Below are 72,089 nucleotides of genomic sequence, written 5' to 3'. Positions count from 1 at the left end.
TCTTATCTATTGCTGCTCATTATGATTCTAAGATTTGGCAAATGGATGTCAAGACTACTTTTCTAAATGGCAATCCTGAAGAAGAAATCTATATGATGCAACCAGAAGGTTTCATAGCAAAGAACTAAGAGCATATAGTATGCAAGTTGAAAAGGTCCATTTATGGACTGAAGCAAGCATCTAGGTCATGGAACATTAGATTTAATCAAGCAATCAAGTCATTTGGTTTTGAACAAAATCTTGACGAACCATGTGTGTACAAACAAAAGACATCGAGATAAAGTAGTAATGTTCCTAGAGGTAATGTCATCAGTAAAGATTTGGTTGTCAAGCCAATTTGATATGAAGGACTTGGGTGAGGCTAACTTTATTCTAGGGATCGAGCTTTGGCGAGATTGCAAGAATAAGATGTTAGGCTTATCACAAGCTGGATATATAGATAAGGTTCTAGAACTGTTTAGCATGTAAAACTCCAAGAAATAATTACTTCCTTTTAGACATGGAGTTCCTCTATCTGATGACCAAAGGCCTAAGACTCAAGAGGAAGAAAATATGATGAGACAAGTTCCTTATACTTCTGCAGTAGGAAGTCTCATGTATGCCATGATTTGTACTAGACCAAATATCTGTTATTCAATCCACATGGCCAGCCGATATCAATCAAATCAAAGACCAAAATATTGGCAAGCTATAAAGCATATTCTCAAATATCTACGGAGAATGAGAGATTATATGCTTGTTTACCGGTGTGAGGATTTGATTCCCAATGGCTATATAAATTCAAAATTTTCAATCAAATCTAGATTTTAAAAAGTCCACTTCAGGTTGTGTGTTCACCTTGGGAGGTGGAGTCATAAGTTGGAGAAGTGTTAAGCAATCTTGTATTGCAGACTTCACCATGGAAGCAAAATATGTTGCTACTTGTGAAGCGGCAAAAGAAGCTTGGCTCAAGAAATTCCTTTCTGATCTTGGTGTAGTGAGAATGGAGCAACTTCATATCACATTGTTTTGCAACAATAGTGGAGTGGTTGCACAGTCCAAAGATCCAAGGAATCATAAGAAAGGAAAGCACATGGAGAGAAAGTACCACATCATTTGAGACATTGTTGCTCGTGGAGATGTAGTAGTTACAAAGATTGAAAGTGCAAATAATCTAGCAGATCCCTTTACCAAAGCCTTGCCTCAAAGGACTTTCGAGTCACATTTGGAGGGAATGGGAGTTAGATTAGTACACTATAGTCTTTAGGGCAAGTGGGAGATTGTTAGGATTAGTGCCCTAAAATCTTATTGTATGATGCTATGGATATTATTATGTATGACATTATGTATGACTTAATGTTGTGATTAATAAAGTTGCTTTATTATTATCTAAAATGATAGTAACATGAATATTTGGACATTATCATATAGTCCATAAGATACATAGTATGTGATTTATGTGAAAAGTCACAGAAGATATAAATCACAAGTTCTTTGTAAACTTAGAATTTTAGTTTGTAGTTGGTGATGAAATTGGACATTTCATCTATGAAGACTATAACATATCAACTAAGATGATTTGTCTTGATCATGGAGGTGGAGACATCTAGTTGATATGTTGATATGTTTTAACAGTTAAAACATATTGAACTAGACCACTGTGAGATTTATTATTTTCCTAATGACTGTCAAATGAATAATAAATCTCACGACTTTTATTTACATGAACTTTTAATCCTGAGAAAATGATAGACCTAATCATGAAGTGTAGGTTGCTTTGATATATCAGGAGTGAGATCTAAAGTTACGGTCAAAACCTCAGTATGTTGGACAGCCACATTTAGGGTCCGTTTGGATACCGCTGAAAACTGAAAACTGAAACTGAAAACTGAAAAATACTATAGCAAAATAATTTTTAAATGTGTGAATAGTACCGTGGGACCCATTTTTAATGAAAAAGTTGCTGAAAAGTGAAATTTTTGGGTTCGTGAACAGTACACGATGTGCACTGATTGGCTGAAAAACGTTTGAAAAGTCAAAATTTGCAGTTACTGTTTATTGAACAGTATATGAACAGTAACTGCAAATCTAAAAAACACGTTTAAAAAAAAAAAAAAAAAAAAAAGCTGAAAAACGCAAACGCGCTGGTTTTCAGTGCAATCCAAACGCAGGCTTAATGTTGATGGAACATATATTCTCAAGATAGAATTTATAGTCTCTTAACGAAGATACAAAATATTCCCTTAAGATAAGTTTAATGGGTTTGTCATTCAGAATGTTAGACCTAACTACTTTAGTAAATAGTTACTAAAGTATATATTTATAAAATTAGATTTCATAAATATATGATGAATAACTAAAGGATTAAACTGGGTACTCAAGGATTAAGATGTATTAATTTACAAAGTGGCAAGCTATATTCATGACTTTGTATTACTAAGAATATTTTATGAAGATGTTGCATGTATAATAAAGTCTTCGGATATAATTTATTAATAAGGCCTAGAGTGCAATTATATTTATATAGTGATATTAAATATAATTAATGGTAACTTTGGACTTGTCAAGAGTTAATAGAAATGCCTAAGACCCATTGTAGCTAGTGTCTTATTTGTTCCCTTTTGGTCCCACTCCAAGCCATATACTAGAGTCCAATTGGAAAGGCCCAAAAGGCTAACCTAATTAGATAATAAGTTATAAGGAGAGAAACATAAAAAATTTAAAGAAGAGATATGAAATGGTTTGTATGTGAGTGTTGGACACTCTCTAATTCTTCCTTGAATAAATTCATATAACTGATTGAGTGACCACATTTCTTGGGCATTAGTGGAATCGGAGTGAAAATTAAAAGTGTTCCCAAGTACTTCTAATCATTGTTTTGAAATTCACCACACTAAGGTACACTTTCTTGTTCTTAACTTCTGAAATTTACATAGTACATGTTATCAATTGCGAATGAAGTAGATCCATTAATTTTTCAGCTGCGTATGTTTTGTATGCAATACAAACATGTATTTTTCCAACACCAAAGCCTTGTAAGGTTAATTAACCAAAGTTGTACTTTTCTTTATTTAATCAATAACAATGAAGTATTTTGAACATGTAATTTGTATTTATATTTTTTCTTATTTCTTTGTATAAAAAATAAGTGGCAACTCCACACCACTTAACCAAAAAGGGAGGTTCCTTTAAAAGCACCCAAATCTCTTTTTTCTAGAGCACCCAAGTTCCCGGTCTCTCACAATACTATCTTTTGTTTTTTTTTTTTTTTTTTTTTTTGAAGACATAATATTCATTTATTTTTATAGTTACTTTTGTATTCCATTTTTGAAAAATTATTCTATCAACCAAATTTAAAAATCTTGTGACATTAAATTCTAAAATTTCAAATTATTAATTCCTTCATTGTTTTTTTCTTTAATTATTGAGTCATACGATTTTCCTTCTTCTAGTATAAAGGACATTTTTTTTTTGAGGGAACAATAATACTTACTATAACACATAGACGTAAAAGTAGTATATAAAGTTTTCTAAACAGACTTATAATATATTATATAACTAGAGTACCACAACAAAATGGCCTAACCTTTGTAATAGCAGCCTGGAGTTATAAGGACTGAAACTCTAATTTTTAAAGCAATTAGATCTTGGTCCGTTTGTTCTTTTGAGAAATTTAGTTCATTTTTCAATTCCCTAATGTCTTGTTTTATCTATTTTATTTCTAGTTGGAGGTCTTGTAATGTTACTGGCCTTCTGTTTAAACCTTTTAGCTATTTTCCATAAAGTATAATCATTTGTTTGTTCTCTATTTATTTTATCAGGGTTTGCTTGATTGGCTTATGTAAGGTTGAATTTTATCAACCATCTTGTTGGCTTTATTCCGGGCCAAATTTGCTTGTATTTTAGCAATTAGTAACCCTGTATTTAGGTGGGAAACATGTAAGGATAGTGAGTGAGAAAGTGTGAAGAAATACTCAAGATTGTGTAAGGATGTAGAGACTCGCAGCTGGACTCACGGGTGACTCGTGACTGGCAAGCCGCCAAAGTTGGCACACGTGTGGAGCATGTAGGGGAGCTGAAGAGTCACGCCAACTGTTGCACTACAGGACAAAAGTCCCAGGCTGGCCAGGCCGTTAGCTCACGGCTTGAACTAGCGACTCATCCCAGTCGCGAGGCCAAGTCGCTAGACCACCTTGTTTGGGAAAAACTAACTTTTCACATTCCTTCTCACCCTACTATATATAGACCCTTATACCTACGAAATTCAGTGAGCTTCCAGAGAGAATTTTGAGAGAGAAACTTTAGAGAAAAACAAGATTGATTCATCCACAATCTTCACATAGAGACTCTTCAAATTCCTCTACTCTCTTCCTCTCCATTGTCAAATCCTTGAGAGGTACATTACCAAAACCTTTTCTCACCATACCCATATCTGTGAGAAGGCCATTTGATGTTTGAGAAGTAGTTAAGAAGGGACCAAATTCATAATGGTTGATGCTATGGTCAAGTAGTGGAATCCAGAAAGCTAAAAAAGAAATAGGTTTGGCATAACCTCGTTGGAGTAGGAGCTTGGAGGGCTTAGGTACATTGGGTAGATTAGGCTTGGAGGATCTTCTGCTATTCATGTATCCCAACTACATTCTTTAGTGGATTATTTACCGCTTGAAGGGCGGTGGAGAGGTTTTACACCGAGAGCTTTGGTTTCCTCTTCGATAACACATCGTGTGTTGTCCTTGTGCTTGCATCTCTCTTCCCTTAATCTTTTCCATTTAATTTCTGCTGTGGTTGTGATTTTATTTGGTTTAGATTGTTTATCAATTATGTTTTAAGCTTATGTTCATATTCCACACATTAATTGTTTGTCATTAAGCTTGAATTGGTAATTTGTAAATTGGGGGTCTAAACGTTCAAAGTGTTTTATACACTATTTGAATTTTCAATTGGTATTAGAGCGAGTACACTTGTTGTGGTTTAAATACCTAAGTGTGATCTTTGACCCCTCGTATTTATTTGCCATGGATAGTGCTTTGTATGCCTCTTTGTATAATTTGGTTGGTGATGAATGTAACATGCCATGTGTTTGTGATAATGACTCTATGAGTATGTTTGAAGGTTATCCTAACAATGAACTCCTAGAGTTATTAAAAACAAAGAAACATGCTAGAATGTTTGTTCACATGCTGAAATATTTTGAAAATGAGAATCACATATTACACAATAGTCTGTGTGAGTCTAATTCTTTGATTAAAAAGTATAAAAGAAGAAATAGAATGTTGTGTGATAAGATTGATAATCTGAAAAAGAAAATTCAATCTAACAAGAGCATGGGAAATGAAGATAAGTTTCTGTTTGAAGGTCAAGAGTGCTTGTCACATGCTTGCTTATTTGTGTACACTTCTTTGAAGGTTTTCAATTCATGTTTATGGTATCTCGGTAGCGGCTGTTCTCGTCACATGACAGGAGATAAATCACTATTTAAGTCTCTCAAAGAGAAGGTTGGTGACTATGTGACATTTGGTGATGGAAGTCATGCTCAAGTTTTTGGCAAAGGAACTGTTGAGATACTTGGATTACCTCTATTGAAGTATGTCTTATACATCAAAGGGCTGAAGGCGAATCTCTTAAGCATCACTCAAATATGTGATGAACACTTCCTTGTTCAATTCTCAAAGAAGGGGTGCATAATCATTGATGAAGAAGGGATTCAAGTCTTGAAGGAAAATAGGACTATCGACAATTGCTACGAAGTAGTTCTTACAGCACCAATTTCTTGTAGAAGTGCTCGTGTTGACATGTTGGAACTTTGGGATCACAGATTTGGGCATGCAAGTTTCAAACAAGTAGCTAAAGTATCTAAACTTGAAACTGTTGAGGGACTTCCAAAGTTTGGAAAGATAAAGAAGACCTTTTATGGTGCATGCCAAATTGGGAAGCAAACAAAGGCAAGTCACCACAAGGTGAATGTGATCGCCTCTTCATGATGCTTAGAGCTTCTTCATGTTGATCTAATGGGGCCCACAAGAACTAAAAGTCTAGGAGGAAAAAGGTATATTATGGTCATTGTTGATGGTTTCTCAAGATACACTTGGGTTGAATTTCTTAGAGAAAAATCAGAAGCGTGTGAGAAATTGAAAATTCTTTGCAAGAGACTACAAAATGAGAAAGGGGTTCCTATTGTCAAGATAAGGAGTGATCATGGCAAGGAGTTTGAGAATGCAAGATTTGAGTTGTTTTGTGAGAAGAATGGAATCAAAAAAGAATTTTCAGTTTCCAAAACTCCTCAACAAAATGGGGTGGTTGAGAGGAAAAATCGGGTGATTCAAGAAATGGCAAGAGTTATGCTACTCAACAAGAAAATTCCTCAAAAGTTTTGGGGAGAAGCCGTGAATACCTCATGTCACATTGGTAATAGAATATTTTTCCGAGTGGGAACAAAGAAGACCGCATATGAAATTTGGAATGAAAAGAAGCCAAAAGTGAAGTACTTCCGAGTATTCGGAAGCAAGTGTTACATTCTTGGGAAGTTTGATGCGAAAAGTGATGAAGGCATCTTCCTTGGGTATTCTACTAATAGCCGGGCATATAGAGTATTCAACAAGAGAACAAAGACGGTAATTGAGTCCATCAATGTGGAAGTTGATGACGCTATAACAAAGGTAGAGATGGTTGATAATGGAGAAGGGTTAAGCTCCAAAGAACTCACAACTGAGGGCGAAGCCCAAGATATTGAAGTTGAAGGACCTACACCGGAAAAGGAATCAACTCCTGTGAACTCAAGATTGGAAGCAAGATCAATGTCTAGAACATCAAGTCCTCTCACTCCTCTGGAAGTTCATCCTCCTATCTCCCGGAATGATGAAGTGTCCACCTCAAAGAAGCCATCATCAAGAGTGATAAAAAACCATCCCGGTAGCAACATCATTGGATCTTTAGATGAAGGTCTTTGCCTTAGAAAGAGAAACTACTCTGTATACATGACCATTGCACGTGTGCACTCTTCTGATGATTTGAGTGTGTTGGTGGAAGGGCTTGGTGAGCACACTGAATTGGAATCAATAGGGATAGTAGAAGAATCCAATGATAAGGAAGATGAAGGTACAGTGGGACTGCAAGAGACCTACAATTCCCTCCTTTAGAAGATCGGTGAATCTGCATAAATGGCTAAGGCAGCCATTAAAAAGATGAAGAGGGCAGAGGAAGACTATAGAAGTCTTCTAGTGGGATACAAGGAGACCAAATGTGAAATGGAGACGCTGAATGGAGAGCTGACCGAAGCCTACTTAAAGATAAAATTCCTTGAGCTTGAGGTGGTTCAAGCCAATGCTAAAGTAGAGCAAGTCTCTTCCAAGAAGCTTGATGAAGTGCTTGCTCATCAAAAACCATTCTCCGACAAAAGTGGATTAGGATACACTAGAGAGTGCAGTTCGACGGTTAATATATCCAAGGAAATGAAGTTTGTGAAAGCCAAGGAATCAGTGGTAGAAACTTCAGTTGTTGAAAAAGTGAAGCCAGAAAAGAAGCTGAATGTGACTGACCAACGGTTTTTAACTAAGCCTCCAAACCAATCAGTGGTTAAACCTAAGGGTAAAGGGAAATATCTCCCAAAGTCACGAAGAGATTCTAGAACTCAACACTTCTGCCATCATTGTGGAATTCCAGGACACATCAGACCAAATTGTCATAAGCTTCAAGCATTGAAGAATTCAAATGCTCAAAGGTCAAGAGGACTAAGACATGGCAAAGGGAATTGGACTGCTGAGCAATCAAAAGGTCAAGAAGGCGATCCCGGAATGAGGGATGTGCTGAAGATGATTGATGCCTTCACTACCTGTTTGGCAAGCTTCACCAGAAGATTTGAAAGTCACAATGATCATACCCAATCCTCTAGGGATATCACCCCAAATAAAAGTGTCGTGTGGGTGAAGAAGGGTACACATGGATAAGCATTACAACATGTCCATGCATTAATACTTCCTATGCTTTGTGACTTTGATTGGTTGTGTACCTTTTGTTATCATTCCAGCATGTGTTGATATTTGTGTTTGTTTGCTTTTTACTTTAAATGTTTTTACATTGTTTTTTATCAATCTTTTCTAGTTTTTGTGTAAAAAAAAAAAATCCAAAAACGCATAAAAAAATAGAAAATCAAAAAGTTTGATCGACATTATTGAGTTTTGTCTCAAAATATGTTTTGCCTTGTACCTCTGTACTAATGGCCTTGTGCATTTACGAGCGTAGTTTGTTCCCTTTGCACTTATATCATTGTCGAAGAAATCTTGACATTTATGTGATTGTTGTAAATAGATCTGCAAACTTGTTATGACTGATTAGTGAATGGTTTTGTTGATCTTGAGACATGCATAGACTTGTGCCTATATATCTTCCCACTCTTTTATTTTTTTTCTGCTTTTGCTAAAAGAGCTCATCAAATGTAAATCTCTAAATGAAAAGAGATATTAAGCTGCAAAAGCTTGTTGCACATACTAGTATTTGACTAGGAAAAAGGGAAAGCGACCAAAAATAAAATTATTTGATGCCCAAAAAGCCAAAGGCTAACTCATCAAAGTGAAATATAAAAAAATTCAGGCATTGATCTCACAATGAGATGTGTTGATTCAAAAAGATCAAATGATATGTTGAACATGGAGCCAAATGAAAAGTTTCAAAGAAATTGTACTCAAGTTTATGTGGGAGGTCATATATGCATATTTCTATAATTGAGATGGGTCACATTATCTAGTGCTAATTGTGTATGTCTTGGTTGAATTGATCATTGAAGCTTCACTTTAGACTAAGGACTATCTCATTGTTGATATCCACACGCATCACACATGTCTATGTTCAACAAATGCCATATTCATTTGTGTGATTGTACTTGATTAAATGTGTTTTCACATGCTCAATTTTTGCTGATCAAACACAAATTTTTTTTGAGTGTTTTAGTTGTTTTTGGAAAGTATTTTGTTTTTTCAAAAATTGTCAAAATCTTCCAAAACAGTGTTGCCCTGTTCTGGCGACTCAATCGTGGGTTGGTCCAGTCACATGCCCCAGTTGCAAGCCCATACAGAGATTTTTCGTGACTCACTGACGGGCCAATATCCCAGTCGCGAAAAATACTTAGAATATTTTTTCAAAATTTGGGTTTTATGTTTCTCGCGGCTCAGTATGGCGACTTGTTCGCGGGTGGAAGGCCTAGTCGCAAAGGGTACACAGAGATTTTCACGGCTCACCTTGCGACTCTTTCGCGGGTAGACTTTCCAACCGCGAAAAACACTTAGAAAAATTTTTAAATTTTTGGTTTCTAGGTTTCTTGCGGCTTGTTTTGGCAACTTTCACGCAACTTGGCTCAATCGCGAAAATCACGTGTTTTGCATATTGAGGGTTATTTTCAAGGTCATTTTCAAACACTTTTCATTTTTCCCTCATGCATCATTATCACTTTTCATACCTTCATCTCTTGCCCTCTTTTCTCATTGACCCCTTTGTCTATTCATGTCAAAAAATGGGGAAAGTATACTATTTCTTGTGCACATTTGTAGGGGGAGAAATTCATTATACTTGTCCTTTTATTACTTGCTATACCTTGAGGGTCTAATGTGTTTTGTGCAAGTGTTTCAGGTTACAGGTATAAATATTCCAAGTTCATCACAGCTTCTGTGATTCATGATAGGGGGAGTGATATGATAGGGGGAGAAAAAGAGAAAGAGCTTTGTGTTATATTAACTATGTTTTTGCTTTGCTCATAGTTCATGTTTATGCTTAGCTATTTAAAATGTCTTAGTTTGTGCCCATGTTGTTTTTGTAAGCTTTTAGGGTTTGTTTCCATAATTTTGTAAGATTTTATGGTTTGTACCATGCTATGCAGCTTTTATGTTCTATTGTCAATACTTCTAGCTAAATGTTATGCATTTTCTTCAAGTATTTTCACTCTTGTGCCCTTGTAGGATTTTGTTCCTAGATGCATATAATTTATGTATTGTGCATTGGTTTAGTGTTAGGCATGCAAGTGAATTGCATTGAGCTTATTGGATTGTATGTTCGGATGTTCATTCCAAGTGTGAATGAGCATTGTGGTCACTATTTTATAGTGATTGCCTGTTTGGTCAAGCCATGGTTTATTTCTCATTCCATTTTGATTAATCGCATTGTGCTTGCCTCATATGCCTTACAAGTTTTCTACATACAATGATCAAATTGTGTTGTTGTGTTTCAGGAGTTACTTGTTCATATGATTCAAGAGCTTAACAGATTCTAGAGTTAGGTGTGAGTGAGTTTTATTCAACTGTTCCCAACTCACATATTAAGCCTAGAGTTTGTTTTAGGATTTTGTCATGGGATAGCCAAAGGGGGAGATTGTAATGTTGAATTTTATCAACCATTTTTTTGGCTTTATTCCGTGCCAAATTTGCTTGTATTTTAGCAATTAGTAACCCTGTATTTAGGTGGGAATCATGTAAGGGTAGTGAGTGAGAGAGTGTAAAGAAATGCTTAAGATTGTGCAAGGATGTAGAGACTCACGGCTAGACTCGAGGGTGACTCACGATTGGCAAGCCGCCAAAGTTGGCACACGTGTGGAGCATGCAGGAGAGCTGAAGAGTCATGCCAGCTGTTGCACTACAGGACAAAAGTCCCAAGCTGGCCAGGCCGTTAACTCACGGCTTGAACTCGCAACTCAGCCCAATCGTGAGGCCAAGTTGCCAGACCACCCTGTTTGGGAAAAACTGACTTTTCACATTCCTTCTCACCCTACTATATATAGACCCTTAGACCCACGATATTCAGTGAGCTTCTAGAGAGAATTTTGGGTTAGAAACCCTAGAGAAAAACAAGATTGATTCATCTATAATCTTCATATAGAGACTCTTCAAATTCCTCTACTCTCTTCCTTTCCATTGTCAAATCCTTGAGAAGTACATTACCAAAACCTTTTCTCACCATACCCATATCTGTGAAAAGGCCATTTGGTGTTTGGGAAGCAATTAAGAAAGGACCAATTTCATATTGGTTGATGCTACGGTCAAGTAGCGGAATCCGGAAAGCTAAAGAAGAAATAGGTTCGACGTAACCTCGTTGGAGTAAGAGCTTGAAGGGCTTAGATACACTGGGTAGATTAGGCTTGGAGGGTCTTCTGCTGTTCATGTATCCCAACTACATTCTTTAGTGGATTATTTACCGCTTGGAGGGCGGAGGAGAGGTTTTACGCCGAGAGGTTTTACGCCGAGGGCTTCGGTTTCCTCTTCGATAACACATCGTGTGTTATCCTTGTGTTTGCATCTCTCTTCCCTTAATCCTTTCCATTTAATTTCTTCTGTGAATGTGATTTTATTTGGTTTAGATTTTTTTATCAATTCTGTTTTAAGCTTATGTTCATATTCCGCACATTAATTGTTTGTCATTAAGCTTGAATTGATAATTTGTAAATTGGGGGTCTAAATATTCAAAGTGTTTTATACACTATTTGAACTTTCATCTTAATTTTCTTAAATATTCTTTCGTGATTAATGAATCTTTCAATTTTGTCAATTTGACACTTTGCCCATTTGAGGTTAGCTCAGTTAGGGTTTTGTAATCCACTTCTGTTGAAAATTGGGATAAATATGTATTTTTGCTCCAATTTTATATCTCTCTCCTCCCAAAATATAAAAAATATTCAAAAAAAGGGGAAAACAAGATCAAAAAGTGATGATTTTAAGAACAAAAATTAGCCTCACTTGTTCTTAATTTTTACAATACTTTCACGTTTCAATATTGTTTTCCTTGTTCTTTTATGTTTTAGGAGGGGAGAGATATAAAAGGAAGCAAAAGTATATATTAAATCTATTTTTAATAGAAGTGGGTTACAAAAGCCTAACTGAGCTAATCTCAAGTGGGTAAAATGCCAAATTTTAAACCATGGGTAGGCAACTCAAATTTCAATCAAACCACAGGTGGGTAAGTTGCAATTATCCTTTTAAACATTTAATTAATGACATAGCTATTGATCTTTAATTTTCTAAAATTTTTGCAAACATGAAGAGTATAAGAAGAAATATTAAGTAGGGTAGTAGTTTTAGACTACAACCAAGTTTGTTATCAATTTTTTTTATGAATAGTAAATATGAACAATATTACACACTAATAAACAGTACTGCACATGTACAGTAGCTATCAAAAATAATTCTAGATACTCTATCTGAACAGTCATCACTTGCCAATAAATTGGACAGTGTATCATCTTCAGCGCTGGCCATAATAACAATACTAATAGTTTCCTCTAAACTAGCAGCTTGATAATAATATTTATTAAGAATATAAAGAGAGAGAAAGACTGAATAATATGTATATTGATGTATATTCTATGTGTATAACACTATACAATAGAGAGCCTTATATAGGCTAAGTATGGGGCTGTGGAGCATCCATGTTAGTCAAGAGCCATCGAAGCTAGACAAGCTCGCAAGTGGTGTCAACAAGGGCACGATACGCAGCCTTGGTATTGGAATAGGAAACCACGTCCTACTTCTTGCTATGCTATGAGACAAGAGAAGTACCCAACAAGAAACAAAAACATGTGATGGAGCATCGATCAGTCGAATCACCTGCCCAATTCGCATCTAAATAAGCATGAAGCTCGAGAGAAGACTGAGAAGAGTAGTGAAGACCATGATAATGTGCCTTTGACGAATTGAAGAATCCGAAGAATGATAGCATAGTGAACAAATGAACGGCATCAATGAACTTACTAACCATACTCACGGCATGTGAAATATCCAGGTGACTGATAGTGAGAAAGATCAGACTTCCAACCAACTGACGATAACGAGTAGCATCTAATATAGGTTCACCATACAAGGGTGTGAGCTTGGCATTGTATTCCAAGGGAGTGGAAGTCATCTTATTGTCTATGATACTATCTGATAGGCCAAAAACGTATTGACCCCTTGTGATAAATTAATTAATTAGCCAAGTTTATTAATTAATCAAATTAATATGCAATGTACATTGTAGCACAAACAAATCAACAATTAAAATAATTATGCAGCGGAAATTAAATTGACACAGTGATTTGTTTACGAATGGGGAAAACCTACACGGTAAAAACCCCACCGAGTGATTTTAAGGTCACCACTCTCGAGAATCCACTATTATCAAAACAAACAGTTACAAGTAAAGGAATCCTAGTACTTATACCAACCTATGGTTGAACCCTTACCCCAATACCCAATTGGACTTGTTCTATAGTGACAATCTCTCCTTTCAATGTACGGCTCCCAGTACGTGACTAACCAATTGCGTGGATCCCAGTACGCGACTTTAATCACCAACCAGAGAAGGTTGTTGGCTGCAAAGTTCTTCAGTTCATCACACGATGAAGAACATGAAATTGCTTGGTCACAAAAACCCTATGGTGTACAAGCACAACAGCTTCTTCAAGAACTAGGGCAAACTAGGTTTTCAGTTACACTTCTTCATTCTCGTGAAATTTTCTCATGTTCAATTGTGTGTAACCTTTTACGGCCCTTAAAATAATCCTTTTAGGGATGTGAGAAAAGAAAGCCCAAACACATACTCACGGATTGGATGAAAAACAGTTCGGAAAAACTGATTTTCATAAACCTCGAAAGATACCTATCTGTCAAGAAGCTGTTAAGCTACGGGATTCAAACAACTCTTTAAACCTCGATAGATACTAGCTGTCAAGCTTTAATGAGCAGCACTTTCACACTTGATTCTTGAACAGACTTGCATGGTTTTAACACTTGAACTTGAAACCTTGTTTCTTGAAGGATTAAACACATCCTAGATCTACATAATTACAAGTAAAATGCATTTTGTCAAAGGATTATCCAATTACACAACCTAGATCTACCTAACATTGAATCACATATGTCCTAATAATCTCCCCCTTTGGCAATCCATGGCAAAACCACAACAAACAAATGAACATATGAGAGAAGTCATAAATCACTCAACTCATATTCACTTGTTAAATGCAATAAAATCTATCCTAACAAAAACCCATGAAAAACTTTACAAGAAGACAGTTTATGGCAAGTAGACTTTTGTTAGGACATATGTGTTTCACTTGTTAAGAACATATGTCATTCTTTTATGTAATTGGCTAATCCTTTGATAAAACGCACTTTACTTGTATTTGGGTAGATCTAGGATGTGTTTAATACTTTAAGAAATATGTTGTTTAAGTCTAGTATTAAAGCCAAGAAGATTGGATCAAGAATCAAGTGAAGAAAAGCTGTTCACTAAAGCTGGATAGATAGCTCGACAGCTAGGCTATCTATCGAGCTCTTCAGTTGATTGTTATCGCAATCTCGACACCTCTCGATACCTGGTGGATCAATCGAGAAAGTGCATGTCTCCTCAATAGCTCTTCGATAGCTTCTCGATAGTTGTATCTATCGAAGTTTAAAGCTCGACACCTCCCAATCAATCAAGTTTACAAGAATTCAAATTTTCAGATCTGATTTTCAACCCATGTTAACATGTATGTGTAAGGTTTCTTTTCTCATAACCCTAAACCTATATAAGGCTTGTTTTAGAGGCTGTCACATAAGAGAATACAAGGAGAACATATGCAAAAGGTGACCGATGCCTTATTCTCTCTGAAAGAAGCTACTGCGTCTTTGCGCCTTAGGGTTTTGTAACCAAGTGCTTCTTGATCTTCATTGTGTGGGTGAACTGAAGAACTTTGTAGCCAACATCTTCTTCTAGTTGGTGATTAAGTCGCATACTGGGATCCGCACAATTGGTTAGTCATGTACTGGGATTCGTGCATCAAAGGGTGGCGTTCATATATTGAAGAGTTAAGAGATTTTGAATGGTAGAAGGTTTTTGCTGTGAGTTCATCTATGTGGATTGTAGAGTCTAAGGATAAAGGTTTTGTACTAGATCTGACACTTCTCTTTACTATAGTGGATTGTTTTTCGGGAAGGTTTCCCCCTAGGTTTTTTACTATGAAACTAGTTTGTTTCATTGGTTTTCCTAGGTCATCATATCATGTCTTATTTATTTTTCTGCTGCATGATTTTGACATGATATTGATGTTTGTTTGTTTTAACAAGTTTTATTCATAATAAATCTAATTAACAAACTTGGATTTAAAACTTGTTAATTCTATCAACTGGGGTCTAAATTTCCCAACAACTTTGACAAATATTTCTGAAACACTTTTAAACAAAACTCATCAAGGCATCTTAGTGTGAAACATAACTAATAGATTGCATACATAATATAAGAAACATGTGTATAAAGATAGAAAAGAAGCAACACATGTAAGGGTAGGTGAAAAAACATACATCAATATATAAAGAATATAAGTACAATGTATGTCAAAATGGTCACAAGACCAATATACAAGATATAATGTATCTGAAATATAAAGAAAATAAAAAGATACATCAAATCCTCACTACATCCCTACTAACCCTCCCCCTATAAGTATGACTACTCTCATATCCAAAACTACTTCCCCTTTTTGTCATAGGTAACAAAGGATAAGAGTATCAAGTAGACATCTCGTCAGTGCTGGAAGAGCTAACATCTCCATCCTCATCCTCATCATCATCATCGTCATCGGAGTCATCATCGTCCTTGGATGCCTCAGAAGGAAGAGAGGGAGACTCCACAAAGCCACAAAGGCAAGCCTGATGTCTAACAATATAGTTGACATGGGTGTTCACCTGATACATCTCAGTGGTGAGTGTATCAAGGCAAGCATCCATGCACTAAAGCTACGCCATGATTGCATCCAAAGTCACACCTCCCGTAGAAGTAGAGGGAGCAAAGGTGGATGGAACTAAAGGAGTGGTAGGAGCTGTTGACCCGGCCCGCCTCAAACGAAACTACACCTTGCTTCGTTTAACGATAGTGGTGTCAATGGCACACATAACGTGGAAGTGGTCGAATGAGGGAGAGGGAACAGAAAAATGGCGTAAAATCCTCTTGATAGCTGAAGAAAAGATGAGCTTATCATGGGTCACCATATCCCTATGTACATATATGATAGAAAGAATGAAATGAGAGGGAAAGTCTATAGTGAGATGCTCTAAAAGAGAAAGCAAAAATCGAGCACAGGGCTCAATAATAGAGTTATAATGAGAAAGAGGATACAAAACAAAAGTCATGACAATGTTAAGAAACTTAAGGCCTTTAGCAAAGGCCATACAAGGAGTGAACTGACGCTCACCCCAATCAGAAGGGCATTCACAAAAAGAGGAAATAAGCTTGTCTTTAGACACATTCTTAAAACGATCACAACCAGGGTACACAGGATGCTCTACCCTTGGGACACAGAGCACATTAGATACAATATCCAGTGTGACCACTATGCACATACCTTGAATGCGAGTAACAAAAATAGGTACTGAATAATCAAATTCATGCATGTCGGATTAGAACTCCTAGATCAACATGGATGGACAAGTGATCGGGACGTTACACAATGACTCCCAACCCTTACTGTGAATGACAGTGGGTAGGCCAGTGTCGGAGAAGTCCGACAAAATGACTTGGCGTTCTGAATGAATGCCTCATCTAGAGAAATTCTCAAAGAAGTCTGTTTTGGTCTTCTAATCACAGAACTGGATGTGTGAGGGAGTAGGATCAAAAGAAGAAGTGGATGCCCTGGAACGAAGAGTGTTTCGGGACGGAACAGAATTATGTTTAGGTGCCATGACGCATTAATGTAAATTAGAGAGTGAAGGGGGGAGAAAGAGACAATCAGAAAAGTCCCAAAACAATTCAAATATATAAGAATATATAGAATGTAATGGACATATGCATGAAAATGCATGAGCATGTGATATGCAATAGTAATTGCATCATGGGCTCAGCCTAATCCAATCCTACCAGCACACAATCAGTTTAACATATATAACACACATCTAAATGCATGAAAATATAGTTATAATGCACATGAGATGCAATACATGAAGTTTTTACGATCAAATTTTTAAAACCCATTTTAAAAAGTTAGCAAAAACCTCATTAATTTGAAAAATCCTAAACACTTTTCAAAAACCCCAATTTTTAGGTCAAAAGATATGAAAATGCATGAAAATGAAGGATTAAGACACTTACCAAGTGAAGGAAACTTGATTAAGGCTGAAGAATCCTTAAGGAAGAGGTTTGGAGTGAGAGAGACACGTTTTAGGAGGTGAAAAGTCTAGAGAGATTGAGAGAGATTGAACAAAATGAAGTCTGGATCGCGCTAACCCTAGTTTTAGAAGCTCAGTAATTTTCAATAGATATATAGGTGTCGAGAGGTATCGAGCTTTAAAAGGGTCGACAGATGTAGCTATCGAGCAGGTATCCAGAGGTGTCCACAGTAAAAAAGAAGCTCAATGGATCGAGGAGCTATCAAGGAGACAGAAACTTTCTCAATGGATCGAGGAGCTATTGAGAAGCTATCGAGATTGCGATTAAAGTAGCTGAAGAGCTCGATAGATAAGGCAGGTATCGAGAGGTGTCGAGGAGTTGTCGAGATTGCTTAAAAAGAGTTTTTTAAGAAGGGAAAAACATAGACATGAATGCTATCAATCATGCAACTCAACCAACGATCCAAACAACATTTTAAGCTCTCTAAATCATCTCTCAACAAGAAAAATGATAAGCATATAGATCCCAAAACACACATACACACACAAAACAAGTCTAACCAATTTTATATTTCAAACACAAGTTAAGACAGTTTAGTAAGCATACATTAAGACATGTAAACCTTGTGATGGCCAAATCACATTGTATCTGCACATGTATCAAGAGTAGCAAAGAAATTGCGTGTTGTGTGTGAAAAATATCGCAAGACTGCATAAGTGCCTACATGTTATGACAATTTGAGATATGAGAAAATCACTTTAACTCACATGCAATCATAACTGTTTGATGGGAACTATTACCTTTAAGGTATATCCTATAACTCTCACATCTCCTAGAATATACGCTTACAATCATATATAAAACATTTTTATTCTTTTTATTTTTTATTTTCTTTGCATATTTTTCATTTTAAGCAAATCATGCATGGGCATATAAGAGAAAGAAAAGAAATACCCAATGATGTTAAGCTTTTGACTTTGCACTTTTGCTCTACCAAAGCATACATATGTCATTGACATGATTGATGGGTAACAGTGGTGAGATGGTTATTTATGCCTTTCTCTTAGGATTTTCTAGTCCTTCCCATAAAAAAGAGTGATACAAATATTAAGTACAAGAGATTACTTAATCTTACTCATCATAAACATGAGCCACAAAACTCACTTGCTTAGTTGTGCATAGAGATACTCATCTAAGATAGAAAAGATACAAAGTTTAGAAAACTTTACTTCAATGGCCATCCAAGGTACATAAGTACCATTGTACACATACACACACTGTTTTTGTATTTTTTTAATTTTTTTTTATTTTTATATGAAAAACAAAATAAACCAAAACTGAAAAGAAAAATAGACAAAAACAAAGCAATGAATAAAACTAGATTGACTCAAAATAATAAAACAAAACACACAAGTAATGCAAACAAAAATAAGAAGATGAGAGAGAAAAAAGTGACAAAATCACTTGGAGCCCTTTTCTTTCCACACCTTGGAAGAACCTATCTGTTTAGCGAACCCTTAATCCGGTGGTGAGGGGGAAGAGTTAAAACCATTCAAGTTCGAAAGGAACATGGGGGCTTTGAGAAGATCTCTAAGAGGAGCAAAAGAGGATGGAAGCTGATTTTGATCTCCCGATGTGATCATGCTATTGCTCTTTTAAGTGGCTAAACACTTGTAGCAATTAGGTCAAGTATGTCCAGCTGTTCCATAATGATGACAGAAATGCTGCTTTTTCTGTTTTGGCTTTTAAAAGTTTCCCTTCTTAGCCCTAGGGTTCTTACTTTCTTTCTTATCAAGCTTAAGGGGTGCTCCTAAGATAGATTTTCCCTTGTCTATGTTCTCACTAGCTAATTCATTTTTAACATCATTATTCTTAGTTTCAACATTATTAGTAGGAGGACCAAAAACAGTAGTACTAGTAGAAGCAATACTAGGAGAAGAGAAATCATACCCTAAATTGGTTTGATTGGAAGCAGATTTCTGCAAACTTAGCATCTCATCGAGCTTAGCACTTGAAGTTCTTTCCAGCTGAGCTTAGAGTTGGAACAATTCTGCCTCAAGCTTCTTGGTTTTCTCAGCCAAGAAGTTATTCTCAAACCTCAGTGCTCCAATAGTCTGATTTGCTTCATCAAACTTTGTAGAGATTTCTTCTCGCTCAAGCTCCACATCACTAAGCTTCTTGGCGGCCAACCTATACATCTTTTTATGCTTTTCTAAGACCTTGTATAACTTTGCATAAGCTGTGTGAATGTCATCTTGTTCATCCATCTTCTCAAACTTGGACTCCACCAATTCTGCTTCTTCATCCACATCTTCAATAATCCCCTCAATAGGATTGACAGTGGCAGTGAAGGCATTCAGGATTCTGTCATTCTCATTGTCAGAATTAGCCTCAAGCTCGGCGTCGCTTAATGTAGCAGCAAGTGCCTTACTCTTCCCAATAGTCTTGAGATATGTGGGGCACTCTTGTTTCATATGACCAAAGCCTTGACACCCAAAGCACTTTTGTCCTGAGGGAAGCCATCCCTAGCATCCTTTTTCCCTTTGTCTTGGCTCTTGAACTGTAAGGAGCTAAATTGTCTACAGTCTTTGTCGAAGCCTTTCCCATTTGCATTCTTCATGAACTTCTTGAATTGTCTGGTGATGTAGGACTTCATCTTAGAATTTTCATCGTCTGAAAACTCATCTATGTCACTGCTCTTGGCCTTCAGTGCCATACTTTTGCTCTGGCTCAATTTCCCAATTCTAGACAAACCTAACTCATAGGTTTATAGATTGCCAACCAGCTCTGTCAAAGGAATTTTAACAATATCCTTCGATTCCTCAATCGCGGTGATCTTGGCATGAAATCTCTTGAGTAAAGATTTGAGCACCCTTCTCACAATCTTGGGTTCAGGAATGGTTTCCCCAAGATTAAAAGCTAAGTTTACTATGTCCTTGAGCTTGGCATAGAACTCATCAAACGACTCGTCCTCCTCCATCTTGATTTCTTCAAAGCTTGTAGTTAGCCTCTGAAGCTTCAAACCTTGATAGCCTTAGTTCCTTCATAGGTTGTTTGGAGGATGGTCTATGCTTCCTTAGCAGTTTTAGTGGAGAATATCTTCTTGAACTCCTCATTTGTGACTGCACTGAATAAAACATTCAATGCCCTACTGTTAAAGTTTGCCGTCTTGATCTTAGCATCATCCCAATCGGCCAGTGCTTCTATAGGCTAAGTCCAGTCTATCTTCACAGCTTGCCACATTTTCCCATTTAAAGACTGTAAGAAAGCTCTTATCTGTACTTTCCAATATGTATAGTTATTGCCATCAAATAAGGAAGGCATAATAAGAGATTGTCCTCAATCCATGACAAATAGGGGTCAATGGATCACACAGCAAAGATTAACCCTAATCAGAGTGTGCCTACCCTGATACCACTTGATAGGCCAAAAACGTATTGATCCCTTGTGATAAATTAATTGATTAATTAGCCAAGTTTATTAATTGATCAAATTAACATGCAATGTACGTGGTAGCACAAACAAATCACCAATTAAACTAAGTATGCAGTGGAAATTAAATTGACACGGTGATTTTTTTACAAATGGGGAAACCTACACGGCAAAAACCCCACCAGGTGATTTTAAGGTCACCGCTCCTGAGAATCCACTATTATCAAAGCAAGCGGTTACAAGTAGGGCAAACCCCTATGGTGTATAAACATAGTAGCTTCTTCAAGAACTAGGGCAAAGTGGGTTTTCAGTCACACTTCTTCACTGTTGTGAAATTTGCTCTTGTGCAATTATGCGTAACCTTTTACAACCATTAAAATAATCCTTAAATATGTTTAGGGTTGTGAGAAAAGAAAGCCCAAACACATACTCACGGATTGGATGAAAAACAGTCCTGAAAAACTGAGTTTCATAAACCTTGAGAGATACCTATTTGTTGAGAAGCAGTCGAGCCACAAGATTCAGACAGCTCTCTAAGCCTCAATAGATACTAGCTATCGAGCTTTAATGAGCAACACTTTCACACTTGATTTTTGGACAGACTTACATGGCTTTAACACTTGAACTTGAAACTTTGTTTCTTGAAGGATTAAACACATCCTAGATCTACCAAATTACAAATAAAGTGTGTTTTGTCAAAGGATTAGCCAATTATATAAAATAGTGACATATGTTCCTAACATTGAATCACATACGTCCTACCACTAGCTTTGGAGAGAAGATTAGAAGCATATTTCGCTTGGGAAAGATAGTATCCATCAGAGGATGAGGTAACCTCATGCCCAAGAAAATAGCTGAGAGTGCCTAAATCTTTTATCTCAAAATGCTAACTGAGGAAGTGTTGAAGAGAGCAGATACCTGCAGAATCATCCCCAATAATAATCATGTCATCAACATAAAGAAGAATAAGAGTGATACCAGCAGAGGATCTTCGGACGAAGAAAGCAGTGTCATAAGGACTCGAAGTGAAACCCTGCTGAGCAACAACTGAGCTAAACTTTTCAAACCAAGCTTGAGGAGCCTGCTTGAGGCCATAAAGAGCACAATGAAGGCAACAAACTTGATGGCCTGAGTGAGTATAGCCAGGGGTAAGTTGCATGTACACTTCTTTTTAGAGGTCCCCATTAAGGAAAGCATTCTTCACATCCATCTGATAAAGAGGCCAACGACAAACGATGGCCACAACAATGAGACATTTAACAAATGTAAGGCAAGCAACAAGAGCATATGTTTCCACATAGTCAATGCCATATTCTTGAGTAAAGCCCTTAGTAACAAGGCAAGCCTTGTATTGTTCAACAGATCCATCAGCCTTGGTCTTGATCATGTAAACCCACCTACAACCTACTACAGACCAACCAGGAGGCAAATCAATCATATCGCAAGTGTGATTTTTAACTTTAACCGCCATTGAGGTCTGACTCAAGGGAATAGCCAACCACGCACAAACATTTGATTTTTCTGTCCAAATTTAATGCTACGCTACCTTACCTACCCTTATTTTATATCAAATTTTACCTCATATCAAAATTCAATAAATGAGAGACATGTCTAAAAAATAACTACCTATTAATACATGTTTTTCAGTTGTTAGTGGGTTAGTTTATTTTGCTGACATATCTTGCACTTATTGGATTTTGATACTGCTGACATGATATCATTTGATACTAAATACTTTCTCCAATTCTAGGGAGGGCACTAACCCTTGGCAAAGCTAAGTTGGATAAAGTTTTTTAGGTATTCAAATTTCTTGACTAAAAAAAGGACTTTATTACATAAATTAATTTCAATTTAGCAAAGTTGCATCATCACATTAAAATCATTTACAATTGATTATAAACTAAATTAAAGAAATATTTGTAGGACATCAAATATCTAAGAACAAAGTTTAGTTATAAAATTGATTGTAATCTAAAACTACAACCTTACTTAATATCTTTTTATTGGAAGTGAATTTTGACAAATCCACCATTTAATTACATCTTCTTCTTATGTCCTCCATTCTTGCAAAATTTATAGAAAATTAAATATCAATAGCTATGTTATCAATAAATTGTTTAAATTGAAAGTTTTTGTAATTTAAAATTATGCATAAAATATAAACTTATAGATCATATAGTAAATAATATCTGATTGACACAAAATATGACATGTATATTACAAGGGTAAAAAACATGCAATTCAATGGTTAGATTTTCAAAATATGTAGTAATTTTTATTTTATTGAGTAAGGTTGTAACTTTAGGCTACAACCAGTTTTGTAACTAAACTTTGTCCAACTTTTAAACTCTCTAATTAAGAAAACTAGATGATGTCTAGTGCAATGCGCAGACTACTTTACAATTTCAATTGAAATCATTTTTATGTATATTAAGACCTACATATAATGCGTATTTTGTTGGATAATATTTATTTTTACCCGCAATATTGTTGAATACTTTAAAACTTGATTTTTTCTTAATTCATATTTTATTTTATTAAAAAAAAAACACTATAAGACTATAACATATTATAATATTTACCATTAAAAGTAGATTTTATTTTTTAAAACTAATCAAATGATATTGAAATCTTTAAATAAGAATTTAAAGTATAAAATACTTTTATATCCTAAAATTACATAAATTTAAGTAACCACTCAATTCATTATCACAATGAAATTAAGGAAATTATTTGTGATGATGCCGAAAATACCACCAGTAAGCCGCACAGTCCTCACGCATTACAAACGGCACCTGCACAATGAAAGAAAGGACCTAGCAGAGAGTACCGATGTAGTACCGGCCAAACACCCTCCGAAGGTCAAGTCAGAATTATTCTCACTGCTCTAGAGTGCTAGAGAGGGTCAATTATGCGTACTTTGGTTTGTGAGGGAGCATGGTTTTTATAGTAGTAGGGCTTGCCCACTTTTCCTTGGAGTAGAAGTCTTTTCCTTATAGGAGTCTCCTTGGGCGTATTTTGTGGGATTCTTTCCATATAGGAGTCCTTAGGTTTCATATAGCATGGGGAGCAAGTTATTTACTTATACACACAAACATGGTGATCAAGCATTCAATGACTGACACCGTCAGTCTATGTTGTTCCGTCAGATTAAGAACCGTCAGCTTCAGGATGTCGGGCAGCTTTATGGTACTATATGTGGTGTTCCTTCACTCTATAACGCCGTCAGCTCTTTAGAAATGCTGACAGCAAAACATGTCCCGTCACCCTAGTCCTTCACTTATTTTATCCTCATCACTTGCCCCCTACTCCATTCCTCCGTCAGTATTTATACTAACGGGTTATGGAGTTTACTTTCCAAAGAGGCAGGGATATTGTTCGCACGGATCTGTGTATTTAATGCTTTGGATAGGTGGCTCGTTTCTATTGGCTCTGCTTCTGACGAGGTGTCGCTTCGTCTTTAGCGCCTTTTTTTTCCATATATAAACAGCACCTCCCCCTCATTTTGCACTATTCAACCCCGCTGATCTTTTGGAGAGAGAGACTGTCGCCCACTTTTCGCCAGCTTTACTTCTGTCAGCTTATCCGTCGCTGTCTTTAGAGCCATCCAGAAGGCCACCATATCAGTAAGTTTTCATCTCCTCTCTTCTTTCTTCTTTTTTTAATTTTTGCCTCATTAGTGAGGACGTCAGTCTAGGTACTTAGATTGAATTTGTCACTTGTAGGTAGTCAGATGTCAAGTGATGCGTCTTGTGAGGAGTTGTCAGTCTGCGAAGGAGCGGGCTACGACGAGACCTTTGGTTCTAGAAATGAGTCAGAGGACTTTTCAGTTTCATCAGAAAGAGAGACGTCGGCCCAATCTCCTGACGGCAACGAGAGTTTCGCTGAGGGAGATAAGGATGAGGAAAGAGGGGATGGAAACGACGGGGATGAAATGGATGTTGACGGAGACAATAGTGACGGGGATGAGGGATCCAGTGAAGGAACCTCGAAGGGTCTCGGAGATAACCGTCCCTTCATTCTCCCTAAGGATTGGGCCGTTAACAAATTTTTACCTAGGATGAGTGGTAAGGTTTTTAGGGAGTTGCGTATTCGTTACCAAATCCCAGACCACATCCCAATCCGTCTCCCTAGCGAGAATGAGAGGTGTTACTCCGGGAGGACCGTTGACGTTGGCATGTATGATGCCATGTTTGCTGCGGGCCTGAGGTTGCCATTGATGGCTTTACACCGTCAACTTGCTGACTTCCTGAGCATATCCGTCACCCAAATTGCCCCAAATGCCTGGAGGACTTTCATAGGAGCTGAAATCCTGTGGGACAGTTTTAGTGGAGGACACCGTCAGCTTACGCTAGGCGAATTTTTTTATTGTTATAGGCCTCATCATATTGCCTCGTCTAAGGGGACATATCACTTCAATGCCAGGGAAAAAGGGTTACGGCTTGTGTCAGACATGCCAGATTCCAATAGGAACTGGAAGAGTAGGCATTTTTTCGTTGAGGGGACGGATTGGGTTTGCCGTCAGGAGGAGTGGGCGACGATGCCCCGCGGCTATTTTGACAACACCTGGTCCTTTGTTAGGGACCCAGGTTGATCCCGTCAACTATGTTCCTTCTGTTTTTTCATTTGTCGAAACCAATCGCTCCTTGTCGATTCTCATCTGCTGGAATGTTAGGTAGTATAAAATATCTGCTGAACTGCCGTTGTCGACCAGCACTCGGTGCATGTTGTATTCTTCCACTCGCAAGCTGACGACTATCGCATCGTCATGTGGATGGTGAAGGCGTCGTGCGTCTTCTTCTGAGAACTCGATTATGGGGCCTTCTCTTCGTGCTATCTTCAGCACGACTCCTGTCAACTGAACATTTTGTACCATCCGAAGGTAGGTCTTGCGGGCCTTCTTGGATGACCCGGTGACAGTCGTTCCTCCTACAATCATCCTTATGTCCCCTATCGGGGGCCTCGGTCGCTCGTTATCCCGTTGAGGGTGTTGGTCTTGTACGGGAGGATCCACCTTCTCCTTGCTAACAAATCTATGCAATTTTTCTTGTCTTATAAGGGCCTCAATCTGTTGCTTGAGGTCATAGCAATCAGCCGTATCGTGACCATGGTCATGGTGGAAACGGCAATACTTATCCCTGGAACGTTTGTTGGGATCACTCTTTAGCTTTCCCGGGAATGTCAGAGCCTCCTCGTCCTTGATCTGCATAAGGACTTGATCTATCGGGGCTGTCAGCGGAGTGAAGTTCATGAATCTTCCTCCTAGGGGCTTAGGGCGCCTCTCGTCCCTTCGGTCTCTTGTTCTTGTCTTCTTTCGGCCTTGATCCTGCCGAGTTTCTTCTTGCCTTTCTCTTTTCCTGGGCCTCTCTTGTCAGGCTAAGAGCACGTCTTCAGCGTTCATATACTTTGTGGCACAATAAAGTACTTCTGACATGGTTTTTGGGTCGTTTTTGTATAGGGAGAACAAAAACTTACCCTTCTTCAAGCCATTTGTGAATGCCGCAACAAGTATCTTATCGTCGGCTTCGTCGATCGAGAGCGCCTCCTTGTTGAATCGGGATATGTAGGCTCTTAGAGTTTCATCCTCTCGCTGCTTCATGCTCATCAAGCAAGCCGTAGACTTCTTGTACCGATGGCCTCCAATGAAGTGTGCAGTAAATTGAGCGCTGAGCTCTTTGAAGGTGCTGATGGAGTTCAGTGTCAGTCGGCTGAACCAAATTCTCGCTGCGCCCTTCAGTGTTGTGGGGAAGGCCCTACACATGATGGCGTCCGCTACTCCTTGAAGGTGCATTAGGGTTTTGAAGGTCTCCAGGTGGTCCAGTGGGTCCTTGACTCCGTCATAACTGTCTATCTACGGCATGCGAAACTTACTCGGTAAAGGGTAGGAGTTGACGGTGGCGGTGAATGGCGAGTCAGTTCGGTTGATAAGTTCGTCAAGATCGCTTAATACTTGCCCCTTAAGAGCGTTCATCATAACCTCCATTTGTTCCTTCATGGCCTGCATCTCCGCGATAATAAGTGGCGGAGTGGTTTCTGCGAGTGAGGGGATGCTTATGTTCTGTCGTTCTGGTTTGTTCGAGGCGTTGCTGGCCTGGGGTCCCTCCTGGTTTCTTCTGTCGGCACTGGTTCCTTCTTGATCTGTTCCTTGGTTGTCTGGCACGGCGTTCTTTTGGTGCAATTGCTCTTCTAGGTCGCAGTTTTGTTGGGTGAGGCGTTCCACGGCCGCGGCGAGAGTCTTGACTTGCTTCTCGAGGGCAGTCGTGGGTGGTTCTTCTTCTTGAATGTCGTTAGTGGTTGCCATTGAGCGGGTGAGCACCATGCGACTTTTGTGTGGGAAGCGGTAATATGACTTTACACTATGCAATCCCCACAGACAGCACCAACTGATGATGCCGAAAATACCACGAGTAAGCCGCACAGTCCTCGCGCACTACAAACGGCATCTGCACAATGAAAAGAAAGGACCTAGCAGAGAGTACCGATGTGGTACCGGCCAAACACCCTCCGAAGGTCAAGTCAGAATTATTCTCATTGCTCTAGAGTGCTAGAAAGGGTTATGCGTACCTTGGTTTGTGAGGGAGTATGGTTTTTATAGTAGTAGGGCTTGCCCCATTTTCCTTGGAGTAGAAGTCTTTTCCTTATAAGAGTCTCCTTGGGCGTATTTTGCGGGATTCTTTCCGTATAGGAGTCCTTAGGTTTCATGTAGCATGGGGAGCAAGTTATTTACTTATACACGCAAACGTGGTGATCAAGCATTCAATGACTGACGCCGTCAGTCTATGTTGTTCCGTCAGATTAAGAATCGTCAGCTTCAAGATGTCGGGCAACTTTATGGTACTATATGTGGAGTTCCTTCACTCTATAACGCCGTCAGCTCTTTAGAAATGCTGACGGCAAAACATGTCCCGTCACCCTAGCCCTTCACTTATTTTATCCTCATCAATTTGTACATATCAACATAAAGAGGACGTTATTAAAGAAAGAGAAATTGGCTAAAAACACACCAATTATCAAAATTTAATTGTCTTTAGTTGAGCTTCTGTGTCCTTTAGAAAAAAAATTAGAAAATACTTTGAAATCATCACCGATTTTTATTTTTATCATTATGGCTCATACCGCATAAAATAACAATAAAAATAACCTACAAATTATGATTTCTAACACAAATTTAAAAAAAAAAAAAATAGCTAACTTCATAAATAATCAATTAGAATTTTTTTTTTTTTTTAGTTCTAAAACAAAATACATTCAAAACTTTCCCAAACCAAAATCCAAAGACTCAAAATGAATCATAAGCTTCGCAAAATCAACAATGTCTAACTTCAACATCAAAACCGTAAGCTAACATCACTAAATAAAATCGCAAACCCCCTTCCTTGGTCATAGCCCACCTTACTACTGAGATATATCAAGTGAACACCCATGTCAACCGTATTGCTAGATGGTAGGCTTGCCTTGGTGGCTTTCTGAAGTCTCTCTCTCCTCCTCTCGAGGCATCCGAGGACGACGATGACTCTGACGACGATGATGATGATGAGGATGGAGATGCTATCTCTTCCAACATTGACAAGATGTCTACTTGATACTCTTACCCTTTGTCACTCATGACAAAAAGGGGAAGTAGTTTTGGATATGAAAGTATTCTTACTTAGGGGGAGGGTTAGTATATGAGATTTTTGTTAGGGGGAGTGTACATTGAGGGATGTAGTGAGGATTTGATGTATTTTTTTCCTTTTTCTCTATTTCAGATACATCACATCTTCTATATTGGTCTTGTGACGGTTTTGACATACATTGTACTTATATTCTTTATATATTGATGTATGTTCTTTCACCTATCTTTACATATGTTGTTTCTTTTCTATCTTTATACACATGTTTCTTATATTATGTATGCAATCTATTATTTCTGTTTCACACTAAGATGCCTTGATGAGTTTTGTTTAAAGTGTTTCAGAAATATAGGTTGTCAAAGTCTACTTGTCATAAACTCACTTCTTGCAAATTTTTTTAAGAGTTTGTGTTAGGATAGATTTTATTGTATTTAACGAGTATGAGTTGAGTGATTTATGACTTCTCTCATATGTTCATTTGTTTGTTGTGGTTTTGTCAAGGATTGCCAAAGGAGGAGATTGTTAGGACATATGTTTTTCACATGTTAGGAACATATGTCACTATTTTATGTAACTGGCTAATCTTTTGACAAAACGTACTTTACTTGTATTTGGGTAGATCTAGGATGTGTTTAATGTTTCAAGAAACAAGGTCTCAAGTTCAAGCATTAAAGTCATGCAAGACTATCCAAGAATCAAGTGTGAAAGTGCTACTTATTAAAGCTCGATTGCTAGCTCAACAGCTAGCATCTATCAAGGCTTAGCGATTTGTCTAAATCCTATAGCTCGACAACTGTGCGACAGATAGGTATTTGTTGAGGTTTATGAAAAACAAATTTTTCAGTTCTGTTTTCACCCAATCTGTGAATGTATGTTTGGGCTTTCTTTTCTCACAACCATAAACATATATAAGGATTATTTTAAGGGCCGTAAAAGGTTATAGAAATTGCACAAGAGCAGAATTGCACAAGTGTGAAGAAAAGTGTGATCGAAAACCTAGTTTGCCATAGTTCTTCTTTCTCTTTAAGAAGCTGCTGTGTTTGTACACCATAGGGTTTTGTGACCAAGCAAATTCATGATCTTCATCGTTTATATAAACTGAAGAACTTTGCAACCAACATCCATCTCAAGTTAGTGATCAAGTCACGTACTAGGATCCGCGCAATTAGTTAGTTATGTACTGAGAGCTATGCATTGAAAATGAGAGATTTTCACTATAGAAAAAGTCCAATTGGGTATTAGGGTAAGGGTTCAACTGTAGGTTGGTATAAGGTACTAGGATTCCTTTACTTGTAACCGCTTGTTTTGATAATAATGGATTCTCGGGAGTGGTGACCTTAAAATCACCCAGTGGGGTTTTTGCCGTGTAGGTTTTCCCCATTTGTAAACAAATCACCGTGTCAATCTAATTTCCGCTACATACTTAGTTTAATTGGTAATTTGTTTGTGCTATCACGTACACTGCATGTTAATTTGATTAATTAATAAATTTGGCTAATTAATCAATTAATTCATCACAAGAGGTCAATACGTTTTTGGCCTATCAATGAAAATACAGATCAATTTTGTACGTTAAAAAAATCAAATCTATATTTAATGAAAATAAAAATTAGTTTTATGTGTTAAAAAAAAAAAAATCAGATCTGTATTTAATGAAAACACAAATCAGATCTGCATACCTATTCATGCGTCATCAAACAAAATTAACAGAAAAGATTAGAAAAGGAAAAGAAATAAACTACCTCTTGCATGAGCATGCTCTTTTTAGTAAAAGGATATTTTAGGATTCAAAGAAATTTTTTCAACTCTTTGAAGCCTAAAATATTTCGCTTACAGAAAATAAATTCCTAAGGCAAAAGCTTCCAGAACATCTTTAACGTAAGGGGGAAAAGAAGAGAAGAAAAGAGCCAAAAAGAGGGGGATTAGAAAGCGTGAAAAAGTGTGCTGAATTTTAAGAGGCATTCTCTATTTATAAAAGTGAGAATGCTTCGAAAAATTAGCTAAATTATCATAATTCTAACTAGGACGTGTCCTTATCTCTAAAAATACGAAAAGGATAAGGTTAATCTCAATCCAGAAGCCCTCAAGCCGTGCCTCGCATTTGTGCCAGTCGGCACTTGAGAAACCGATCGGCACTTGGAAAGTACCAAATGGCCCTCTTGGGTGCCAGACCCATGTTTGAGTTTTGGTCCACTTTGGACTCTTTTTTTGAGGTTTTTTTAGCCGGACTTGCACTTAGACGCGTTTTTAGTCCGTATTCTAAAAATTAAACCCCTTTTCTGGATATTCAGGTCTTTAAAGTGATAATTATCTTGTAGATAATTATTTCAAAAAGTCTTGATTATCCACAATTTTGTTGTTATCTGATTATCTACTTTATTCCCATGCATGCATGCCTATTTTTGACACTAACTAACAACCGATCACAAAATTATTTAATTAATTTTGATTGTCTAACCAATCAAAATTAATTTAAATTAATCATGCGTGGCTGGTTCCACCCAAACAAAATGCATGTTGACCGTGTAAACTTGATCATGAGATATCTTTCAATCCAACGGTCCAATTTGGAAATCCGACATACCGTCATGACTGTTAGAATCTCAAGATCATTTTTATGATATGCAATGAATGAATTAGTGCATATAATGCAATTTTGAATTTTGGGTATATGAATGGTCATTCTAGCCATCTTCCTTGATTAAATTATGGGTGAAAAATTGAGTGTATACAGTTATCACCATATTAAGGATCCTTGGACCCTTAGCAAAGTCATGGGTGGTGATGTTAAGAGTATCATTCTAAGACATGGAACACTCACAGAAGCATAAAGCAAGCTCATCCAATGAAAGAGAATGGAGACGAGGAGAGCTAGGATAATCAGGATGAGATACCCTAGGAACGCGTAATGCACCAGATTTGAGCTCCAATGTAACTACAATACATGTTCCTCTGAATACCATAGTAAACTAGGGAACAGAGGTATTGACAGCATGTATGTTGGAGTAGAACTCCTGTATAAAAATGCTAGGACATCTAATAGGTTTCTCATACAGAGGTTCCTAACCCTGAGAGCTAAATGCATCAAGTAGAGAAGTGTTTGAAAAATTAGACAGAATGACGTGGCATTTCGAGTGAATCACCCGGTCACAAAAGTTCTCCTTAAAATCCTTTTGGAATTTCAAATCACAGAACCTATCTCTAACAGAAGGAGAAGAAAAATAAGAAGCAGAACCATGACGAGATATCAAGTTCCTAGAAGGGATAGATTTCTTGGGTGATATAGTAAGAAAATTAAGGAAAAGAAAATAAACACACCAGAACACGCACTTGAAAGAATGAAGAAAGAAAGGAATGATGCATGGGAATGCATGAGCATGTGACGTGCAAAAAATAAGAGCATCATGGGCAAAACCCAATTTTAACTATAGCACTCACAATCTATTAACAAACACACAACCTAAATTGCATGAAAGCATGATTATAATGCTTGAGAATGCAATGCATGATCATGTGAGAACAAAACAACAAAGCCCAACCTAAAAATTTTCACAAAAACCCCCCAAATTTCCCAAAAATTTGGAAAAACCTAGGTCTAAATGCATGAAATGCATGAAAGATGAAGAAAAGAAAAGATTAGGACCACTTACCAATGAATTAAAGCTTGGAATAGGCCAAAATCAAGGTTGGAAGAAGGATTTTGGTGAAAAAAAAAAGGTTTTATATCAAGAGAGAAGTATTGAAATGTTTAAGTGAGAATGAAACCGGGTTGACCCTCGAGTATATATAGAAACAGGCATCTCAATAGATCAAGCAAGTATTAAGGAGGCATTGAGAATAAAAGCTAGATGTATCGAGAGGCGTTGAGGAGATGTCAACGGCTAAAAACTTTGATGTATCGTGGTAGGTGCCGAGTAGGTATCGAGCAAACAATGAGTTTAGAAATTTGGCTCAATGTATCAGGCTATGTGTCAAGAGGTATCAAGAAAACCCAAAAAAGCTTCAATAGAAAAGACTTGTGTCGAAAGGTATCGAGAGGTGTCGAGATTACTATCGAGCTGGTATCGAAATGCACAGAAGCATGAATTTTCAAGGGAGAAAAGGCATGATATGAATGCAAACAAGATAAACACCATACCAAACACCATAGAAGCATGTAAAGCGCTCAAATAAAAAAAATAAAATCTAGATGCAAAGCATTCTTAGATCCTAAACACTAAACAAGTTTAACCAATTTTATATTCAAAAACAAGTTAAAACAGTTTAGTAAGCTTGTACTACCACATGTATTCCTTGTGATAGCCAAATCACACTATAGTTGTACAATAGTATCAAGAGTAGCAAAGAATTGTGTGTTGTGTGTGAAACTTTTGCAAGAAATCACAAGTTTTTCATCATATGAAAATAATGATATAAGAGAATTAAGAAACATTCACACACAATCATGACTATTTGATGGGGACCATTACCTTTAAGGTACATCATATACTCCCACATCTCCTAGAAACATGCTTGCAACCATGTATAAAAGCATTTTTTTTTTTTTAATGTTCAATTAGTGTATAAAACACCTTGAACGTTTAAACCTCCAATTTACAAAATACCAATTCAAACTTAATATCAAATAATTAATGTGCGAAATATGACTATAAGCTTAATACAGAATTGTTAAAAAATCTAAACCAAATAAAATCACATCCATAGTAGAAATTAAATGGCAAAGATTAAGGGAAGAGAGATGCAAACAGAAGGACAACACAATGATATGTTATCGAAGAGGAAACCAAAGCCCTCGACGTAAAACCTCTCTGCCACCCTCCAAGCTATAAACAATCCACTAAAGAATGTAGTTGGAATACATGAACAGTAGAAGACCCTCCAAGCCTAATCTACCCAATGTACCTAAACCCTCCAAGCTCCTACTCTAATGAGGTTACGCCGAACCTATTTCTTCTTTAGTTTACCGGATTCTGCTATAAACCATAGCATCAACCAATATGAAATTGGTCCCTTCTTAACTGCTTCCCAAAGCACCAAACAACCTTTTCACAGATATGGGTATGGTGAGAAAAGGTTTTGGTAATGTACCTCTCAAGGATGTAACAATGGAGAGAGTAAGAGTAAAGGGATTTGAAGAATCTCTATGTGAAGATTGTGGATGAGTCAATCTTGTTTTTCTCTAGGGTTTCTCTCTAAAAATTCTCTTTGGCAGCTCTCTACATTTCGTGGGTATAAGGGGTATATATACTAAGGTGAGAAAGGAATGTGAAGAGTTAGGTTTTTCAAAACAGAGCTGGCTGGCGGCTTGACCTCGTGACTTAACTGAGTCGCGAGTTCCAGCCGCGAGGTTACTGAATGGCCAGTCTGTACCTTTTGTCCTGTAGTGCTCCAGCTAGCATGACGCTTCAACTTCTGGCATGCTTGGCACGTGTGTAACTTCTAGCAGCTTGCAAGGCGCGAGCCACCCACGAGATCCAATCGCAAGTCCCTGCTTCTTTGCACAATCTTGAGCATCTCTTCACACTCTCTCACACAATACCCTTACATGATTCCCACCTAAATACAGGGTTACTAATTGCTAAAAATACAAGCAAATTTGACACGAAATAAAGTCAACAAGATGGTTGATAAAATTTCAACCTTACATGATTCATTTTGCTTTTTCATGTCCTTTGCATATTTTTCTTTTAACTATAACAAGGCATATAAATGTTTTTTCATGTTCTTTGCATATTTTTATTTTAAGTATAACAAGGCATATCATGCATGGGCATATAAGAAAGAGAAAAGAAATACCCATTTATGTTAGCCAAACATCTTTTTCTTGCTGTGCAAGTGTTACACCTTACCAAGCATGGCTTATATGAATTGCACACAGATGTTTTATAATTGACGAGTTTTAGTGGTAAGATGGTTATTTATGCCTTTCTCTTAGGATTTTTTAGTCCTTCCCATCAAAAGGAGTAATATAGATATAAATGATAAAAGATTAACCAAATTATACAAATCACACAATAAGCCACAAAGCTCACATTGCTTAATTGTGCATGAAGATGCTCATCCAAGCTACAAACGATACAAAGTTAAGAAACCTTATTTCATTGGCCATACAAGGTACACAAGTACCAGTATACACACACACTGTTTTTGTATTTTTCAAATTTTTCTTTTTTTATTGAAAGTAATAAACAAAACAAACAAACAAACATATTAAAAAGTAGTAAAAACTAAATGCAAATGCATGAAGAAGAAGAAGAAAGAAGATTACTCCAAAGAGATTACACCAATGTTTTGGCACATGAATTCAAAACAACCATCGAAAGGTTTTGTGAAGAGGTCAGCATTTTGATCATCAATGTTAATGAACTCAAGAGTGAGAGTGTAATCTTCAACCAATCCGCGAATGAAGTGGTGTCAGATGTCAATATGTTTAGTCTAGGAGTGTTGGACGGGATTTTTGGAGATTTTAATGGTATAGGTATTGTCACAGTATATGGTGAGATGTTTTTGACAAATACCATAATCAAGAAGGAGTTTTTGCATCCAAAGGAGTTGAGTGCAACAACTACCTGCAGCAATGTATTCTACCGGGTGGTGGAGAGATATATAGGATTTTGCTTCTTACTCATCCAAGAGACAAGATTATTTCCTAAGTAAAAACACCCACCAAATGTGCTCTTACAATCATTAGCATTATTAGCCCAGTCATCGTCAGAATATCCAGCCAACACATCATTAGTGTCCTTATCATACCAAACACCAAAATTACTAGTTGATTTAACATATTTGATAATACGCTTAACAGCATTAACATGGGATTCTTTAGGATTAGCTTGATATCGAGCACAAACTCCAACATTGTAAGTAATGTTAGGTTTACTAGCAGTAAGATACGGAAGACTACCTATCATGCTTCTATATAAGGTAGGATCTACACTTTTGCCTACCAAGTCAACTAGTAAGCTTAACATTCAGACTCATGGGAGTTCTAACAGAGCTAGCAAACTCTAAACCAAATTTCTTCACAAGATTATTTGCATATTTAGATTGAGAGATAAAGGTACCTGAGTTTTTTTGTCGAATTTGAAGTCCAAGTTTAACTCTCCTATCATGCTCATCTCGAATTCAGTCTGCATCATGCTGGAAAAAGAGTGTGCAAGATCATCTTTTGTAGACCTGAAGATGATTTCATCAACATATACTTGAGCTACAACCAATTCTCCATCTACCTTCTTAATAAACAAGATTCTATTGACTTGACCTCTTGAAAACCTATTAGCCATCAAATATTCTATGAGTCGATCATACCACGCTCTTGGTGCTTGCTTCAAGCCATATAGTGTCTTCTTTAGATAAAGCACATGATTGGATAATATGGATCAACAAAACCCTTAGGTTGAGATACATAAACTTCTTCCTTGAGAAACCCATTTAGGAAGGTACTCTTAACATCCATTTGATATAACTTGAATTTAAAATGACAAGCAAGAGCAAGTAAAATCATGGATTCAATATGAGCCATGGGTGCAAATGTCTCATCAAAATCAACCCCTTCAACATATAAAACATTCGTAATGTCAGATAATCCTAGCAAGGGGATAATTCCTTTTCCTTTTATCTGGGATTTGCTTTCATCACCAAATGTAACATTGCCACCCTTTTTTGGTTCAAACATTTTAAAGAAAGAGCGGTCTCCAGTCATATGTCTTGAACAGCCACTATCAGGGTACCACAAATAGGTGTCCATTACTTTAAGGGTAGTATGCATCATGAAACATACTTCACATTTATTAGCTAGGTTATACCGTAAGTTACTTTCTCTATAACCATGTTAGGACATATGTGAATCATGTTAGAAACATGTGTCATCGAATTGGCTAATCCTTGGACAAAATGCACTTTACTTGTAATTGGGTAGATCTAGGATATGTTTAATGCTTCAAGAAACAAGAGTTCAAGTCCAAGTGTTAAAGCCATGCAAATCTGTCCAAAAATCAAGTGAAGAAGTACTGGATTCTAAAGCTCGACAGCTAGCATCTATCGAGGTTTAAAAGAGATCTTCAGCCTGATGCTCGACAATTGCTTAATAGATAACCTATTTATCAAGATTTATGAAAATTAGTTTTTTAGATCTAATTTCACACATATCCATGTATACATGTTTAGGCTTTCTTTTCTCATAACCCTAAACATATATAAGGATTATTTTAAGAGTCGTCACAGTAGATGAAAGTGGATGTAACTTAATGCAAAAGTTTTTCACAAGCATATTGTGACCAGAGTCCTATGCCCTAATTCATCTTTCTCTTGAAGAAGCTACTACGTTTGTACGCTATAAGGTTTTGTAACCAAGGAGTTTCGTGATCTTTATAATGTTGATGAACTTTGCAGCCAACATCCTTCTCAAGTTGGCAGTTAGTCATGTACTTAGATACGTGCATCGATTGGTTAGTCACGTATTGGGAGCCGTACATTGAAAATGAGAAATTATCACTACAGAATAAGTCTAATTGGGTATTGGGATAAGGGTTTAACTGTAGGTTGGTATAAGGTACTAGGATTCCTTTACTTGTAACTGCTTGTTGTGATAATAATAGATTCTCAAGAGTGGTGACCTTAAAATTGCCCAATGGGGTTTTGCCTTGAAGGTTTCCCCATTCGTAAACAAATCACCATGTCAATATTATTTTCTGATGTATATTAACTTAATTGGTGATTTGTTTATACTACCACGCATATTGCATGTTAATTGAATTAATTAATTAACTCAAGTAATTAATTGGTTAATTCATCACAAGGGATCAATACATTCTTAGCCTATCAAACCTCTACTAAATAACTTTAACCAAGCCTTTATCTTTCTTTTACTAACAACCCTGCGGATGCACCTTTTGAGACAATCTAGTCTTCTTTGAAGTTTACGTTTTTCAAGAATCAACTATTCTGGCACTTGAACTGATCTTAACAAATCATCCATATACAAAAAAAAATTCAACCAACAAAAACTTCAATTTCAAATAAATGTCAAACTTACATGTCTTGAGAAACTGAAGAAAATCAATGTTAGTGTCACAAGAGAGAATAGTAGAAAAAGATTTGTTCATGTAATTTGTATCCTTGACAACAAGGGTCAATGGATCACATAACATAGATTGAAAACCTAATTAGAGTGTGACCACTCGAATACCACTTGTTGGGTTATAGATTGACCTTAGTTATTTAATTAAATTACCCAAATTGATTAATTAAATCAAATTACATGCAAATCATGGAGGCACCAACAAATCACCAAATAAACTATTATGCAGCGAAAATAAAATAGACACGGTGATTTGTTGACGAATGTGGAAAACCTCATGCAAGGCAAATATACCCCATCAGGTGAATTTTAGGTCACCACTCCCAAGAATCCACAAATCAACAATCAAGCAGTTACAAGTATGAGGAATCTTACCACTACTCTGGCCTATTCCAAAATATCAACCTATAGTTGAACCTTCACTCCAATTCCCAATTGGACTTGATCTTGTAGTAGACTTCTTCACATGCACAGATCTCAGTACATGACTAACTCAAGCAACTTGATTGACTATTGTTGGCTACAAAGTTCTTCACTTCAAAGCACATTTAAGATCAGGAAGCACTTGGTAAACCCTAAGACGCACAAAACATTGTAGCTTCTTATAAAGTATATGAGTTTTCTAATTGAATCTCTTTGTCACATTGATGACTTTAAAATAAGCCTTTATATATTTTAGGGTTATAGAGAGAGAAACCTTAATCATCCAAGTCATCATGGGCCGAATTTCAGATCCGAGAATTCTGAAATCATAATTCTCAATAGATCAAGTTTGTGTCGAGCTTCCTCATTAAACCTCAATAGATGTGTCAAGCCTAATGCCGAGCTTTAATGAAATAGCTTTTCTTCACTTGTTTCTTGGATCAATCTTCATGTCTTTAATGACACTACTCGTGAAGTAAACTTCACACACTTGTTGATACATTAAACCCAACTTAGATCTACCTATATATAAGTAAAGTGCATTTGGTCAAAGGAAAAGCTAATACATAGAAAATATGACCCTAACACACTTAAAAGGGAACAAAATTGGTACCATGCAAGTGCAAAAATGTTGCCAACATTGAGATGGAAGGAAATGGCAACCAAATGGTGGTGATGATGAACATACACAGACACACAGTGCTCCAAAAATGAAGAAGATTGAAAATGAAAATCTTTATTTTCAATTTCTACCTTCACCGACCCTCCCAATTTCCAAATCAAAAATTGAATTTCAAAAGAGGGTTAACGTTGTTGGACTAACAGAAGTTAAAGTGTGTACTATTTTAAGGTGATGTAGCAGGTAAGCTGATCTTAGCTATTTTTGTTGATGTGTTCATTTTCTATTGGCTAACCTTGTAGTCTTGGATCACCTAAGAATTTCCCCATAAAAAGAGGCTTTTGTTAAATATTTTATTATTATCCTCTCCAAAAAAAAAAAAAATGTATATTAATAAAGTACAAAAAATTCTAAGACTATAACCTATTTAATACTCATTCTCACAACTATCTTAAGTATCATATATGGTTGCTTGTAATCGGGGAGAGGGAAAAATAAGTGTAAAAAAATTGTTTATAAATAAAGGCATCTCCCCTTCAAGTGTTGCTTGGATAATGCTCATCCTGTGGGTTAGTTACTTTCTTCTTATAATTTTTCTCATACTTATTTGGAATTCTTTTTTGCATTTAGCATAATTTTAGAAACTGTTTCATTAGTGAACATGTTTTTGAAACTATTTAGGTGAAAGTATGCTATAACAATCCTATCATGTATGTAGGACCCTTAATACAGATATTACAACTAAGTTGATTTTAACACTAAACTAATCACAAGTTAAAGTGTAAGTAACTTAGCAAAACTTCCAAATCACAATCTACACTGCACAAGCATGGTAATATAGAAAGCTAAAGGAAATAGAGAGAGAGGAAGACAAGCAAACCACACATAACACCACAATTGTTATGGAAGAGGAAAACCTGAGCCCTGAGTGTAAAAACCTTTCCCCCAACCACCAATCAAAATTTCCACTAGGTAAGATAGTTGCAGCACATAAGGTATACAATGAACCTTCCAAGTCCACTTTCCTACATATACTTGAGCCCTTCAAGCTCTAGCTAGCAACCGACTTCATCAAGTCCTTTCTCTTCCTAGCTTACCAGAAACCCTCCACTGAAGCTCCAATGGAATCACCACCAATAATGATTGGATTTAGGTTGTGACTTCTCAAGTTTCCTTTCTCATTCACTCACTCACAAGTATGCATTTGTGGATGAGGAATGTTTTTACAGGATCTCTATTAATGGAATGAAAGAGATGGAAAAAGGAGATGAAGAACTTGGTTTTTCTCTAAGAAAAAGTTCTCTCTTTTCATACAAAGAATTAGCTTCACACTCTTGGCACCCTTAGGGTTTCTAAGGTTTGGTTAATACTTATCTAAAGCCCCTTTCCATGCTTCACAGTTGTGTGTGTGTGTGTGTGCTGGCAGAAAAACAGTGGTTGGTGCAGTTAGCAAAGTACAAAGATCGTGCAGCTCGCAACCTATTCACCCCCTAAGGTCGCGAGGTGCATGCCTGCACTCTTAGACACCATATGGACTTCACAGGTAGCTTAGGTCAGGTCGCGAGCTAGTCACCTCCAAGTCACGAGATCTTGGGTTAATGCAGCTTTCAGTCATCAAAGAAAGGCTCAAGTACACTATCCCAACTTACACAAAAACCCAGAAAATAATATATCACCAATAAAATATATTACATATAAAGTCTTGTCAAACATATAAAGTCTTGTCACTAAATGAAGCAAACATAAAAACATGACTTCTCATTAGGAAACTAGCTTCTTAAGCCTTAGAGGCTTGAGTTCCATGGCAAACTCAAGTTTTAAAGACTCGAGTTATATGTGTTGGCAATGTTGATGTGGAATTATACTCCACATGGAATTCAAGCCTTAGAAACTCGAGTTCCGTAAAGGTGCTGCAACTTCGTTCTTCTACTTTGTTCTTCTTTCTTCTACCTTTGTTCTTCTTTCTTCAACTTTGTTCATCTCAAGCAACCATCAACACCCACGCCCCACCCACTTCTTCATTCTTCTCAAGTAACCATAAAAACCCATGCCCATAAGATCAAAGGCTAACAAGATCCCACGCTAGAAGATCAAAGGCCAACAAGATTGAAGGCTGAGAAGATTGAAGGCTGGGGTTTCTAAAGATCGAAGGATGGGTTTCAAAGAAGATTGAAGGCAGTGGTTCTTGGTGTTTTTGAGAAGAACGAAGGAAGTGGCTGGGTGAAGAACGAAGGTAGTGGTTCCTAGGTTTCAAAGGAGAATGAAGGCAAGGGCTGGGTGAGAGGTTCACAGAGATGGAAGGTTTGGTTTTACTGGTATGAGGAAAGACTAGAGTTCCACGTGAATTTTTTCTTCCATGTCAGCTTAGAACTCGAGCCTCTAAGGCTCGAGATGCTAGTTTGCTAATAAGTTTTGAAACATGCTTACTAACAAATATGTTTCAAAAATGGTGTTACATAGCAAATTTCCCCACTTATTTGCCTCTTTTTTTTCTTCTCTTCTTTTTTCTTGTGTTGAAACTTGAAACTACCATTTCTCCTTAGCATAAAAAGGCTTTAGAATCATTTCCTTCTCTTTGTGTCTTAAAACGTACGAAGAGTGCTCATTATCAAACTAATCTAGGTGTTGGTTCCAATAACATTGTAAAGCAACCTTCACCATCTTAATGAACCTTTTGTTTTGGAACTCTGGAGGGCTTGGGAACCCTCTAGCCGTTCATGCCTTTCTCTCACTAAAGAGAGAAAAAAGATCCTAAAGTCTTGTTTTTTAGTGAAACAATACTTCACAGACATGGTGTTCTGAAACTTCGCACTAGACTCTCACTAACTGGATATATTTGTGGCGGATAGAGTGGGTTTGATAAATGGGCTAGCTATTTCTTGTGATAAGTCTGTTTCATTGGAAGTTTTATCATGAATGTTCAATATGTGTATAAAAACACTATGAACGTTTAGAACCCTAATTTCCAAATTATCAATTCAAGCTTATTATTAAACAATTAATGTGCGAAACATGAACATAAGCATATAACAGAATTGATAAACAATCTAAACCAAATAAAATCACATCCACATCAGAAATTAAATGGCAAAGATTAAAGGAAGAGAGATGCAAACACAAGGACAACACAACGATGTGTTATCGAAGAGGAAACCGAAGCTCTTGGCGTAAAACCTCTTCGCTGCCCTCCAAGCGGTAAAAATCCACTAAAGAATGTAATTAGGATATATGAACAGTAGAAGACCCTCCAAGCCTAATCTACCCAGTGTACCTAAGCACTTCAAGCTCCTACTCCAACAAAGTTACGCCGAACTTATTTCTTCTTTAGCTTATTGGATTTCGCTATAACCCATAGCATCAACCAGTATGAATTGGTTCCTTCCGAATTGCTTCCCAAAGCACTAAAAAGCCTTCTCACAGATATGGGTAAGGTGAGAAAAGGATTTGGTTAAAGAACCTCTCAAGGATGTTTCAATGGAGAGGGTGAGAGTTAAGGAATTTGAAGAGTCACTATGTGAAGATTGTGGATGAGTCAATCTTGTTCTTCTCTAGGGTTTCTCTCTCAAAATTCTCTCTGGAAGCTCTCAATATTTTGTGGGTATAAGGGGTATTTATACTGGAGTGAGGAAGGAATGCGAAGAGTTAGTTTTTCCATAACATAGTGGACTAGCGACTTGGCCTTACGACTTGACTGAGTCGTGAGACCAAGCCGCGAGCTAACTGAATGGCCAGTTTGAACTTTTTGTCCTATAGTGCTACAGCTGGTATGATGGTTCAACTTCTCTGCATGCTTCACTTGTGTGCATCTTCTGGGAGCTTGCAAGCTGCGAGCTACCCATGAGTCCCTGCTTCACTACACAATCTTGAGCATTTCTTCACACTTTCTCACACACTACCCTTACATGATTCTCACCTAAATATAGGGTTACTAATTGCTAAATTACAAGCAAATTTGGCACAGAATAAAGCTAACAAGATGGTTGATTAAACTCAACCTTACATATCATACTCCACTTCTCACATGGATGTCTTGGTGAGCAATACCATAGTGTGACGATTTACTAGTTTTATCGACATCCTGGTGATTTAGGAAGCATGGACATTTTATTTTGGATGTCATACCTATGTCATAATTGTATCGGACACTTAACTCGCCTAGGACACTTCTACGAGTCCAAATCTTTTATCTCACTCTTCCTTCTCCACTATATACTCCACAAATAAAAGCATGCCACATGTCCATCTAATTTATTAAATGCTAAATTTATGCCTTAGAGCATCCACAGCAGTGGAGCTAAAAATTTAGTTTTTTAGCTCCACCAAAAGTTACTTTATCTATTTTACCTATATACATGCTACAGCAGTGGATCTATTTTAGCTTTTAACACAATAAAATAATATAAATATCACAATAAAATAATATATCCATTACAATAAAATAATATATTCACTACAATAAAATAATATATCCTATACAATAAACAACAATCACAACCACCTTCAACCGCCACCGCCACCGCCGCCGCCGCCGATGACTCTTTTTCCACCGCCGTCACCGCCGCCACCACCGCCACCGACGACTCTTTTTCCACCGCCGCCGCCGCCGCATGATAGCAAATAATCGTCTAGTATTAACAAGTGATTTTTTTAACCCCAAATTATACTCGTACATTTTTTTTTTTTTACTAAAACAATTTCTCAATTATCATGATAGCCTATTATCGTCTCAATTGTCCGAAAGCAACCTTGGAACAATGTGAACTATGAAATGAAGGAACTTTATAAGAAAACATATAAAATAGAATACATATTATAGCAAGAACAATGTAGTCCATAGATTTGCTCACATACATAACTCAAACCAAATTACAATAAAACTCACACACTCGCACAAGTTCCTATGACTCATACTTCTCAACATACAAAAAAGAAAGTTCCTACGACTCGTCTTGCAATTGCCATAAATGTTCAATAAGGTCCGACTAGAGTTGAAAATCAATTTCTCGGTCTCTAATGCGTCCATGCCTCTCAATGTATGACAAAAATTCATCACTTTGTTCACGTAACATTTGCAGAGAAGGATTATCCATTCCATCATTTTGTTCATAATCCAAATCTACCACTTCATTATCATCCCGCTCATCTTCAACAATCATATTATGGAGAATTATGCACACTTTCATGATCTTTTTGAGTGTTTCAAGATGAAAAAGTCGTGCAAGTCCACGACCAATTGCAAAACGTGCTTGAAGCACTCCAAATGCACGCTCAACATCCTTCCTATATGCCTCTTGGGCTGCTGCAAATAATTTATACTTCTGTCCTTGTGGAGCTGGGATTGTTTTCACAAATGTTGCCCACTTTGGATATATACCATCAACAAGGTAATATCCCATAGTGTAGTCATGACCATGAATTGAGTAATGTATTGTAGGAGCACGTCCTTCAGCAAGTTCATTAAATACATGAGATCGCTCTAACACATTAATATCATTATTTGACCTAGGTAACCCAAAAAATGCATGCCATATCCAAAGATCATATGATGCTACTACCTCCAAAATAATAGTAGGCTCACGAATATGACCACAATATTGACCTTTCCATGCAGATGGACAATTTTTCCACTTCCAATGCATGCAATCAATTGAACCTCGACGTTCACCGTGAGCTAACAGTCTAGCAATGTCTTCATTGTTTGGCTTTCTCAAGTATTCTTCAGAGAAAATATCAATTACCGCAGTAACAAATTTTTTCAAACTTTCTAATGCAGTAGTTTCTCCAATCCGCACATATTCATCTATCAAATCACTCGATACTCCATACGCAAGCATTCTAAGTGCAGCAGTTATCTTTTGTAATGAAGATAAACCAAGTTTGTTGGTACTATTTCTTTTTTGGACAAAGTAAGAGTCATGAGCTTCAACTTGAGATTGAATACGAAGAAAAAGAGAACGCTTCATCCGAAATCTCCTACAAAATAAAGCGGGTGGATATATTGGTGTGGGAGCAAAATAATCAAGAAAAAGCCTCTCATGGCCTACCAAATGATTACGTTGGATAGAACGACGGCAACGCTTAGGTTGTGATGCTTCCATAACAAGTTCTTCGATTATCTCATCTTCATTTAAGTCATCAAGAAGGAACTTGCGAAACAAATAGTGATTCATGGATGTAACCTTCAAGACAATTGGAAATCAATTATTACTATAGATGCAAAATTAAAATCAAGTGACATAAACCACAACAAAATGAATATAACTAATTCACGCACAAATCACAACACAAACACATACATCTAAAAAAAAAACTTGGAAATACTATGAATGCTTATTGTTCATAGATTTATTCTAAGACCTATCATCTCAAAACCAAGCATATGATACTAGGAATGTTCAATGAATAGAAATAATTGGATGAAAGACACTCATAGTGGCAGTAACAGCAAGATATATAATAGCAAAATATACAATAGGCACTCATAGTGGCTATAATACTCATAGTTGATCAAATAATAGTTTCATTGGATCAAAGAATTATATCAATGCCTATCACAAGATTGAATGGAACTTAACAAAAGATAAAAAAGATTGCACTTCAAAGTCTTTGTTAGATTGCACTTCAAGTCACAACACAAATACATACATATAGTTTAAGATAATTCATCAAGTAACATAAGCCACTACAAAATACATAAAAGTCTAAACTACATCCAAAATACAATTAAACCCATTAATTACATGATCTTCGTTTTGCCATGATTTCCTCTTGGAGTTGTTCATAAAAAGCTTTTTGTGTTTCGGTTAAGCCACTTGTATCTATCATCATGATTCTCTCTTCCTTTAACCTTTCTTCCCGCTCACATTTTTTTCTTCTCAATCATCATTCTTTCCTTCTCAATCTTAAGTTTTTCTTCCCTACTTTCCCTTTCAATCACAAGTTTTTCCCTCTCAAAAGACATATTTTCTCTTCCAACCAAGTTACATCCTCAATCAATTTCAATTTTTTGTTCAAATATTCCCTTACATCTTTTCCGATGGCTTTATTCTTTCTGATGGCCTTTTTGGCCTTCCTACCAATAGGTCTCTCAAAATTAGAAGTGTCACCAAGTCCGGACCCACAATCCCCTTCACTAATAGATATTGCCTCTGAAGTTGGAGGCACGGATGATCTGGATCTAGCATTGTTAGGATCGGCAAACTTTAGTTGGTCCTTTAACATGAGCCAACAATGGTCAAGAAGAAAGGGTTGCGACGGCGTGGACTGGGCTGGGACAGCGACGGATAGTGTGGGCTAGGTCGGGACGGCGACAGTGTGGAGAGCTTGATAAGTGAGAGAGATGAAAGCTTGCGATGGCGTGGGCTGGGCTGGGCTAGGACGGCGACGGACGATGTGGGCTGGGTTGGGACGACGACGGCATGGAGAGCTTGATGAGTGAGCGAGATGAGAGCTTGCGACAGCGTGGGCTGGGCTGGGATGGCGACGGTGATGAGTGAGAGAGATGAGTGAGGGAGATGAGTGCTTGATGAATGAGGGAGATTAGTGCTTTGATGAGTGCGGTGGAGATATAGAATAAAAAAATGAAAAAATAAGGTGAGTTTTATTATTTTAATCGGGAGTTGGATTAAAAAAAAAAAATTTTTTTTTTTTTAGATGAGTGCTACAGTGCACATCTATAGATAGATGTGCACTGTAGCAAATCAGCTAAATTTTATGGATTTGGTTCCACTACTACAAGCCTTTTTTGCTATATTGGTGGAACTAAAATAGCATTATAGCTTTTTAGCTCCACTGCTACAAATGCTCTTATATTATTTCAATTTCCTAAAATAAATAAATAAATAACCCATCATATTTAGGAAATTGAAATAATAGAAGGCATAAATTTAGCATTTAATAAATTAGATGGACATGTGGCATGTTTTTATTTGTGGAGTATATAGTAGAGCAAGAAGAGTGGGATAGAAGATTTGGACTCCACTTCTACATGTATGCCCCAATTGTGTTCTTTTAAAAAAAGTACTAAACACAACTGGTACATAAGAACAAGAGAAATCGAATACCTTTTCATAAAATAAAGGGAGCATTCATGCTCTGAATAGTAATAATGCATTTGAAAATTAATAAATATATTTATTCTTGGTTTGTCGTGTCCTATTTTTTCAAAAATTACTGTGTCGCTGTGTCATATCTGTACACCTACATGAACCCGTACCCGCTGTGTCTGTGCTTCTTAGTAGGGCGATCTTGCTGGAGAATGGCTGCAGTGCATAGTGTAATAGAGACATCAATAATGGCAGTGCACTCAGTGTCAGTGGTAAAGTTTTATTTAAGCTCATCCTTCATCGGTGGTTTATTTATAACATTGCCCCTTTGCCTCTTTCATATCTAGGGATTTGATACCTGCAAATTATTGTGACTCATTACTGAATTAGAATGAGAAAACACCTTGTTTTTGGTCAGTCATCACTTCAGTGCCCTGAGTCATCTTTCCTTATGTTTCTAGTTCAAGAGGGTAACTTAAAACTTCAAGATCATCATAGTTGTATAAAATAACTAGGTTTGAAGATTGATATGGACAAAAATAGTGCTTAAGGCGTGAGCAGGCAAAACCGTCAACTTCTATTGCAAGCTAACGACAAGAAGAGATCTGATAGGGGTAGCGAAGGGAGTCGGCAGGCAGTACCAAAAGGCTAACAACATCAACAAGCTGACACCTATAAAACTGAAGGGAGTACAATAAGCTGACGGTCCTGAATAAGCTGACGGTTTTGATACGGTTTGCTTGCTGCCCACGATTGCATATATAAGGAAAAGTCTTGCCCTCCATGTTTGGTGTTACTCAAAGGGATTCTTATAAGGAAAGGATTCCGCCAAATACGCCCAAAGAGACTCCTATAAGGAAAAAACTTCTACAGCAAGAAAAAGATGTCAACCCTCTACTACTATAAAAGCCTCAATACCCTCACTAGCCAAGGTACGCATAATTTACCCGCTCTAGCACTCTAAAGTTGTGAGAAGCTCCAACTTGACCTTCGGAGGGTATTTGGCCAGCACCACACCGGTGCTCTCTGTAAGGTCTTCCCTTTTTGTGTTGTGCAGGTGCTGTTGCGAGCACATGAAGGCCGTGTAACTCATTATTGATTTTTCGACATCATCAGTTGGTGTCGTTTGTGGGAAACATTTAGCATACTTTAGCTTATCGCTTCCCGAACAAAGAGTTGCATGGTACTTACTCGCTCGATGGCAACTACCAACAACGTTTAAGGAGACGAGCCGCAACCCACTGCCCTAGAGAGGCAGGTCCAAACCCTCATGGCAGCAGTGGAATGTCTCACCAAGCAGAATCATGATCTTGAAGAACAGTTACGCCAAAGGAATGCGGGACACGGCACCCAGGAAGAAGGCCAAGAAGGAACTAGCGCCGAGTGACGAGACCGAGAGGGACCAGAAGGTAGCAACGCCCCAAGCAAACTGGAGCGACAAAATATGAGCCTCCCATCCCTCACAAATACGACTCCACCACATATTGTCGCAGAGATGCAGGCAATAAAGGAACATATGGAGGTTATGATGAACACCCTTAAGGGACAAGTGTCCAGCGATCTTGACGATCTCGTTAACCGAACTGACTCACCATTCACCGCCTCCGCCAATTCCTTCCCCCTACCGCATAAGTTTCGTATGCCGCAGATAGACAGTTATGACAGAGTCAAGGACCCTCTGGATCACCTAGAGACCTTCAAGACCTTGATGTACCTTCAAGAAGTAGCAGATGAAATCATGTGTAGGGCCTTCCCTATAACGCTAAAGGGCCCAGCAAGGGTGTGGTTCAGCCGACTGACGCCCAACTCCATCAGCACTTTCAAGGAGCTAAGCGCTCAGTCACACTTCATCGGGGGACATAGGAATAAGAAGTCCACGGCATGCTTGATGAGCATCAAGCAGTGAAAGGACAAGACGTTGAGATCCTACATAACCCGCTTCAATAAGGAAGCACTCTACAGGGCCACCAAGTACATGAATGCTAAAGACGCGCTGCTAGCTCGGGAGGAAAAGCCCAGGAAGAGGGAGAGATAGGAAGACACATGGCAGGACCAAGGGTGGAAGAAGGCAAGGACAGTAGACCGAAGGGATGAAAGGCGCTCTAAGCCCCTAGGAGGAAGGTTCACAAGCTTCACTTCATTGACTGCCCCAAAAGATTAAGTCCTAATGCAAATCAAGGATGAGGGGGCTCTGACGTTCCCTGGAAAGCTGAAGGGAGACCCCAACAAGCGATCTAGAGACAAAAATTGCCACTTCCACTATGACCACGGTCATGACACAGCCGATTATTATGACTTAAAGCAACAAATTGAGGCCCATATCAAACAAGAAAAATTGCAGAAGTTCGTCAGTAAGGAGAGAATAGATCCACCCCCTCAAGAGCAACACCCCCGATGGGATAATGAGCGACCTAGACCCCTCATAGGGGACATAAGGATGATCGTGGGAGGAATGGTGACTACTGGGTCGTCCAAAAAAGCTCGCAAAACTTACCTTAGGATGGTCCAGAATGTTCAACTGACAGGAGCCGTACCAAAGATAGCACGGAAAGAAGGCCCCATTATCGGGTTCCCAAAAGAAGATGCATGATAACTTCACCACCCGCATGACGATGCTCTTGTTGTCAACATACGAGTAGGAGACTACAACATGCACCGGGTGTTGGTCGACAATGGCAGCTCGGCAGATATCCTATACTACCCGGCATTCCAACAGATGAGGATTGACAAGGAACAATTGATTCTGACGAACGACCCACTCGTTGGTTTTGGAGGAACAAGGGTGTTCCCCCTAGGCACGGTCACATTATCTATAATGGTAGGTGATTACCCTCAACAAATCACCAAGGATGTAACATTCCTAGTGGTAGACTACTCGTCCACCTACAATGCTATCCTCGGACGGCCCACCCTCAATTCGTGGAAGGCCGTAACCTCAACCTACCACCTAATGATTAAGTTCCCTACCGACTATGGAGTGGGAGAGCGACGCGAAAATCAGATGGCCGCATGCGAATGCTACGTGACCATGATGGAAATGGATGACCACTTCCAAGCCATGAACATAGAAGAACATCGGATGCGACGGAGCCGGTAGAGAAGCTTGAAGAGATACTCCTTGACGACTCCAATCCTGACCGAACGACCAAAATTGGAACCCTCACTAATTCCGCGGTCTGCCAAGCGCTCACAACTTTTCTCATAAATAATTAGGACGTATTTTCTTGGAGCCATGAAGACATGTCAGGGATAGATCCTTCAGTCATGGTGCATAGGCTAAATGTATCACCCTCCTTTCCACCCATCCGACAGAAGAAGCGTGTGTTCGCCCCAGAGCGAGATCAGGCCATAGCAAAAGAGATTCGTAAACTACAGGAGGTGAGCTTCATTAGGGAGGTTTATTAGCCCAATTGGCTGGCAAACGTAGTGATGGTTAAGAAAGCTAGCGGAAAGTGGAGGATGTGCGTGGACTTCACCGACCTAAACAAAGCGTGCCCCAAAGACAGCTATCCTCTTCCGTGGGTCGACGTTCTAGTAGACTCTACGGCTTAGCATCAACTGTTAAGTTTTATGAATGCTTTCTCGGGTTACAACCAAATCTGAATACACGAAGATGATCAGGAGAAAACTTCGTTCATGACTAGCCAAGGCCTCTTCTGTTATAAAGTGATGCCATTCGGCCTAAAAAATGCAAGTGCAACATATTAGAGGTTGATGAACAAGATGTTTGCACAGCAAATCGGGAGAAATGTCCAAGTCTACGTTGATGACATGCTAGTAAAAAGCCGAAGGGAGATCACTTGGAAGACCTCAGGGAAACATTTAACACCCTTCACTCTTACAACATGAAGCTCAATCCAAGAAACTGCGCCTTCGAAGTGACAGCAAGAAAAATCCTAGGATTCATGGTGTCTCAAAGGGGCATCGAGGCCAACCCGGACAAGATCTAGGCCATAATGGAGATAGTGCCCCCAAGAAATGTGAAGGAAGTACAAAGCCTCAACGGCAAAATAGCAGGGCTAAATAGATTCATGTCAAGGGCAACGAACAAGTGTTTACCTTTTTCTCGCACACCAAAGAAATCTTTCGAGTGGACTACCGAGTGTCAGCAAGCATTCAAGGAATTAAAAGCTTATCTATCTTCCCCGCCATTGCTAAGTCCCTCGCAACCAGGAGAAGAGCTTTTTCTCTACCTGGTCGTCTCCCTTGCCGCCGTTAGTGCCTCCTTGATTAGAGAAGAGGAAAGAGTGCAAAAGCCCGTGTATTATGCCAGCTGGGTGCTTCGCGGTGCCGAAGAAAGATACCCACCCATGGAGAAACTCGCCTTCGCATTGGTTACGGCAACCCGCAAGCTCAAACCGTACTATCAAGACCACACGATGATTGTCCTAACCGATAAGCCCTTAAGGTGGGCGATAAGCAACCCTGAAGCAGCTAGTCGATTGGTGCTATGGGCCATAGAGTTGAGCGAGTTTGACATCCAGTATCACCCACGAACTGCCATCAAAGGACAGATCATCGCGGACTTCATAGCAAAATTTACCAGCGATGAGGACAAGGGGGCAAAAGAGTCTCCTCTGTGGAGCATACATACGAACGGATCATCCAACAAACAGGCCGGGGGGGCTAGCATTGTACTACTATCACCCGAAGGGGACACGGTTGAATGTATGGTCCATCTCAACTTCCCTACCACCAACAATGAAACGGAATACGAAGCACTAGTAGCAGGACTCGATCTTTCCAAAGCAGCGAGAGCCACGAACATAGTCATTTATTGCGACTCTCAAGTTGTTACTAATCAAGCGAATGGGGACTATGAGTGCAAGGACGACAGAATGAAGAGGTATCTGGATCAAGTAAGAAAAACAGTAGACGACTTAAAGGCCAAAATCATCCAAATCCCAGAGGAGAAAATGAGCAAGCCGACCGCCTTGCCAAAGCCACTTCAGCAGAAAATATGATCACCCTCAATAATGTACTCTCTTTTGTTTTGCTTTTCCCACTAATAGATTTTGATGACGTGCAGAAGATAGGTACGGAAAGTAACTGGACCATACCGATAGCTTCATATTTGAAGAACGGTGTCTTGCTAAACAAAATGGAGGTCGCGAGAAAGCTGAAGGTCTAGGCAGCGCAGTTCATTTTGATAAAGGATGTCTTGTACAAAAGAGGTTTCTCCCATCCATATCTGAGGTGTTTGGGTGCTGAAGAGGTGGACTATGTCATAAGAGAGGTACACAAGGGAGTTTGCGGAAACCACTTGGGGCCAAGATCATTAGTGCATAAGCTAGTATGAGCAGGGTACTATTGGCCTACCATACAGAAGGACGCCGAAGCTTATGTCAAGACCTACGACAAGTGCCAAAGGTTCAACAACATCATTAGACAACCAACCGAAGAGTTGACCCCGATAACGACCCCATGGCCGTTTGCTCAGTGGGGTCTAGACATCATGGGACCATTCCCTACAGCAGTTCGACAGCTGAAGTTCCTGGTAGTGGGCATTGACTACTTTACAAAGTGGGTGGAAGTTGACGCCTTGGCCAACATTACGAAGAAGAACATACGGAATTTTGTTTGGAGATGCATCATATGCAGGTTTGGGATCCCTAGAGTCTTAATCTCAGATAACGGGAAGCAATTCGACAACGACTCCTTCCGGGACTTTTGCTCACAATTAGGGATAAGAAACCACTACTCCTCCCCCACCCAACCTCAAGCTAACGGATAGGTAGAAGTCATGAATCGATCCTTGCTCAAGATTATCAAGACTCGGCTCTAGGGGGCAAAGGGTATATGGCCTAAAGAGTTGCCAAGCATACTATGGGCATACAGGACAATGGTGAGAATGCCCATAGAAGAGACACCATTCTGGCTAACATACGGGAGCGAAGCAGTCATCCCGGCCAAAGTCGGACTCACAAGCTACAGGGTGCACAACCATGATGAGAATAAGAACGACGAGGCCATATGACTATAGCTTAATCTAGTAGACGAAATCAAGGCAACAGAAGAACAAAGGCTCGCACGGTACTAGGACCGCATGGCTAAGCATTACAACTCCCAAGTCAGACACAGAGACTTCGGAGTTGGAGATCTCATTCTAAGGAAAGTCATAGGCACTGCTAGAGACCCTACCCAAAGGAAGCTCGGCCCTAATTAGTAAGGACCTTACCGAATCACGTCATGGCAGAGGAAAGGCACTTATCACCTGGAGACGTTAGACAGACGAAAGCTACCGCATCCATGGAACATCGAGCACTTACGGAAGTACTGCTAGTAAAGATGACGGCATGAAGAACGACCCTTTTTTATTTACAGTTGACCCTAGCTGATTTTAATTACACTCTTCAGTTTTATCATTTACTTTAATTTTTGCTACAATACCATTTTTAAGCCCAAAGGGCAGGACTTTTTTCTTTTTAAGAACTACTTTTTCTACGTATGAATGGCAATAAGAGGAGTTTATTCAAAATTGACTGAAGTTTCTATCTACAAGTTTATAGTTCATGAAAAATAGATGACTTTAAGTTTACAAAAGTAGACACCCCCAAGCCCACAAAATAGACGGCTTCACCCTAAAAAGGATGAAAAAAGGTTCATGAAGTCCATAAGATGGACAAGTTTCTAAGTCCATAAACTAGACGACCTTAAGTTCACAAAAAGTGGACGATTCTAAGTCCATAAAGTGGACGACATTAAGTTCACAAAAAGTGGACGATTCTAAGTCCATAAAGTGGACGACATTAAGTTCACAGAAAGTGGACAATACTAAGTCCATAAAGTGGATGACCTTAAGTTCATAAAAAAGTGGACGATTCTAAGTCCATAAAATGGATGACCTTAAGTTCATAGAAAACGAACGACTCTAAGTCCATAAGGTGGATGGGCTCGTCCCAAGAGGATGAAGCATTGTTAAAGTCCCTCAAAAAGATGAGATTATAAAAATTACGAGTTTGTCAAGTCCAAAACATGGACAAGGACGCAAAGTTGATGGGCTCATCTAATGGATGAGATTATAAAAATGACGAGCTTGTCAAGTCCATAACATGGAAAAAGCCATAAAGCTGACGGTCTCATCAAATGGATGAGATTAAAAAAATGACGAGTTCGTCAAGTCCATAACGTGGACAAGGCTATAAAGCTGACGGGCTCATCAAAGGGACGAGATTATAAAAATGATGAGGTCAAGTCCATAACATGGACGAGGCTATAAAGCTGACAGGGTTATAAAAAATGACGAGTTCGTCAAGTCCATAGAGGGGACAAGACCATAAAGTTAGCAAAATAAATCAGTCCATAGCCAAGCTCATGAAATCAACGAGTTTATCAAGCTCAATAGATAAGATGGACGAGCTCTAAATTACGAAGAATATAAGTTAATTGCCCATAAGACTGACGAGCCTGTAAATTAATGGGCTCATCATACCCTTGAAAAGGACAAGTCAATCATCAATCCATGAAATAGGCGAGTTTGCAAAGACAGTAGGGATTATAGACCGACGAATTCATTTTAAGCATTCAACACATAACACATCAACAGATAATAGCAACGGGTACAAAGTACTACGGATAAAAGTAAATTGTTTACAAATAAAAGCCCAAAAAACAAAAAGGTCACTTAAATGCATTGTCTACAAATTAAATAGAATAAGGATAGGACTAAGCGGCAGGGGTGTCAGTAGAAACCCCTTCTTCTTTATCCTGAGCAGGAGGATTTTCTACGTCTAAAATCTCAACTGACAGGTTGGAAGAAGGGACAAGAGGATTTGCAACAGGTTGAGCCAAAACGATGCTATCATCTTTAGGATCATCACCATCATAAGCGAGGGTGTCGCCAGCAGGTGTTGACAGCACGGACTCTTCCATAGTGATCCTGGATAAGTCCAACTCTGGGAAGGCTGACGCGACTTGCTTGAGGCAATCATCAAACCCAGTGCCATAATAATCAGCATAGGAATCAATAAATGATTGCGACGCCTTGAATTCCGTAATGACATCGGCCCCAGCCTTCTCCACCTACTTGCGCAAAGTCGACAGCTCTTTCCGCAGCATCTCCTTCTGACTACCTGCCTCCTCCAACTTCCCCTTTGTCTCCTTCATCTCATTGTTTAGAGTACGAACGGCATCCTTATATTGCCCCGACTCATTCAATAAGTTTGTATTATGCTTCCTAACCCGGGTGACAACCCCTTCCTTGGCGACACAACGGTCCTAAAGTGCCTTAACACGCACCAAGGCTTGAAGAAAAGTGTAGCCATTAGTAAATAAAATAAATAAATAAAAAACAAACGAACAACAAAAAAGACATGATAAAATCAACCAGGGAAAAGGGCTTACTCGGGTAAGGTCAAAAAAGGCTGACTCAGCTCCTCTGTGCCCAGCTCATCACAAGGATCCACATCCATCGGTCTTACAAGCATCTTCACTTCCTCAATGGCATAGTCCTTGTGAGTAAGAAGGCAATGAGGTCCCTCAATAACGGGACCAGCTGAAGTCATCATCCCCTTACCCGTGCCAGGACCTGACTTAGGAGGTGACTTCTTGGAGTACGCATCCCTAGGAGTGACGGCTACTTTTTTAGGCGGACGGTCATTATCCCCATCAGTCTTCCTCTTAGCCGAACCCTTATAGACGGCCTTGGGGACTGACGAAGATGTCCCTTCTTTTCCCTTAACCTTTCTCTCTTCTTCTTTTTTATGAGCAGCAGCTGCCCTCACCCTTTGCTTTACTACATCCATTTCTGCAAAAGACAATTAACCTACATTATGAAGGTAGATGGTAAGAACAATAACTGACGAAAATGATAGAAAATCTACTCATGATGACGGCTAAGTTCGTCCAATCTGCGAGCCTCTAGCGTCGGATCCGGGCCCCCACAGTACAAATGAAGAGTGTCAAGGGTGATTAAGGCTGTGTTTGTTTTGGGTGAAAATTATTTCTGGAAATGCTTTTCCGTAAATGTGGGTGTTTGTTTGCGCATGGAAAATAGCATTTCCGGAAATGCTTTTCAGTTGACCGGGTGTTGGGGTGTAAAATGATTTCCGTTTTTATTTTACCTTCCAATACCATTTTCCGGAAAACAAAGAGAGAGCTTAGTGAGAGTGAGATAGAGGAAGAAGAGAGAGCACACCCCTCCGGCCAGCTAAGCTCCGGCCAGAGAGATCGCACCCAAAGAGAGATTGAACCCAGAGCCCAGAGCCCTTCGACTTCGACTTCGAATCGCACCCTTCGACTTCGCTGTTCGACTTCGACTTCGAATGGTTCTCGTCACACCCCAAAACCGATCATTCTCGTCGCACCCCAAAACCGATCGTCCTCGACCCAGATTCGTCGTCCCCAATCGTGATCTCGCCTTCACACCGATCGCGATCGCAACACAGCGCTGATCGCGATCGCAGCACCACGCCGATCGCGATCACAGCACTACGCCGTGCGATCTTACCTTCGCCTCCACCGCGCGATCTCGCCTCTCGTCTAACCCAGTCGCCTCTCTCTCTTCCTTCTTCTCTCAATTTGACCGGATTATGAATTTTTTTTCCTGGGTTTTATTTGTGTTTCTAGATTGAGGGATGAAATTATATATTTGTTTAGTAGCTGAGAAAATGTGAGCAACAAGTAGAAAATGTATTTTCTATGGTATTTTCAACAACACAACCAAACACCAGAAAATATTTTCCACAACAAATTCTAAAATGCAACCAAACACTTAAAAATATTTTCCTTTCCTGAAAATAGCATTTCCGGAAAATAAGTATTTTCCGGAAAATATTTTACATGAAACAAACACGACCTAAGTCCCTACACTTTTGCTGCTCGTCAGTTATGTGAGGACGAGTGCTAGCTGAAAACAAGGGAATAGACGGTGTTAGAAGCATTAAAAAAAAAAAAAACAAAGGAAGAAGAGCAGACAGAATTAACCTGAATCCCTAATGAAACCCAAGTATTGTCAAAATAACCACAAGGCATCGTCTCCCATTCTTCCTGACGACACACCCATTCCGTCCCTTTAACAGAGAAATATCTACCTTTCCAGTTCCTGTTAGAGTCTGGCATATCAGACACTAGTTTCAAACCCTTCTCCTGGGCAGTAAAATGATAAGTCCCCTTGGAAGACACAATGTGCTAAGGTCTGTAGCAGTAAAAGAACTCGTCAACGGAAAGCTGACGGTTCCCTCCGCTCAGACAACCCCATAAAACCTCAATACTTATAAATATCCTCCAGGCATTCGGGGCAATCTGGCTGACGAATAGACCTAAAAAATTAGCCAGCTGACGGTGCAAAGCCGTCAATGGTAGTCTAAGCCCCGTAGCAAACATGACTCGTTCAGAGATTTTTACTCACAATTGGGAATCAAGAATCACTACTCCTCATCCACCCACCATCAGGCCAACGAACAAGTTGAGTTTACAAACTGATCCTTGCTCAAGATCATCAAGACTCGACTCAAGGGGGCAAAGGGTATATAGCTAGAAGAGTTTCCAAGTGTACTATGGGCATACAAGACAACAGCCAGGACACGTATAGGAGAGACACCATTTCTACTAGCGTACGGGAGCGAGGCCGTCATCCCAACTGAGGTCAAACTACTAAGCTACAAAGTGGAGAACTATGATGAGAATAGGAATGATGAAGCCATACACCTATAGCTCAACCTAATAGATGAGAATAGGAAGAACCCTACAGAATCACTTCATGGAAAAGGAAAGGCACCTACCACCTAGAGACGCTAGACAAACAGAAGTTGCACCACCAATGGAACACGGAGTACCTAAAAAGATACTACAAGTAGACGATGACACGAACAACAATACTTCTCATTTCCAGTTTATTTCATTTTAGTTAATTTTTACTATCTACAGTACTTTTTACGCTCAAAGGGCAGCTTTTTATTCTTTCAAGAACAATTTTTTTACTTATGCACGCATTTATCACAATAAGAGGAGTTATTCAGATATGACCTATGTATGTATATGTCTCTACAAAACTACATCTATGATTAAGTCCACAGGTGGACGAATTCATTATTAGGCCCGCAAGTGGACAAGTTCATCCCATGGGGATGCCTTGAAATTATTAAGTTCACAAGTGAACGAGTTCATTGTCAGGCCCACAAGTGGACGAGTTCATCCCATGGGGATGCCATGAAATTATTAAATCCACAAATGGATGAATTCATTATTAGGTCCACAAGTGGACGAGTTCATCCCACGAGGATGCCTTGAAATTATTGTCCACAAGTGGATGAATTCATTATTAGATCCAAAAGTGGACGAGTTCATCCCATAGGGATGCCTTGAAATTATATAGTCTATAAGTGGACAAGCTCATTATTAAGTCTACAAGTGGATGGGTTCATCCCAATTATTAACCAAGTCCTTTAAGGGACAGGTACATCCTAACATGTATACGAGTCCCAAGGTGGATGGACATACGCATATCTTAAAATAAGAAAACACATAACAAGAGCATACTAAAAGCGGCGAATGTAAAATATTAAACAGACACTATAAATAAAATCAAGTGTTTACAAACGAGGCCCAAAAACAAAAGGGCACTTAATATTGTCTAAAAATGAGATACAAGAAAAATAAAAATTCAAACTAAGCTAAATATTCTGGACATCCTTGGTAGAAAGGATCTCTCCATCTTTGGCTGAAGGATTCTCGGCATCTTTTGTAGGAGGGTCCTCCGTAGACGGGACCAACGAAGCGACGGGTCCCTCAACAGCAGGTTGAGCAAGGACCACGCCATCATCTTTTGGATCTTGCTCAGTATGAGTAGAGTCGTCAATCTCATCACTAAAGGAATCACCACCTGCAGGAGTTGTCGGCAACGACTTATCCATGGAGACCTTGGACAAGTCAAGGCCTGGATAGACGAACCCAACCTGTTTTAGATAGTCATTAAAACTTTCGCCACAGTAGACGGTGCACACTTCAATAAAAGACTGCGAGGCCTTAAAGTCCACCATGGCATCGGCTTTAGCCTTCTTCGTCTGTTCACAAAGGGTCATCAGCTCTGTCTCCAAGCTTTCCTTGGCCTTCGGCGCCTTCTCTAAGAGATTGGATTCCTACTTTATTTTTTCAATAACAGTCATCAGCTCCTTGTTAAGAGTGCAGACAACCTCCTTATACTGATCCATCTCCTTGTTTTGAATATCTAGATGCTTCCGAAGCCGACTAATCACCCCTTCCTAGGTGACGCTCCTATCTTGAAGCGCCTTCATATGCATCAACACCTAAAATCAAGACAACCATCAGCTAATGAATGAACAACGGAGTGGAAGAAAGACTAAGAAAAACGTACCCTAGAAAGGTCAAAGAGACCCGACGCTCCCAAGTCTTCTGTCGTCTACTCAACACAAGGGTCTAAGTCCCTCTCTTTGATGATTGACTCAACCATCTCAACATCATGTTCCTTATGCGTGAGAAGATGACAAACAGTTCCTTGGGTGAAAGGACCCATCGCCATCATTAAACCCTTACCAGCTCCATGGCTAGGTTTAGGAGGCGACGACTTCTTTAATTGTTTGTCACCTACAAGGAGTCCCGATCCTTTCTTAAGCAGATGGTCATCATTCCCGTCACTCTTTCGCTTGGACGATCCCTTGCCAGTGACCTTAGGAGCTGACGTTGAGGTCCTTCTCTTTCAGCTTGCGTACCACGACTGACGCCCTTATCAAAGCCCTTTGTTTCGCTGTTTCCATTTCTGTAAAAGGGTAAAAGACAAACGTTAGATAAGCAGGCATAAGTATGAAGAAAATGAAAGGAAAGAGCCAAGATGTAAGAACTTATGCCGACGAGAATAAGTGTTCAGTCTACGGGCTTTAGGCATCGGCACAAGACCACCGCAGTAGGCATGCAACATGTCAAGGGTGATCAGGCCCCTGCACTTCCATTCATTAAAAGGGATCTTAAGCACCCGATGTATGAAAGCCTCCTGCTCGTCAGTTATGGGCGGACGAACGATGGCTGAAAAAGAGAAAAAGCAGATGACATTAAACACCTAGACAAATAAATAAAGAAAAAGTGAAAATGCAGATGGTACTAAACTTGAATCCTTGATGATACCCCAAGTATTGTCAAAGCCATAAGGCATCGTCACCCACTCTTCTTGACAACATACCCAGTCTATTTCTTGAACAAAAAAATATCTACTCTTCCAATTTCTATTGGAGTCGAGCATGTCCGACACCAACCTAAGCGACTTCTTCCTCACTGCAAAGTGATATATCCCCTTAGCCAAGGAGATATGCTAGGGTCTATAGCACCAAAAGTAGCACTTTTCAAACTTTCCAAGCAAAGGGATTAGAATGTTATCAGGGATTTGGTAATGATCCCATAAGGTCTTGAAGATATTGTTGTCATCGTTAGCTTAAAGTTGTTGACTGTCCATATCGCAGGAAGGATGAAGGGGCGGGTGTGACCATCCCAGAGCTTCCTAAACTTCCACCCTCAGAAGCCCTTCAGTCACCCTCATCCTAACCCCCATCACCTTCTCCCTCATACTCCTCTTCGGTCTCCCCTTCCTCTTTGTCCCCTTCTCCCTTGTCGTATTCGTCCTCTCCTTCCTCTACTCCCTTTCCATCGTAATCTTCTTCATCATCAGGAGAATGGGCAGACAATTCCTTCTCTAACGACCAAGATGAGCCCTCCTCATGCCCATGGCCTAACGGGTAGACTTCGTTGTAACTTGCTCCCTCACAAACTGACGATGACTAATCACTCATTGCTTCTCTATCACCTGACATCTATTCACCTATAAGCGACGGAGTATTCTAAGAACCTATTTAACGAGTCTCTCTATAGAAGTGATGACTAGCTAGAAAAATAGAAGTAGAAAAAAGAAGTGAAAGGAAAAGAAAACTTACGGATTTGTTGACAACTTTGAACGGGTGAGGAGATCCGAAAGTTGACAACAACAAAAATGACGGAATGACAACTCTCTTTCTCAAAGATTTGCAAAGATATAATAAGAAAAAATGAGAAGAGGTGGTGAACTATTTATAGGACAAAAGAGCACGGGAAACAAAGCAACGCCTTTGTTCAGAAATGAGGCAATCCTTCGATGCCACGTGTCCTAGCATTTAATAAAAGCTACTCAAAGAGTCATTAATGGGCACTCTTTTTCCAAACGAATGAACAATGGAGGGAAAGTTACACTCCATAACCCATCAGCTAAAACCGATGAAGTCATGGAGTAGGGGGCAGCTAACAAGTTTGATTTTAGAAAGTGATAAACGCACTATATGCAAAGAAGCCGATGACCCCATTAGGCCCGTCAGCTTCACATGCACGTAAGAAAGTATGAAACTGATGATATCATAGGTCGACAGTCTCACCTCCATACCCAACAGTGTCTACACAAGATGACGGGAAGAGAAAAGGTCGACGGGAACAAGAAGAGGCCGACGAGAATAAAAGGCGTGACGGCCCCAGCATGGCCTTACTTGATCTCCATGAACATATGTGCAAGGAAATATCTTGTACCCCACGATTAACCCTAATCAAGAGAGTCCCCACAAGGAAATGATCCCACAAGATACGTGTATTAATGAAGATCTTCTCTCCAAGGAAAGACTTTCCCTACCAAGTGTTAAGACATATGTGATTTACTAGTTAGGAACATATGTCAATTTTTTATGTAATTGGCTAATCCTTTGACAAAACCACTTTACTTGTATTTGGGTAGATCTAGGATGTGTTTAATACTTCAAGAAACTTTGTTTCAAGTTCAAGTGTTAAAGCCATGCAAGTCTGTCCAAGAATCAAGTGAGAAAGTGTTGAATTTTAAAGCTCGATAGTTGCTCGACACCTGGCTTATCTGTCGAGCTCTTCAGTTGCTTTTTATCGCAATCTTGACACCTCTCGATAGCTAGGTCGATCAATCGAGCAGATTTCTGTCCCCTCAACACCTTCTCGACACCTCCTCGATAGTTGTATCTGTCGAAGTTTAAAGCTCGACACCTCTCGATCAATCGAGGTTACGGGAATTCAGATTTTTAGATCTAATTTTCGGCCCATGATGACATGTATGTGTAGGGTTTCTTTTCTCACAACCCTAGATCTATATAAGGCTTATTTTAGAGGCCGTCACATAAGAGAATACAAGGAGAACATATGCAAAAGGTGACTGAAGCCTTATTCTCTCTGAAAGAAGCTACTGCGTCTTTGCACCTTAGGGTTTTGTAACCAAGTGCTTCTTGATCTTCATTGTTGATGAAGTGAAGAACTTTGCAGCCAACATTCTTCTTCCTCAAGTTGGTGAGTGAGTCGCGTACTAGGATTTGTGTAAAGGAGTTAGTCACGTACTGAGGTCCGTGCATCAAAAAGGGTGGTGTTCATATATTGAAGAGTTCAGAGGTTCTGAAGCGGTAAAAGGTTTTTGCTATGAGTTCATCTACGGGGATTGTAAAGTCTAGGGACAAAGGTTTTGTACTAAATCTGAAACTTCTCTTTACTATAGTAGATTGCTTTTCGTGAAGGTTTCCCCTAAGGTTTTTTACTGTGAAACTAGTTTGTTTTATTGGTTTTCCTGGATCATCATATCTTGTCTTATTTATTTTTCCGCTGCATGATTTTGACATGATATTGATGTTTGTTTGTTTTAACAAGATTTATTCATAATTAATCTAATTAACAACTTGGGTTTAAAACTTGTTAATTCTATCAACCGGGGTCTAAATTTCCCAACACCAAGAAACGAATGTTAGCTCTACGCTACTATAAAAATCTCAAAACCCTCACAAACCAAGGTATGTATAATTTAACTCAGCTTTGACACTCTAGAGTTGTGAAAGTTCTCTAACTTTACCTTCGGAGAGTATTTGGCCAGTACTATACCGGTACACTCTACAAGGTCTTCTTTGTTTCTGTTTCGCAAGTTTTGTGTAGAGCACGTGAGGACCGTGCGGCTCACTGACGATTTTTGGCATCATCAAAACATGTCCTTGAGGAAAAGTGAAAAACTACTTTTCCTTACAATTAATACATGGCTTCGTAAATTCCATGAGACTGCGAATATAATGGCATTAGATCTACAATTAATATTAACTTGTAAGCCATATGATAGCCACTTACTACAAAAAATGAGTGCAGACTTACCTTGAACTTAATTATAATATTCAATAGAAAGACATAATTTCAAATGCTCACAGAGCTTTTCCCTTCACAAATTAACCAAGATCTTACCTCTATGTAGTATAACATTTCATCAATGCTCCTATAACGAAATTTACCAATATATTTACTTGAGACCATGTTTTGTTCTGATGATGAGGATTTCCGTCATCATCATTTAAAAAAAAAAAAATTGGACCAGCCATCTTGAAATATTTTTCAGTTTATGGGAGCCAAATAACCAAAATGTCACGGAGGGAGTGATGGTGGAGCAGTGGTGGTACCATTGATGATTTTTGTTTTGGGGATTTAGGGTTTCATAGATTTTGATTAGAGAGAGAGAGAGGGAGAGAGGTAAAAATAAAGAAAGAAGTTTTTGTTTTTAATTGATTGGGAAAAGGGGGGTTTTGGTCTTTTAACTTTGTGCCACTTAAGTAATACACATGCGAGTCATGTGCTTGAAATTTCCTTCTAACACAATAGTAAAATTAACGTCAAGGTGTAAAGTGTAATAAAAGTCATAGTTTAGGGTACAAAACATGCATCGAATAGTTTAGAATGCAAAGTGTAATCTGTGGTACAGTTTAGGGTGATGAAGTCTAATTCCTCCCAAATTTTAGTTCTTTAAATTAAAAACACAAACACCATAATATTTCTACAACACAATTTTGACAAGTAAATATGATCATACAATAAAATGTAAAAAGTTAATCCCTTTTAATTGTTTGATTAAATAGAATGATATGCAACATTATATACCCTAATTGCTCCAAATTTTGAGTGCTCACAATGAAAACGTCTCTACCCTCTACTTGTGTTGAAGTAATACATTTTGGCTTCTTCCTCTCCTCACTCACCCGGAGGGGTTGTTCATCAAGTGTGTCATGTTTTTCAACTTAGGTTTTCTCATTGGATATATGCTAGTGATTCTAAGTATTGTAGATATGTTGCTCTTTTGTTGTGTGGATCATCATTTGTTCAAGTTTTCCCACAGAGGTTTCCACTGCTGCTTCGAAGGATAGATAATGGAATAGGGTGAAAGATGACATGGTGTAGCAAGTCCATTAGAAAAATTTCCTTTCAACTGAATCTTTCAATTCCCTCCCACTTTACTAATTTTTATTTTTATTTAAAAAAAAAAAAAAACCATCCACCATCCACTCTCTGGCCACTTTGTGTTGCCACTCCAATCCCCTCACCCATCGCCATTGAAACCCAAAATTACACATCAACGAGTGAGAGATGTAGGATGTGGCAACTTAAACTTCTTTAAAACTAATATATTTCTGTGGAAAATTTTAAATGAACTCACTGTAAGGGTTGAATTACAGAGGAGACATTTGCTTGTTGATCACCTTATTCTTTGTGCAATGCTATTGATGAAACTGTGCATCATCTTCATGTTTTGTAGCCTGACTCGAGCAGTGTAGTTTAGGACAGAGTTTACCACAGGAATTGAGTCTTTAGAACTAAAGTCAATTATTAAAACTGGTTAGCCTGACTCGAGCAGTGTAGTTTAGGACAGAGTTTACCACAGGAATTGAGTCTTTAGAACTAAAGTCAATTATTAAAACTGGTTGGAATGAGATATGAGCATTCCTGACAACTGCTCAGTTTTTTAGGTCCGTTTGGATTGAACTTATTTTTGCTGAAACTGAAAACTGAAAACTGAAAACACTGTAGCAAAATAATTTTTAAATGTGTGAATAAGTCATGGGACTCGTGAACAATACGTAAACAGTACATGAATAGTGCATAAACAGTGCATGAACAATGTTTTTTTGTCCCCTACATAGTAAAATCATGTAATATTACTGTTCACGCGCAGGGGAAAATAAAAGTCTAAAAACGCAAAACGTAAACGCCACATTCAATTGAATCCAAACAGGTACTTTGTCTATAAATTGTGCTGTCATATTGTTGTCAATCTGGGTTTTTAGCAATAAAACAGCATATGAAGCTGTTATGCTTATGGTAGTAAATGATGTTTAGTTTGTTAAATAGCAGTAAACACCTGCTGTACAAATTCACGGAGGCATAGGGATTAAGGCAAAATACAACCATTGACAGGAGCAAGTTTGAGGTGGTGCACCAAACGTGGCAAGGTAAAAAATGGCGGGTTTTAATTTTGATAGAAGCTAGGGCACTAGTAAATCAAAGTAGAAGGGCTCTTGCTTTATTTGTAAAGACTGACAACAGGATCTTAGCAGGCTTTTATAACTGGATGACTTTTTCTAAAACTTAAAACTGTATGTCTTGCTTTGAGAGAAGCACTGTATTTGATGCATAAGGGAATAACAATGGTGATGATTCTTTTCAGTAAAAATGTAAAATGATGGTTTGTAACTTGTGCTCAGGAGGGTGAAAGAATGAATGGACCTTAGAAGATGTGTCTGATGATCTAGAGTTGCTCATGAGATCCTTCACTGATTTTTTTTTTTTTTTTTGTGAGGATTGATGCTAGAGTTCTAAATGCCCTCTAAGGCTTGATTACGTGAAATTAAACAACAACAACATCATCATCATCATCATCATCATCATCATCATCATCAACAACAACAACAACAACAACAACAACAACAACATGGTGGTTTATTTAACAACTTGAGAAACATTTTTTTTCCTTGAGAAATCTATTGACATAACCATATTACACAATTTCAGTTCCTCGCTATTTTTTTGGGGGTGGGGGTTCCTAATTCCTTACACATTTCAAAGTAGACCATTGGAGATCTCACAATATCACAAATGCACAACAGATACCTTGGATGCTTAACCACAGCAAGAACCACATGCGGGTAAGGAACCTGGTGGTATAGAAATACATGTTTATTAGAAAAATGTGTGAAAAAAAATGTTGAAAAAAAAAAGTTGGATTCTCTTTTTTTTAATAAGTGAGTTTTGGCTACCAAGGGGAGATTCAAACTAGTGATCTCTGCTTCATAAGACATGGTATCAAGACGATTGTGCCATCCCTTGATTTTTTTTTTTTTTTTTTAATAAAAAAAAGTTAATAATCAAAATAAATACGGTGGGCAAAATTAACTTACTGTGGTCCCCTCGAACACTGTCAAGTCCACGAACATTGTCTAATCCACGGGGCGGCCCCCGTGGACCACTACCAGATGGTCCACCTCCTGGCCCCCCTGGCCCACCACCATCCCATTTCTTGCCACCACCAGAGCCTTTCCTGTAAGCATCTGACTTCTCCATCTGAGGCATGTAAGCATTAAGAACATAAATTTTTCTAATAGATTAAAGACCAATTTGATAATTCAAAGCTAGTATATATATCATAGTAGAGAAGACGAGGAAAGTCTAAGAATTACCGATAACATAGTCGTAAAAAACACGCCTATGTAGTTAACAATGGCCCAGAAGAAGTCAATGATTGTCCTGAGCTTCCAGATTGATCGCTTGGATTTCACAACACCTGAACAAGTGTGTGTGCCAAATCTTGGTTAAATCTTGCTCATGCTAATAATAAAGCAGAATGAATACATCTACAGTCTTTTCTTTTGGCCTCAACAGGAATTGAGTTTATATTATCAAAAATTAAACTAGAGCAAGACATGTCAAATTTGGCGACACCAGAGGCATATTCAACCCACAAACTATTCAATCAAACATGACACCAAATCACAAAAGCATCTTATAACATTATGCAACAAAAGTTGGTAATTTCAGTCTAACATTACATTGCAGAACACATTTTAGTGATTTCAGCATCCCAATGATCAACTTTTGTAACAGAATAGGTCAAACTGCCCATTGTGACAACATAAAGTAGAGCAGTGGTAGAGAGTTGCATTGGCAAAAGCACACTCAAAGTGCCAAGCCTTGAGCGCTTTTTGCACCTAAAGCAAAGCACCTTTGGAAAAGCACGCTTATTGCGCATTTTTAATACGTGCAAAAAAAGCAAGACTTTTTTATTTTTATTTTATTTATCTAATCCCATTTGTATGGGCTCTTGATTTGTCATACAAAGACCAATCATATGGTGTAATACAATAGACAAGGCCACCCCTCAATCCTCATTACAAATTCTAGAAGACATTAAAAATATCTAAGGGACCACAGAGTGGTTGACTGGGAGTGCTAGAGCTGCTGGAGTTGAAGAAGAAAGATTCAACATGATATCAAGTTCTAGTTCACAGCGTAATCTTATTCAAGGAGAGTGAGGCTATTATGATGATGATGATGATGATGATTATGTTGACAATGAATTTGGTCTTATACTTAATGAGGATGATAATTATATACTTTAGGTTTGCATTTCATAGTTTATGTTAGGCACAGAAGTCACAATTGCATTCTAGTACTATTTGGTCTTTACCTATTGGGCATTTTTTTTTTTTTTAATTCAACCTTGTACTTAATTTTGATGATGGTTGTATATATTTTGCAAAGTACAGGAAAACTATGTAAAATGTTGTTTTTGAACTTTATATCATTAGCTGTTCACCTGATTGTCAAATGGCATTTATCAAATAATATTACTACCTCCATCCCACATTGTTGGTTCAGTTTAGAAAATTCAACTTTTTTAAGAAAACATCATTCAATGAGTTGTTTTTAGGCTAAAAATGTATCAATTTCCAAAACTACCCTCATTAATTTAAATTTTAGTGAAAGAATGGATTGCTATTTTATATAAAGTAAAGGGTAAGTTTGAAAATTAATTTGTTGACTTTTCAAAGAAGACTACATTTTGACACATCCCAAAATGGAATAAAGGACCAACAATTTGAGATGGTTGGCGTAAAAATGAACTTCATCAAGGATCAATGACATCGAAAAAAAATGGATTCTAAAACACTTGGAGAGGAAAAACCAATCCATCTATATAATTTAATCAAAAAATACATCAATAATATTTTTTTAAAATAATTAAAAAAACCAAAACATCAATATCACTTTTTTTTTTAAATAGCATTAGTCTATGTCACATCACACTCACCACCTGCTTCACTCCATTCTGAAAGTATCAAAATATAGGCAACAATTAAAAGCTCTAATCAATCATCACAAGCATCCCTGAATCATTGTGCAACACAAATGATGAGATAGAAATATATTAAGATCCTTAAGAGTCATGGATCACAAATTTAATTAGTTAAAAAGACATAGGAACAAGTTTGCAAACTATACAAACATAATTTTGTTAAATACTATTTAGATTGGAAATTACACACAAAACAGGAAACAGAAGAACATATGCAGGAAGCTAGCCATAACTACTAAACAACACAACTGAAACAAAGATGTTTACTTTTTCTCAATTAGAAATATTGTTAAAAAGACTGGATCATTGGACCTTTTCTTTTCTTTTTTTCAATTAGCAAAGACATTGTTAAAACTACTGGATCATTGGTCCTTGTCCAAAACACCTTGAACATTCAAGAATTCTCAAGAAGAAGATTTTAAGCTTAAATCTAAATAGAAAATAAAAAACTAAAGTAGTATTAATATGAAAATTAAAATATAGGTCTTTCTAAACTAATGAATAGTATGTGTCATAGAGCGGGTGAATCAGTGGATCAATTTTTATTGCATTGCAATGTTGCCAATGCTTTGTGGAGGGATGTGCTTCAGATTTTTGGGATCCAATGGGTCATGCCTGAGTTGGTAATGAGCTTATTATTTTGTTGGAGGAATTAATTTGGGAAGCATGGTTTGGATATTTGAAACTTAATTCCAGGCTACTTGATGGGATTGTTTGGAGAGAACGAAATTGTCGTTTGTTTGAGAACACTGAAAGCTCCTTGGATCATTAAAAATATGTGCTTCAAAGCACTCTTTTTGATTGGTCAAGGAGCTGGGGTTTCACTGATTTTACATCCACTATTGAGTTTTTAGCTTCTCTTAGACCTATATGATTTTTTTGGACTCTCAGTTCCTTTGTGTTCATCATCATGAACTCACAAAGATTCTATTTGATATGATTAATGAAATTGCACCTATTACTTATCATTAAAAAAAATTACCAAATAATCAGAATTAAGAACAAAGATACAAGCTGAGGCCAAAAAAGGAACCAGTTCAATAAAGTTTGCAAATGTCAACAGTAAGGTTGAAGAAGAGAAAAATAATTGAAATTTAACTAAAAAAGATATTTCTCTTTCTCTAGTGCGTACAGTGAAGGACTCTTGAGAAATACTCAGAAACTTCTATTGAAAATGATCAGTCACACGCATGAAAAAAGGAGACCCAGAAGGGGAAAAAGAGGGAGAGAGAAAGAGAGAGATGAAAAACAGAGAAATCAAATCAAATTCCACACGCCTCTCCAATACCCCCAACAAATAAATAGAAAGTCATGGCAAAAAGGAACCACCATTGGTTTGTGAATGATCAGTTGGTCATTTCCGAACTCAGCTCAATTGCTCATGTAGAGATGTGCCTAAACTAGATTCCGGGTCATTAAAACTTAATTTAATCAATACAAGAATTAACTAATACCTAATTTTCTGAGCTTGATTTTGGCTCAAATCAGCCCAAAATCAACGTGATTCATCAAATTTCCCATTTTAAATCACAAAAATGCAAGAATATCATACACAACGAAACAAATCCCAAATCGCAAACACCACTTGTTACAGCATATAATCAACTAAATAAATCCTGGCACAAGTTCTTCAAAATCAAGTTGCAGCTCATTTCATTGCATGCCAATTCATGTCAGCTCATCAACAAGCCCAGAAATAAAGATACCAAATAATCAAAATTATAAGAGTGAGGTTGGATTTTTTTTTTTTAATTCAATCTGTTATGCATAATTCTTGGGTTAGTGGTGAAAAAAATCATAAATTTTTTTTCCAGTATAGAAAAAATTTATTCAAAGCAAAACCATGTCCATGTCAAAGTTAAGTTGGAAAATTTTCCCATGGTTCCGGAGCTACAGATTAAAATTCAAAATTGTTGCATATCTGCAAAAGGGTCCTATCAAGCTTTGTAATTAATTTTATATATATATATATATATATGTTTAAAAATTACAAAAAACAAATCTGAGAACAGAGGAACAAAGACATTGAGCGATCCAAACGAGTCAATTCACCAAAAGGCATAATTATTCACAGCAAAACCGAATAATAAAAAGCCCTAATTTCAATATTCCAAACAAGTAAATTAACGACCAAAAAAGCAAATAATAGTTTCGCAAAGCAATCCGATTTATGAATTAATCACGAATTAATCAAAGAAAAAGAGAGAGAATGTGAACGAACCTCGTTCGATGTAAGCCATGAGACAGAGAAATTCTAGAGTCTTCGCCAAAGTCCGAATAAAGATAAATTTGATTTGAGAGAGAGAGAGTTGCGGTGCATATAAGGCGACCGACTCGAATTCGACGATAGTCTTTGTGATGACTAGTTTGGATGACGCGTTCTCTCGGTTTTAATTGGCTACTGCAAAAGTCCATTCTAATGCTGGAAGTCTGCGGTGTTGTTTGGATACGACATATTTTACTAAAACTGACAAATTATTGATGAAAATATTATTTTTTATACAAAATGAAAATTCTACTCTAATCTAATAAGTGTAAATGTGAATAAAACTCCCTCTTAGAAACTTAAATTCCAACCCTTACCTCCCATATCTTATAAGCATTTATACTTGTCCCATATCTTATAAGCACTTATACTTGTAGAGTGACCATCGCACCAAGGGTGTGCGGTGATTTGGTGGGTGTGCGGTGGTTTGGTGAAAGTATTATAAATAAATGTAAAAGTTAGTTGAAATAATATAGTGGGGCCATGAATAGTACCAAAAAGTATAGCGAGACCCATGAATTGTAGCAAAAATAAGCTGAATAATGAAATAATTTTAATTTTTCATTTCAATCAAAACACACACTACATGTCATTTTTTAAGTGGCCTATTCATATGTGCTTTTCACGTTTTAAGAGGTTTTTTTTTTTTTTTTAATAATATGGGAAAAACAATTCTATACTGGTGAGAATTCGAATAGATTCTTTAGGAAGAGAGAAAACGTGCAAGTTTATCATATGCATCTTTTTCTTTTCTTCCGTTGATCTCCATAAGAAGTCTCTCATCATTTTATCTACTGCATCACAAACCTTGATGGGAAGAGCATGGCATTACCTTTGATAGTCCACCTGTGGACCTTGTAGATGTGTTTGAGGATGACCTCAATGGGTTGTTTTGTAATAGAGTCTGCTCTGTTTGTATTGTTGCTGCTTAGTTTGTAATGAAGCTCTTTTTCACCAAAAAAAAAAGAGCATGGCATTGCATATAATAGGAGGACTAGGACTCTACAATATGAAGCATAGAAACCAAGCTATTCTTGCTAAACTATGTTAGAGGCTGCCAGTGAACAGGAATCCCCTTGGGCTAGAATGTTGGCTAATAAATACCTATCTCCAAGAAGAATAACTAAAGAAGGGAGGAAGCTACCTTGCTTAAGTATTTGGATAGCTTGTAAAAAGGGAGGTCCAGTATATGTCAATGGGTTAAAATGGTCAAGGAAGAATTAGTAATGGCAACGGGTCAGGTTCGGGCTGGGTTTTTTCATACCCAGACCCGACCCGCGGATCTATTCTAAAAACCCGAACCCGGCCCATTTATTAAACGGGTTTTTTTCTTAACCCCAAACCCAGCGGGCCCCGCCAGCCATGCCACGATTTGGACCTAAACCGTGGCCCAATCCAAAAAAAAAAAAAAATTGCCTAAAGCCTTCATACCGTGGCCCAATAATTTTAAAAAAAAAAATTGTTTGCCCAGATTTATTATTTTTGAAAATGTGTTTGACAGATTCAAGACTTGAATCATGAATCTGGGCAAACATAATTTTTTTTTATACTAACAAGAGTATATTTAGGTAGAGAAAATCAAAGAATAAAATACCCACATACAAAAATTGTTGAAACATAATAAAGATTTGAGGATCGGCAGAGAAAATCAAAGAATAAAATTGAAAACTTGAAAAATAAAAAGACCCACCAAGAAATCATGGATGAACAATGACCAAAGATTTATGATTTTCCCTTTCAAAATCACAAAAACAAACACAAATCCTAACACAAACACAAACACAAATATTTCAAATTTATAATTTTCCCATTCAAAATCACAAACACAAACACAAATTCAGATTTATGATTTTCCCATTCAAAATCACAAACACAAATCCTAACACTAACACAAACACAAACAACTCACATGATTGAGACAAAATGAAACCAAAAAAAAAAGGGATAGAGAACGAGGTGGTCTGGTGGAGACACATGGAGGAACCGAGGAGGCTGGAGGCGCAAGTGATGGCCAGTGGTGAAGGGCTTCAGGCTAATCAGGCTGGCGATGACAGATCAGGGGTTGGGGCTAAGTGAAAGGGAGTGACCGAGAGAGTGGGAGAGGGGAAAGAGACATGCAGCTGCGTGAGAGTGAGTGAAATGAGAACATGGTGTTAGGGTTTTTTTTTTTTTTTTTAACTTATATATATATATATATGGGGGTATTTTAGTATTTTTAAGTTACATATAAACGGGTCGGGTCCGGGTCCGGGTTCAGGCCGGGTTTTCGTTAAAACCCGGGCCCGACCCGAACCTGCTTTGGGTTTTTTTTTAAAAAATCCATACCCAACCCTATAATTTATCGGGCCGGGTAAAATCCAACCCATTAGGGTCGGACCGGGCCGGGTATTCGCGGGTCGGATTTAAATT

General features: G+C 38.2%; 4 protein-coding genes across 4 annotated transcripts; all 4 read right to left on the bottom strand.

The window, feature by feature from the left end:
* Positions 1 to 34,702: 34,702 nt before the first annotated feature.
* On the bottom strand, positions 34,703 to 35,029 carry LOC126701033 (secreted RxLR effector protein 161-like). Its single transcript, XM_050399180.1, has one exon. The coding sequence runs from the start codon at positions 35,027 to 35,029 to the stop codon at positions 34,703 to 34,705; it is 327 nt and encodes a 108-aa protein (XP_050255137.1).
* Positions 35,030 to 35,466: 437 nt separating this feature from the next.
* Positions 35,467 to 35,865, bottom strand: LOC126701032 (uncharacterized). Its single transcript, XM_050399179.1, has one exon. It carries the CDS (start codon positions 35,863 to 35,865, stop codon positions 35,467 to 35,469), a length of 399 nt encoding a protein of 132 aa, XP_050255136.1.
* Positions 35,866 to 43,221: 7,356 nt separating this feature from the next.
* On the bottom strand, positions 43,222 to 44,409 carry LOC126701031 (uncharacterized). The gene has a single exon (XM_050399178.1). It carries the CDS (start codon positions 44,407 to 44,409, stop codon positions 43,222 to 43,224), a length of 1,188 nt encoding a protein of 395 aa, XP_050255135.1.
* Positions 44,410 to 64,981: 20,572 nt separating this feature from the next.
* LOC126698308 (uncharacterized) lies at positions 64,982 to 69,869 on the bottom strand. Its single transcript, XM_050395452.1, has 4 exons — positions 69,636 to 69,869; positions 65,739 to 65,842; positions 65,460 to 65,622; positions 64,982 to 65,216 (listed from the first exon to the last, which is right to left on the bottom strand). Exons 1-4 carry the CDS (start codon positions 69,652 to 69,654, stop codon positions 65,182 to 65,184), a joined length of 321 nt encoding a protein of 106 aa, XP_050251409.1. The 5' UTR covers positions 69,655 to 69,869; the 3' UTR covers positions 64,982 to 65,181.
* Positions 69,870 to 72,089: the final 2,220 nt, after the last annotated feature.

The sequence above is a fragment of the Quercus robur genome, chromosome 9 (assembly GCF_932294415.1).
Source record: "Quercus robur chromosome 9, dhQueRobu3.1, whole genome shotgun sequence".
Classification (NCBI taxonomy): Eukaryota; Viridiplantae; Streptophyta; class Magnoliopsida; order Fagales; family Fagaceae; genus Quercus; species Quercus robur.
Note: the sequence above shows the minus strand (reverse complement) of the source record. Positions and strands in the feature narration are given on the sequence as shown.

Excerpts from the sequence above, each read along its gene's own strand:
- LOC126698308 (XM_050395452.1), bottom strand. Across the intron at positions 65,623-65,738 it reads TTTTTACGACTATGTTATCG|ATGGAGAAGTCAGATGCTTA; the intron begins GTAATTCTTAGA and ends TACATGCCTCAG. Across the intron at positions 65,217-65,459 it reads CAGTGTTCGAGGGGACCACA|GTTCCTTACCCGCATGTGGT; the intron begins GTAAGTTAATTT and ends CTATACCACCAG.
- LOC126701031 (XM_050399178.1), bottom strand. The coding sequence starts at position 44,409 with ATGAATCACTATTTGTTTCGCAAGTTCCTTCTTGATGACTTAAATGAA.
- LOC126701033 (XM_050399180.1), bottom strand. The coding sequence starts at position 35,029 with ATGATAGGTAGTCTTCCGTATCTTACTGCTAGTAAACCTAACATTACT.
- LOC126701032 (XM_050399179.1), bottom strand. The coding sequence starts at position 35,865 with ATGGACACCTATTTGTGGTACCCTGATAGTGGCTGTTCAAGACATATG.